Source organism: Mytilus trossulus, chromosome 5 (genome assembly GCF_036588685.1).
Source record: "Mytilus trossulus isolate FHL-02 chromosome 5, PNRI_Mtr1.1.1.hap1, whole genome shotgun sequence".
Taxonomy (NCBI): Eukaryota; Metazoa; Mollusca; class Bivalvia; order Mytilida; family Mytilidae; genus Mytilus; species Mytilus trossulus.
In genome coordinates, this window is record NC_086377.1 from 5,825,220 (window position 1) to 5,897,308 (window position 72,089).

At 32.9% G+C, this 72,089-nt stretch overlaps 2 protein-coding genes across 2 annotated transcripts; both read right to left on the reverse strand.

Annotated features, from left to right (window-relative positions):
• Nucleotides 1–6,911: 6,911 nt before the first annotated feature.
• Nucleotides 6,912–25,076, reverse strand: LOC134719343 (26S proteasome non-ATPase regulatory subunit 10-like). Its single transcript, XM_063582353.1, has 7 exons — nucleotides 24,708–25,076; nucleotides 19,041–19,139; nucleotides 13,749–13,847; nucleotides 12,166–12,264; nucleotides 9,822–9,920; nucleotides 7,480–7,578; nucleotides 6,912–6,929 (listed from the first exon to the last, which is right to left on the reverse strand). Exons 1-7 carry the CDS (start codon nucleotides 25,074–25,076, stop codon nucleotides 6,912–6,914), a joined length of 882 nt encoding a protein of 293 aa, XP_063438423.1.
• A 3,201-nt stretch (nucleotides 25,077–28,277) lies between these two features.
• Nucleotides 28,278–48,522, reverse strand: LOC134719344 (uncharacterized). Its single transcript, XM_063582354.1, has 2 exons — nucleotides 48,393–48,522; nucleotides 28,278–29,296 (listed from the first exon to the last, which is right to left on the reverse strand). Exons 1-2 carry the CDS (start codon nucleotides 48,520–48,522, stop codon nucleotides 28,278–28,280), a joined length of 1,149 nt encoding a protein of 382 aa, XP_063438424.1.
• Between the last annotated feature and the right edge of the window lie 23,567 nt (nucleotides 48,523–72,089).

Below are 72,089 nucleotides of genomic sequence, written 5' to 3' on the forward strand. Positions count from 1 at the left end.
TTATTCACGCAATATTTCGCTAAACAAATTAGCTTCATTGGGCGTGTACATCTATCTAGGTGAAATCGGATGCATGACAAAAAATATCTGTGTAGCTTGAGCTACGCAAAAGTTTAACATATTGATTGATGATATGTCTAAAACAAATATTTACCGTATATTGTACATAACTATTTTTTTTTAAATTAAAAAAACAAATAGTTGTGTTACTTAAATAGAATTAAAACTCATGATTTATTCCTTTGGTTTTGGGTGGAACTGTTTTTTATCCCTCTCATTAAGTCCATCAGGTTCAAAAGTACTTAGCTGATGCATCCAGAACCTTTCTCTCTGTTTTCTCATTTCGGAGTCCCAATTTTGGTTTACCTCAATTATCTGAAAGGTGATATTATCAAAAGTATGTCCTATTCTTGAGAGGTGTCTCGTAATTGGACAGTTTCTTTCTTTTGTATAGAACGACCGGCGATTATTAAGTCTGATATTGAATTTAGTTTCTGTTTCACCAACATACTGCAGCTTGCAAGTTCCACAAGTAAGAACATAAATACTATTTTCCGTTTTGCAATTAGATGTAACATATGTGTTGTATCGCTGCTTTGTTACTGTGCTGCTGAAAGAGTGGTCAGTGTTGGCGGCTTTACAGCACTTACAGTTGCTTCTATCGTATTGTGTGTAACACCCAAATTTAGAAGTTTCTTGTTTCTTTACTTTTGATGTCACAAGTATGTCTTCGAGATTTTTGGTCTGCGATAGGCAATAACAGGAGGTGATGGAAAAATTTCTTTCAAGGAAGAGTCATTTTCGATTAGACGCCAGTGCTTTCGGATAGAAGATGAAATATTTGTCAAATCGGGATGGAAGGTTACAACAAACGGAATTCTATCCGCACGGGTCGTCTTATTTTTGTATTCCATGAGGCTAGCTAGATCTTTGGCTTTGGTTTTTATTAAAAGCGTCTGTGATGTTTTTGGTTATGTATCCTCTTGATTTCAGCTGTGTTTTAAGTTGTTCCAAACGAAAGTTAACTTTGGATTCCGAGGAGCAAATTCACTTTTGTCTGATGGCTTGACTGTACGGTATACTCCTGGAGCAGTGTTTCGGGTGACAACTTTTTGGAAAAAGGAACTGGTGTTTATCAGTTTTCTTAGTGTGGAGATCAGTTGTCATAACCCTGTTTTTTACAAAGGTGGTGGTGTCGAGAACAGAAATTTTCTCGTTTGAAAATTCAGATGTAATTGAGTGATGGAACTGATTACAACGATTTAAGAAATCTTGCAAATGTTCCGCAGTATCGTTCCATTTCATGTCAATATCATCAATAAAATGGAGCCATGACAATGGTTTGTATGGCACCCTCAAAAGGAGGCGTTCTTCGAGATCCCCCATAAAAATGTTGGCAAAAGAAGGTGCCATTTGTGTTCCCATACTAGTTCCGTCAATCTGTCAAAAGTGCTTGTCGTTAAAAATAAAGTTTTTATTTTCAAGAACTAGCTTGAGCAATTGAACTAGACAGTCAGTTAGGGGATGTTTATCCTTTCGAGTATTCCATACTTTTTTACATGCGGCTATTCCTTAATCTTTTGGAAAATTTGTATATAAAGAACACGCATCCATTGAAACCAAAATCGTGTTGTGGGACATTAGGAATTCATTTTCTTCAAATAGTCAGTCGTATCTTGAATATGAGATGGTAGTTGTTTAGCATGTGGTCTGAGGTGGTAATCAACAAATTCTGATTTTTTTTCGGTGGGATGGCTATTAGCTGATACTATAGGTCTCCCTGGAATCCCTTCTTTGTGGAGTTTAGAAAGTAAGTAAAATCGACCGGCTTTGCACATTTCGTCTGGGCGTAGATACTCGTACGTATCGTCATCAATTTGTTCATCTTTATTCATTTCTGAGAGGGCGTCATTAATTTTTTTGCTGATGTTATTGGTTGGATCACATGCTAGTTCTTTATAAAATTGGGCGTTTGAGAGTTGAAGATTTCCTTCCTCGATGTAGTCTGCATTGTTCATCACTACAACGGCACTTCCTTTGTCAGCTTGTTTGATAACAATTTCGTCACGGTCTTTTAAGTTAATCATGGCTTGACTTTCTGACTTTGAAATATTTCTGACTTGTTAACCACTGATTGAAGATTTGACTTCAGCTTTGATTAATGTAATAAATGATTCCAAATTGTCGTTTTTGCTTTTAGGGGGATGCCATGTACTTTTCCTTTTATTGTTTGGATACATATGTCTACTTCGTCACTCTCATAATCAAATTCATTCATTCGGGCTTCTTTTAAATTTTTCTTCTGTTGTCTATTGAAATGTTCTTTCAACCGAAGACGCCTGGCAAATACTTCTAAATCCATCTCAAGTTGTAAATTGTAAACGGTTGCTGGAGCTGGACAGAAATTAAGGCCTTTATTCAATAGTTTTTCTTTAGAGGTAGTTAGTTCTTTTGATGACAGATTTACAACTAACTTATCTTGAACTGCGTGTTTCTGTTTTTTAAAACGTCTTTTCCGCGGTCCTGAGCCTCGGTCGTTTTGATTTACTCTCTTCTAGCAATTTTAAAATTGGATCTTCTTCAAAAACGGAACTTTGCTGGTTTACATGATCTCGTTTGGATTTTTTATTCTGTTTAGCTTTGAAATTTTGTTTCTCTTTTCTTTGAATGTCGAATAGTCTTCTTTGAATTGTGTCCATGTCTTCTGAAGTAACAGACAGAGATGTTTTTATATAAGTTTCATTTATCTCCTAATTAATTTGTTTGTAGCCGTAGATAGAAAAGGAGAGTAAGAGTTGAAGAAGTTGGAATGAACAATTGAATAGAATATCGTCCCAACGTTTCATAAATCTGCTGCACTTGACGCCCGGTGTCTGAGGCGTCAATTTGATATTTAAACCTTTTGGTATTGTGTTGTTATTCCTTTCGTAGCTAAGTTTTTAGTGGCGATTTAATGTACATTGATGTTTATAATGATGTTAATAATTGAGTGATTCAAAGTCTAGAAGTCGTCTCAATTTTGAAAATGGCGGATGGAAATGTTGATCCAAAAAGTTCGTCCAAGTCTTATGCTGAAGCAGTTTCTCCTAAGGACCAATCGTCAAATGATCAATCAGTAAATGAAGTTAAACCAATCTTCATCTTGGAACAAGACTTTTTCAGTTCTAATAAGCCCTCACAAGACCAGTACCTCACTCATTTTGAGCTATACAGAGCTGTTGAACATCTTGTAGACCCCAGTCATTTGAAAGCTTTACAAAGGGTTAGGGGATTATGGAGACTATATTTTGACAATCAGGAAAAACCGGGATAAAACACTCACAGATGGTATTGTTATTCGTAAAAAGCTAATACAAACATATGCTAGAAATCCCAAAACTGCTGAAAATGAAAATCATAACAATATTCGAGTTAGAATAAAAAATATACCTTGCTCAGCAGACGACGGAAAAATTCAAAGAGCCCTTGAATTTAATCACTGTGTACTACATATTACATTATTTCCTGAAAGGCTACGACCTTATAGACGTGTAACAAATTGTCAGACTGGCGATTGCATTGCGATATGTGACCCAATACCAAATCCTTTGCCAAAAACTTTATTCACCGGTAAATACAAAGCAGTAATACTCCATCGAGGTCAAGTTGATACCCGTACAAACATTACATGCAATACATGTCTACAAGAGGGACATACATCTTATAAATGCCCAAACGATTGGGTGTGTCGAACATGTGGTGGCAGCGGTCATAAAGCAAGCCATTGCCCTACTTGCCCAGATGATTGGGTCTGTCAGATATGTGGAAAGTCTGGTCATACAGCAAAATACTGCAACGCTGACTCTGATTCTTCTAGTGAAGATAGCAAATCAGAATCAGATTCAGATATTCCCACATATCCAGAAAGCTGTCAAAAGGATGCGTCACAAACAACACAAGCAGCTGATGCAGAACATATAACGCCTAGCTTCACTTTCAACAAACAGGCTAGCAACAATCTTGATGATTATCCAAACCTAATTGAAAAAAAAGCAAAACGACATGTCGAAAAAACTAAACGAGCAAAAAATACAAAGGACAAACATAATACAAATAAAGATCAGCCGAGCATGGAACGTTTCCTAGCAGAAGCCTTCCGATCCTACACGAAAGTGAAACAATGAAAAAAATGATACCGGAAGGAAACTTAATCTACAGCCGAAGACAACCTAAAAACTTCAAGAAACACTTAACCAGAGCTCGGTTAGTGACCTTGAAATAAAATCCTGCGGAGATTCAAGATGTGGTGTTTGCGGTCAAGATACAATATGACTTGTAAGACAACAAATCTTATAAATTGCGTCACATGTCCTGGTTGTCACGAACATTATATTGGACAGACCGGGAATAGTCTCTGTGAACGGGTGAGAGTTCACAAAGAACAAATAAAAAACCCACAATACAGAAATTCGCCAATAAGTGCACATCTTGACACTTGTGGTAAAAAGCATTTTCAAATAAGGCCTATTTTTAAATGTAGACGGGATGAAGCATAAAGGAAAGAGATGGAACGTTATTTCATTACAACGTTCCGATTAAAATTAAATCCAGAGAATTATTAACAACGAATAATGACGGAGCGTCATAAACCTCCTTGACGACGTCGCCTATGGCGACACTACATCGGTTATCATGAAGAGTCCCAATGGAAGGATGAATTCGATATAATGGAACTGTTAACTTTTTACTTATTTCATTATTTTATTGAATGAATATATATATCTGCACATGTGAAAATTATTTTTTACGCCTATATATATATATATTGGACAAACTTATAATGTATATACAGCTTGTCTAATATATATATATATATGCGTCTTCTTATTTTAATGGATTCCATTACAATTGGCATAGAAAATACATCTTTCAAGAAAAAAAAATATCATTAGCAAACTGTGAAATCTATATTCACTCTCCCTAATTTTTATAACAGATATCTCATCGTTCTTCCGAATACTAATTACCAGCAGTTCTAAGGAAAACATAGAAGAAAAAAATTGCAACGGTCAAACTTGCCGAACTCTTCTCTTCATTTTTAATTAATAAAAGTAAATCTAGTACCAATGGCAAGACTAGATATAGTTGTGTGTAAGGTTAAGACCAATTTTCAAAACTTGTTACCAAATTTAAAACAACCATTTTTTTTAATTATTTTATAGCGACTTAAACGCCTTTTCAGATTCGACAAGTACATGTAGTATAATAATTGGATATGCATTTATTGTCGTAACAAATATAATTTTACCAATGAGTCGTAGATTATTACCAATGTATCTACCAGCCACATATCCCGTCTGATCTTGATCTATAAGTTTTGGAAGACATAATGACATTCTTTCATTAATAAATTAAGCTAACACTTTGTTATCAAAATTGAAGAGTGCCATGGTACACCAGTTCGAGAAGAGAGTTCTGTCTTTATCTATCTTTTGAAGGAACCAAATTTTGAAAGGTGTCAGCTGAGGTCCGCCTTTTTTATTAGACATTCCGCACTCGATACACAGATGCGAACACAAGACCACCGATAATTATTGTAAGTATTGCTTTTATTGGTTCAATGATTCTAGTCATTGGTGTTATTGATCATTGTCAGTAACATTGACTTGGCGTTATTCCAAATCGAAATATCTGCGACTCTAATATTCCCTTATATTGCTGCCTTGAATCCGATGCCTCGTGTAAAGAGAGTGCCATGCTCTTTGCACGTTAATAACCCTTGCAACAACTCTTTGAGGGGTCCGTAGGTGGCCTGTTGCAAGGCAAAATGTATGTCACTATCTAATATACCCTCATTTTCCAGTGGAAGTCCAAATTTCCCCGACCATCATCCTCTATTATAACAACCTACCTATAATATTTATTGTTAACTTGTTCTCGTCCTGAATATGCATGAAATATTTGCCACTGGACGTTAAGCAACCAACAATCAAGCAATCTAGTCATTGGTGTTATTGATCTTTGTCAGTAACATTGACTTGGCGTTATTCCAAATCGAAATATCTGCGACTCTAATATTCCCTTATATTGCTGCCTTGAATCCGATGCCTCGTGTAAAGAGAGTGCCATGCTCTTTGCACATTGAGAACCCTTGCAACAACTCTTTGAGGGGTCCTTAGGTGGCCTGTTGCAAGGCAAAATTTCTGTCTCTATCCAATATACCCTCATTTTCCAGTGGCAGTCCAAATTTCCCCGACCATCATCCTCTATTATAACAACCTACCTATAATATTTATTGTTTACTTGTTCTCGTCCTGAATATGCATGAAATATTTGCCACTGGACGTTAAGCAACCAACAATCAAGCAATCTAGTCATTGGTGTTATTGATCTTTGTCAGTAACATTGACTTGGCGTTATTCCAAATCGAAATATCTGCGACTTTAATATTCCCTTATATTGCTGCCTTGTGGATAAGAGTAGCTCCCTTTATTACAAAATACATGCAATAACAGTTATCAGTGCATAGATTAAACAAATGATGTGATATCATCATATAATGGAAATAAAAACCAAAAACCAGCTTATTTTAAGTTATTGAAAAGTGCGAAGCTATACCATGATATATACAACAAGAAAAACAAATAATACATGTGTACACCTATAAAGAAAAGAAAAAAGAAATACGTTTAACTGTATATCATTGTTGAACTCTTTTCCTTTCCTTTTTGAAATTCGAAATACCAACAAAATAAACAAAGTAAACAACAAAAATCAAATTCCAATCGAAAGTTCTAAAAAAAAAAAGCAAAACTAAATCTCAAACATATCAAACAAATGGATAACAACTTTCACATTCCTGATTAGGCACAGACATTTTCATATGTATAAAATGTTGGATTAAACATGTTTGATTACAGCTATACATGTCACTAGTATTCATCTACCATCTATACATAGTATATGGTGTTAACATAATCAAAACTGATGCGTTACGCTGTTGTATATATATGTGTAACACCGAATTATTCAAACACTGATTTTTTTAAGGTGGTATGGGTGTCTTTCGCCATCTTGGATTGTAAAAATAAACAATTTCAATCAAGTTAGCACGGTCGGTTATTCATTTGATCAATCCTGACACCCCTCGGTGTGTTCTACGACAAGAACAACCTTAAACTATGCATTATCTATAACATAACATATAGCTTAAAAAATGCGCCGTGACTTATCATTTCTATTATATTTAGATTAATTCAGTGTTACTCAGTCTGACTTTTAGTATCTAAAGACACTTTTTTACAGGTATTTTCTAAATAAGGGGAATTTTGTAAAGGTTAAAATTTGGGACAACTAAAAGTTCCATTGATAAAAAGGGCCTATCTAAAATGTATAATGTTGCGCATCTATGCTACGGCAATTGATAGAAACCAAAGTGCATTTAGCAAGGAGTACTCTAAATGAAATAATAAACATTTCTAAATTTATGTAATAACATACCACATTGTCAGTAGCATTCACATCAGCATTATTCCTGATCAAAAGTTCTGTGAGTTTTATATTTCCTTCCATTGCTGCATGATGAAGAGGAGTTGTTCCCTTTATATAAGATGCATACGATATCAATGAAAAATGTATTAACAGAAGATGCGATATCAATACAGAACGTAGATGAAACCCCGACACCAAAAAAGTCAAGATGTATTGCATTGTTTCATTATGTTTATTCGTGAATCGTTTGCTTCTATTGTATCAAAGGCCGTTTCGAAATCGACAAGTAATATTAGAACTGGATAATTCTGTTATATGGTAACACTTTTAATTTCAGCAATGAATCAAAGTGTTTTGTCAATGTATCTAGCAGAAACATGTTCCGTCTGATCTGGATCTATAAATTTTGAAGAAATAATTTCATTCTTTCCTCAATAACTTTACCTTATACTGTGTAAACAAAATTGAAGGGAGTCAGAATAATCCAGTTGGTTAAGAGAGTTATGTCTTAATCTTTTTTTGGGGATGAGAGTCAAAGTACAACTTTTTGTAAAGAGGTCAAAAGAAGCCCGTCTTTTTGTAACTTTTCACCTTTTCGAAACCAAAACCTTCCGCACTCGATGCAAAAATGCAAACACAAAACCACAAACAATTGTTATGCGACTTGCTTGTATTGATTCAATGCTTCTAGACGTTGGTGTTTTATCGGCAACAACAATCTTTAGTTCTTGATAAAATGAAATATGTGTTTTCTGACTCAAATATTCGTCGAATATTCGAAAAATTTAAAAGATTCCGAAGAATAACATCTACTTTCAAATCATGCTTTATTTAAAGAAAAATATACACCCTTTTGATATGTTTAGGTTCGTGTGGACCTTCAGGCTCAAATGACTGCATATCCTGAATAAATTAAACCTTAACTGGATTTTTTACAGCACTTTGAATAGAGACATGGATAGAGACAGAAATTTTGCCTTGCAACAGGCCACCTACGGACCCTTGCAACAACTCTTTGAGGGGTCCGTAGGTGGCCTGTTGCAAAGCAAAATTTCTGTCTCTATCCAATATACCCTCATTTTCCAGTGGCAGTCCAAATTTCCCCGACCATCATCCTCTATTATAACAACCTACCTATAATATTTATTGTTAACTTGTTCTCGTCCTGAATATGCATGAAATATTTGCCACTGGACGTTAAGCAACCAACAATCAAGCAATCTAGTCATTGGTGTTATTGATCTTTGTCAGTAACATTGACTTGGCGTTATTCCAAATCGAAATATCTGCGACTTTAATATTCCCTTATATTGCTGCCTTGTGGATAAGAGTAGCTCCCTTTATTACAAAATACATGCAATAACAGTTATCAGTGCATAGATTAAACAAATGATGTGATATCATCATATAATGGAAATAAAAACCAAAAACCAGCTTATTTTAAGTTATTGAAAAGTGCGAAGCTATACCATGATATATACAACAAGAAAAACAAATAATACATGTGTACACCTATAAAGAAAAGAAAAAAGAAATACGTTTAACTGTATATCATTGTTGAACTCTTTTCCTTTCCTTTTTGAAATTCGAAATACCAACAAAATAAACAAAGTAAACAACAAAAATCAAATTCCAATCGAAAGTTCTAAAAAAAAAAAGCAAAACTAAATCTCAAACATATCAAACAAATGGATAACAACTTTCACATTCCTGATTAGGCACAGACATTTTCATATGTATAAAATGTTGGATTAAACATGTTTGATTACAGCTATACATGTCACTAGTATTCATCTACCATCTATACATAGTATATGGTGTTAACATAATCAAAACTGATGCGTTACGCTGTTGTATATATATGTGTAACACCGAATTATTCAAACACTGATTTTTTTAAGGTGGTATGGGTGTCTTTCGCCATCTTGGATTGTAAAAATAAACAATTTCAATCAAGTTAGCACGGTCGGTTATTCATTTGATCAATCCTGACACCCCTCGGTGTGTTCTACGACAAGAACAACCTTAAACTATGCATTATCTATAACATAACATATAGCTTAAAAAATGCGCCGTGACTTATCATTTCTATTATATTTAGATTAATTCAGTGTTACTCAGTCTGACTTTTAGTATCTAAAGACACTTTTTTACAGGTATTTTCTAAATAAGGGGAATTTTGTAAAGGTTAAAATTTGGGACAACTAAAAGTTCCATTGATAAAAAGGGCCTATCTAAAATGTATAATGTTGCGCATCTATGCTACGGCAATTGATAGAAACCAAAGTGCATTTAGCAAGGAGTACTCTAAATGAAATAATAAACATTTCTAAATTTATGTAATAACATACCACATTGTCAGTAGCATTCACATCAGCATTATTCCTGATCAAAAGTTCTGTGAGTTTTATATTTCCTTCCATTGCTGCATGATGAAGAGGAGTTGTTCCCTTTATATAAGATGCATACGATATCAATGAAAAATGTATTAACAGAAGATGCGATATCAATACAGAACGTAGATGAAACCCCGACACCAAAAAAGTCAAGATGTATTGCATTGTTTCATTATGTTTATTCGTGAATCGTTTGCTTCTATTGTATCAAAGGCCGTTTCGAAATCGACAAGTAATATTAGAACTGGATAATTCTGTTATATGGTAACACTTTTAATTTCAGCAATGAATCAAAGTGTTTTGTCAATGTATCTAGCAGAAACATGTTCCGTCTGATCTGGATCTATAAATTTTGAAGAAATAATTTCATTCTTTCCTCAATAACTTTACCTTATACTGTGTAAACAAAATTGAAGGGAGTCAGAATAATCCAGTTGGTTAAGAGAGTTATGTCTTAATCTTTTTTTGGGGATGAGAGTCAAAGTACAACTTTTTGTAAAGAGGTCAAAAGAAGCCCGTCTTTTTGTAACTTTTCACCTTTTCGAAACCAAAACCTTCCGCACTCGATGCAAAAATGCAAACACAAAACCACAAACAATTGTTATGCGACTTGCTTGTATTGATTCAATGCTTCTAGACGTTGGTGTTTTATCGGCAACAACAATCTTTAGTTCTTGATAAAATGAAATATGTGTTTTCTGACTCAAATATTCGTCGAATATTCGAAAAATTTAAAAGATTCCGAAGAATAACATCTACTTTCAAATCATGCTTTATTTAAAGAAAAATATACACCCTTTTGATATGTTTAGGTTCGTGTGGACCTTCAGGCTCAAATGACTGCATATCCTGAATAAATTAAACCTTAACTGGATTTTTTACAGCACTTTGAATAGAGACATGGATAGAGACAGAAATTTTGCCTTGCAACAGGCCACCTACGGACCCTTGCAACAACTCTTTGAGGGGTCCGTAGGTGGCCTGTTGCAAAGCAAAATTTCTGTCTCTATCCAATATACCCTCATTTTCCAGTGGCAGTCCAAATTTCCCCGACCATCATCCTCTATTATAACAACCTACCTATAATATTTATTGTTAACTTGTTCTCGTCCTGAATATGCATGAAATATTTGCCACTGGACGTTAAGCAACCAACAATCAAGCAATCTAGTCATTGGTGTTATTGATCTTTGTCAGTAACATTGACTTGGCGTTATTCCAAATCGAAATATCTGCGACTTTAATATTCCCTTATATTGCTGCCTTGTGGATAAGAGTAGCTCCCTTTATTACAAAATACATGCAATAACAGTTATCAGTGCATAGATTAAACAAATGATGTGATATCATCATATAATGGAAATAAAAACCAAAAACCAGCTTATTTTAAGTTATTGAAAAGTGCGAAGCTATACCATGATATATACAACAAGAAAAACAAATAATACATGTGTACACCTATAAAGAAAAGAAAAAAGAAATACGTTTAACTGTATATCATTGTTGAACTCTTTTCCTTTCCTTTTTGAAATTCGAAATACCAACAAAATAAACAAAGTAAACAACAAAAATCAAATTCCAATCGAAAGTTCTAAAAAAAAAAAGCAAAACTAAATCTCAAACATATCAAACAAATGGATAACAACTTTCACATTCCTGATTAGGCACAGACATTTTCATATGTATAAAATGTTGGATTAAACATGTTTGATTACAGCTATACATGTCACTAGTATTCATCTACCATCTATACATAGTATATGGTGTTAACATAATCAAAACTGATACGTTACGCTGTTGTATATATATGTGTAACACCGAATTATTCAAACACTGATTTTTTTAAGGTGGTATGGTTGTATTTCGCCATCTTGGATTGTAAAAATAAACAATTTCAATCAAGTTAGCACGGTCGGTTATTCATTTGATCAATCCTGACACCCCTCGGTGTGTTCTACGACAAGAACAACCTTAAACTATGCATTATCTATAACATAACATATAGCTTAAAAAATGCGCCGTGACCTATCATTTCTATTATATTTAGATTAATTCAGTGTTACTCAGTCTGACTTTTAGTATCTCTAAAGACACTTTTTTACAGGTATTTTCTAAATAAGGGGAATTTTGTAAAGGTTAAAATTTGGGACAACTAAAAGTTCCATTGATAAAAAGGGCCTATCTAAAATGTATAATGTTGCGCATCTATGCTACGGCAATTGATAGAAACCAAAGTGCATTTAGCAAGGAGTACTCTAAATGAAATAATAAACATTTCTAAATTTATGTAATAACATACCACATTGTCAGTAGCATTCACATCAGCATTATTCCTGATCAAAAGTTCTGTGAGTTTTATATTTCCTTCCATTGCTGCATGATGAAGAGGAGTTGTTCCCTTTATATAAGATGCATACGATATCAATGAAAAATGTATTAACAGAAGATGCGATATCAATACAGAACGTAGATGAAACCCCGACACCAAAAAAGTCAAGATGTATTGCATTGTTTCATTATGTTTATTCGTGAATCGTTTGCTTCTAGCGTATCAAAGGCCGTTTCGAAATCGACAAGTAATATTAGAACTGGATAATTCTGTTATATGGTAACACTTTTAATTTCAGCAATGAATCAAAGTGTTTTGTCAATGTATCTAGCAGAAACATGTTCCGTCTGATCTGGATCTATAAATTTTGAAGAAATAATTTCATTCTTTCCTCAATAACTTTACCTTATACTGTGTAATCAAAATTGAAGGGAGTCAGAATAATCCAGTTGGTTAAGAGAGTTATGTCTTAATCTTTTTTTTGGGATGAGAGTCAAAGTACAACTTTTTGTAAAGAGGTCAAAAGAAGCCCGTCTTTTTGTAACTTTTCACCTTTTCAAAACCAAAACCTTCCGCACTCGATGCAAAAATGCAAACACAAAACCACAAACAATTGTTATGCGACTTGCTTGTATTGATTCAATGCTTCTAGACGTTGGTGTTTTATCGGCAACAACAATCTTTAGTTCTTGATAAAATGAAATATGTGTTTTCTGACTCAAATATTCGTCGAATATTCGAAAAATTTAAAAGATTCCGAAGAATAACATCTACTTTCAAATCATGCTTTATTTAAAGAAAAATATACACCCTTTTGATATGTTTAGGTTCGTGTGGACCTTCAGGCTCAAATGACTGCATATCCTGAATAAATTAAACCTTAACTGGATTTTTTACAGCACTCTTTTTTATGTCCCAGCAGAAACTGATAAAATGAAAACACAGTAAAGTTCACTTGATATGATCCACTCAGGTACACATTTGTAATTACCAATTATTGCCAGATATCTATTGTCCATCTTTTGGCAATTGCAATACATTCAGTTCACTTCTAATGTTAATTAGCCAGTAAGTTTCCAAACCACTTTCCAAACATTCCATGTTGTTTAGGCCTCCAAAACAAGTAAACAGGTGTGATACAAACCCCTGTTTCGATTCTATGTTTTTTAAGGTTTGAACATCATCGTAGTTGTTGCTCTTTTTTGTGATCATTAGTACTATATATATGATTAACATGAGATGTAGGATGATAAAAGAAAAGAAGTGATTATGACTTGACTATTATAAAAAAAACTTTTGAAACATCTTCCTTATGAATAAACAGCAATGTAACTGATGGTATGAAATGTAATATTCTGAATACAGTGCTAACCTAGCAGTTAACCTTATATACATGCCGCAAGGTATGTTCCCATTATTTTGCTTTATAAATATTTTGATATAAGCGTCACTGATGAGTCTTATGTAGACGTAACGCGCGTCTAGCATACTAAGTTATAATCTTGGTACCTTTCAGATAGTTATCATTATATCTTATTTCTGTTTTTACTTACATTACTGTCAGTAACATTGACTGTGGCGGTATTGCGAATCAAAATATCTGTGATGTTAACACTTCCTTGCATTGCTGCTTTGTGAAGAGGACTAGCTCCCTTAATTACAAAATACATACAACAGCAGTTTATAGATTTAACAGATAATGTGACATCATCATATAATGCAACTAAACACCAAGAACAAGATTGTAATTAGATATTGAAAAGTGCGAAGCTATACCAGTATATATATATAACAAGAAAAAAATGAATGTGTACACATATAAAGAACAGTAAAGAATGAAGTATAACTGTATATCAATGGTGAACTTTTTTAATTTCTTATAAAAATCCAAAATACGAAAAAAAAAATTTAACAAAGTGAACAATACAAAAACAAGCTCTTAGGAACATTCCAATCGAAAGTACCAAGGAAATAGAAAAACAAAATTGCAAACACATTAAAACAAATGGACAACAACTTTCATATTCCTGTCTTGGCAAAGACATTTCCTGCGTAAAAAATGGTGGATGAAATATGATTGTATTGCTAGCTAAATCTCTCACTTGTATGGATCTACATTTTACCTGTATCCAATTTTATGATGTTTATATAATCCAAATTGTTGAATCACATTGTTTTATATTCATGTCAACAGGCGAATTACTCAAAAACTGATTCGTAAAGAATTATAAAGACAAACATAGAGGTTCCCTATAAAATTCGGTCACAATCACGAAACCGTCAGCAAATACGATGTGAAAATAGCAACATATGCATGTGGTTTAAAATCTTGTAAACAGATATGTAGTATAATCCTAATTACTTACGCTGTTTTAGAATTGAATCTGCTTATCCTTCTAGTACAATTGGGATCAACTCAGTGTTACGCAGTCTGTCTGTTCGTATGTAATTAAGTCATTTTTTACAGGCATTTTTTAAAAATATAAATTTAAGGCATTTACTAAAAAGAAATTATAATCTGCAAAAGTATCATTAAATAAATAAATAAATAGTGTCCTTGATAAAAACGCTGTTTTAGTACTGAATCTGCTTATCCTTCTAGTACAATTGGGATCAACTCAGTGTTACGCAGTCTGTCTGTTCGTATGTAATTAAGTCATTTTTTACAGGCATTTTTTAAAAATATAAATTTAAGGCATTTACTAAAAAGAAATTATAATCTGCAAAAGTATCATTAAATTAATAAATAAATAGTGTCCTTGATAAAAAGGACTTATCTACAATGTTTAATGTTGCGTATCTATGTTACGGTTAACGATAAAAAACTATATTGCATTGATCAAAGATTGTTCTAAATGAAATCAATCAGTGCAATCAGAAGTATTTCTCAGATACAAGTAGAAAAAAAAGGTATATGTATTTAATTAGTCACAGCAGTACTAAGAAAATATATACTCAGTCTGTATTTGTTAGTCTCGTTTGAATTATCAATGTTCTTATAAAAATCTATAGAAAGTTATTTGCAGTTGTACATTTAACAAACGTTCTAATGTGATATTGATTTAGAAACTTAAGTAAATGTTAAAACGATTACATCCGGATGATAAATTAAAATCAATCCTTAAGGTAATTTTTTGTGAAAGGTTAGATCTTTGAATTGTGTGTTTGTTATTATACATTGATTTCATCAGCAGTTAATTAAAATCCTACCAAATAGTTTTGTCATACATATATGTACTTATCTGTTCCACACTATGTGGATCCCTTTATTATGGCTTTGCACACAGTCATGTTTTTCTCTGATTATTAATGTCTTATTAACATCTCAATTTATATGACGGTGGATATGTAATGAGTAGTGTTGTCAAATCGTACACGTTTGCCTAACCGGTTACTCGAATAATCGTTCGACCGATTAACCGGTTAACCGGTATAGTATAAATTGGGGGTTGAACGCCTTATCATTAGAACCCTACACATAGATATAAGATGTGGTATGAGTGTCAATTTGACAACCTTTCATCCAAGTCATAAATTAACGCTTTTAGAAATGAATATCGTCCTTTGGCATTAAAATGCTTGTCTGTAAGGATTCCTGGCGAAGTTTGACTTTTGATAATCAAATACACCGTATCAACTATAGCGTCTGTACCAACTTCAGGTTGAAAAAATTTTTTGATCTCGTAAAATTTAATATGGCTGAAATCGATTATTCTTTCATAAACTATTTGGCCGCAAATTCAGGAAACTGCTCACTGAAGAAAACAAGGACGACAGGGAATTGTTTAGCCTACTTTAAACTGTAAGCCGTTCCAAAAAAAAGATCATCTATATTGGGTAATGGTAACTTCAGTGGTGGTCATGAAAATGGTGGCCGTGGCAATGACCAGTGTTTGCAGCGGCAAGGAAAGAGGCAGAGGACAGTCAAGATCGATACTAGGGATTTCAAGGAAGGGGTTTAATCCTAAGAAGTAAGCATACAACAGGTAAATATTCATGAAGTAAGCATATTCCTCGTTACAACCGAACATTTTGCTCACTTAACTGGAGAAGTGGAACAAAACTGTTTTTCAAGAACTGCGGTTGTTTAACATCAGATCCTTAAGTCTTAGTTTAGTTCAGTGTCTGAAACTAAAATTCTGTCAAATGCCGCCAAGACAACTTCAGAGCCCCAAACTTTTTTCCGACAAAGAGAAAACGGTATTGATCAATCAAGAAATGCTATCATTGTTAGAAAAAAAAAGCAATATGTCAGATATCCCAAAGTCAGGGGTATTTTCCAAGTCCCAGTAACAAATTTAAAGCAGTTGAACAATCATTTGATGTACAATCATTTCAAAGTTGAAGTGATTCATTCAGTAACAGATTTAATCCAAAAATTACACTGGATGATACGAATGAATCTGACGGAAGCATAATTGACCGTTCCAGTGTTAAAACAATATAAAAAATAAGGCCAGTTTAACTGGCAGGAAAAGAGTTATCAATTGCAGGTAGTTCCCTTTCGAATTCCAGTCGGCCCACTAGTATTCACAAAATTTATGAAAGTCCAAACAAGTTTTCCAAGACGACTGGGTAAACGTCTAGTGGTTTACGTAAACGATATCTTAATAATGAACCAATCAAAAGAGAAATGTCATTTAGAAACACAATTAACAATAAAGCTTTTCGAAAGTTTAAGTTTTCTAATAAACAAAAAGAAATCAGTTTTTGTCTCATCTCAACAGCTGCTTTTCCTAAGATTTCTAGTGAAATCAATTCAGATGAGTCTGTCCCTTTCAACCCCACAAATTCAAAACAAAAACCAAGAACAAATATGCAAGGTAGTAAAAACTTAATGAAGGGCATTTTGAGGAAAAATCCATCTTTACCTAAATATCAAGAAATGTAGGACATTAATCATGTTGATATTGTTCTAAGGTTTCTCATTTCTCATACTGTTAACCCTGATTTGAATTTTCAAACATTTACCAAGAACTTAACTATTCTTTTAGCAATAGCTGGTCCAAAAAGATCTTCTAAAATAGCTAGACTAGATATAAGATTTATGCAAATAAGCAATGAAGGGACTTGTTCGGGTGAAGGATAAATCTAAGCCAAATCCATTACTAAGAACTTTAGTTTAACACATGTTTAACCACACATAGGTGCCTCGTGTAATAATATAGCTAATTGGATAAAGGATGTTATGAAGTTAGTCGGTATTGAAACAGATAAGTTCAAAACATTTTCAAATAGAGAGTCCTCAACTAGAAAAGCTAGATACAACTCATTTTGAAGAGGATAATAGATAGCGAGCTAATAGTTGACAGTAACAAAATAAGTTAATTTAAGTAAACGCAATGATGAGTGGATTCCTAGAAATAATCCACATCAGGAACAATAGAATGACGTAAGATACATGGATAAAATTACGTTAATGCATGTTCATACTATACGAGTAACTATAAGTTATTTAAACGATTTGTTAATGAACACAAAGTCAATATATTAAAAATCTTTAGTTATCAAGAGATTTTGAAATACTTGAAAGTACTGGCTGTAGTCTTTCATTATGTTGAGATATCTGATGAGTGTTCACATTATGGTTGACGCTTGTAGTTGCCTATTTTAGAGAGGAACTGGTTATTTTTTGTTGGAGTTTTTTTTTCTAATAGATTTATGCAATTTTAATATCGATTATTCGAGAAACAAAATGTTTACCTAAAGTATGACCAAAGACGCACTTCACACAGAAAAAAAAATCTTTGATACAGGCTTTACCATAGATTTTAAAACTTTCAACAACTAATGAATTTGAAATCTGTAAATAGTTTAGGCGGTAAAACAGGAATATATACAAATGATACATGCATGTAGTCTTGTAATAAGAGGGAATTAAACAACTTGCAAAAAGAGGAATTAGATACATCGTATGTACAACAAAATGCTGGACAATGAAAGACATACGATGAATGCATATAAATCAACATTTAGCAGAACAGATATGCATATATAACCTTTTTACTAATAAAACCACCGCGCTTCCTCTTTCGGGAAACCATATGCGCGTCCCTGATACACCTCCTTTTTCATTTTTAAAATGAATAACGCTGTTTTTTCATATTCCCCACATTTTCCTTTTCTGTGTTTGCTCATTTATCTTTAATTTTTGATATAATATAGTTATTTACATGTAACTATAATTTTATTGACAAAATTATGTGACCGTGTTGTTTTTTTAAATGAAAAATAAAACAATAAGGTTAACACGCCTTATTTATGTTAATTACTATCCAAACAATGTGTATTACAGTTGTTAGAAGGTACCGAGTCAGATTGTAAGTTTACGCTATTGGTAATAAGTTCGTTGCTTTAGACGGGTCCATTAATCGCTCAAAACGTCGATGTGCACAGCAGTGTGTACACTCTACACGACAGTTGTTGTCCATTCGTCTGGTTTGTTGGAGTTTTTGATTTTGACATTTCGTGAAAGTTCAAATTCTAAGAGGTTTGACGCATATTCACGTTGACATTATGTCCCCGAGTACTATATGTTGACCTTTGAAAAAATAGAAGTGCATATGCAACTTCCATTCTAAGTTATACTTTTTGTCAAAACTTCAGAGTAAAAGTGGTAGTTTTAACCGTAAAAGGAGTTACTATTGAAAACTGAATTTCTGATATTATCTGAAATCTAACCTATAATATTCAATTTGATTAAACATGTAAAATATTATCGTACTTTCCACTTTAAAAATAACATATTTACCTTGTTAAAATATAATAATTAGTATAGTGTATATCAATATACAATCAAACAATTCCATGTCAGATTTACAATTAAAACAAAACTAATGTATTACCTCTATATTAACAGCTGACACATTGGCTCCAAGACCTACCAAAGCTTTAACCATATTCTCTTCTCCTCTACTTGCAGCTTGATGCAAAGGCGAATTACCCTTTAACAAAAAATAAGGAGTCAATCATGATAACTTGACTGTCTTGTCTCAGCATGACAACTATCACGAAATTTAAACATAACTACTAGTTTGTACTGTTATAATTAGTTGAACAAGCTACGTTTTTAAGAGACGGAACAAACAACAGAAGATATTTTCTAGTTACAGTGTATATTTATGTTACGGATATTTTTTTTTCCAACAGATTTTTAATGCTTCAATATAACCATTTCAATCATACAATTCAATTCAAGGTGGAAGGCAATAAATTAGAAAATACCATCAACGTAACAAGTAAAAGGACATGATGCGTACAAATTAAATTCTTCTTTAATGCATTAATGCAGATAATGTGATGTATGACCCCGTATACAATCTTAAAAGTACTTAGTAATTATATTACATACATATTAACATTTCTTTAACATACAGTCACTTGATTTTGCTTTGTTTTACTTGTTTAGTTGATTCAGCATGTTTAAGTAAATCAAATAGTTTGCAGTAAAACGAATTACTTGAATTTAGTAAAACTATTCCAAAAATGACTTAGTAAATTATTTTTAACTTAATGCAGACATTGATTTTCTGAAATCACTTATCATTGCTAGGCTGGATTGAATAAATTACGTAGAATCATTATTACAAAATCTATTTATTCCTTTATTTAATTTGCGGAATCATATTTCTTATTGCATGTAAACTTTAAACTCAATTTACAAACATTCTAAATAGTTGTCTATGGAAAATAACTCTCACGACATAATATATGTTTGGTTTTGTATTTAAGGAGGTTTGCTGATTAAGTAGTTTTAGTTGCTTATTATTTTCACAACTTAACTTATTCTAGCTTTGACAGTCATTTATAATTATATTATATATACAATAATTGATGATGTGAATTAAAACATGACGCTGGCATGCACAATTTAATATGCACAATTTAATATGCACAATATATATTTCTGTAAAGGGAAGCAATGGTATTAAAAGTTCAATTTGGCTATTAGAATATAACAACATATTTTTGCTTTCTTTGCACACTATGAAGATGTGTTTGTCAATAATCAATTACAATTTGTTATGGCTTAAATTACATTTTAATGATGTATTGTGTTACTCATATTACGCAAATAATGCACACGCGTTTGAAACAAACCAAAAATAATCTACTATTTTTGCTGTTTACATCATTTTCGCTGCATTTGAATGTCTTGTGATTATTCACTATTGTCAGCCAATCACAAGTAAAGATTGTTATGAAACATACATGTAATTATATAATGTAATTATTTGTTATTGATGTTATTATTAAAAAAAAAAATTGAAAGGCATCTTCAACAGCTTTTGACATTTCAACTCTAAGATACTCGTCTCTTCTTTTTTTTTTGCAGACTCATAATCTTTTCATTCAACTTCATAAGTACTAAATAATTCTAATTGCAAAGCAAAATTTCAAAAATAGGTAAAAAAATTGTAACAATAAAAACATTCAATAAAATATCGACCCAAATTTATATTCACAAGAAGACAGTAACGTTTATGACTCCTTTTTATAAATTTTGAATAAAATGAATGTCTCTAATATATGTGGAGTGCAATTGCTTTTTGTAGATTTTGCATACAACTGCATTTTTACTAAGATATAGTTTTACTTTATTACACATGTACATCATACCTCGTCGTTTGTAATGCACCAGTCATATGTTGTGCATTTATCTTCGAGTAAATCTAGTGGTGTCTTTCCCTGCGTAAAAATGTAATACATAAATTGGGTGATTGTCGCAAATATTGCTTATCGCCGCGTTATAGCCTTTTTGTGTTAATGTGGCGTACAGCAACCAACAATCAATCAATCAAATATTGCTTATGTTGAGTAATTATCATATACAAATCTTTGACTAAGTGTTTTTTAGTAACGAAATCTATGTAGTTGTATTTCAAAGTAAGTGAAATGTGGAGTAACGTATATCAAGAAATTTAACATGTTTCTTTCATTCGTTCAAATGAAAGAAAGATTACAAACATAAAGCATATCAACTGAAAAAAAATCATATTGCTGTTATAAATAACCTTAATTACTTAATGTTTACTGCATTCATTTAGAAAGAAGTGACACAATTCCGTATTATAGTACTTAAAAATAAAACAAATTTCATTGAAAACATTGTATCTGATGAATTCATTTAAAGATAGTTTTTTTAAACAATATATTTCATATGCAGACATCAAAAGCAGTCGTCAAATCAATATCTTTGTTCTGAACATCCGTTGTTTCTTAAAGGTTAATATATTTATGAAGATGACCAAAATGTTTTGTTTTGTGGACCGATGCAACCACAAATACTTAACGTTTGTTTTGAATACTTGTTATTGCATTTGTATAAACGGGCAGTTCATTAGAATGAATCTTCGGTTTTTATTATCTAATGTAGCAAAGATGGCGTTCGGTTTTCAGGCTTCAAAATTAATTTTGCGATATGGTATTGCCTATATTGTCATTCGGCACCACAGCGACAATCTGAACAGTCAAAATTTTGTTAGTAAATAACATTATAAATTTGTTCATGGATCCAGAACTCCTACACCACTTGAAGAATCTCCTGATGTTTTATTACAGGACATGTTCAGAGCTGTTAAATAACAAGGTGATATCAACGCTAAACTCCGTCAGGAGTTTGTAACTGGTATTAAAATTTATACTATCCAGATTCATTTGAATATAAGAAGATTGTTTCCAAACTTTTTTAAACAAAATTTTGGTATTACCGTTCGGTTTAATAATTGCTCTGCATTTAATATTTTAATCCAACCTATTTCTATTGTTTCTATGTATTTCTCTAAATTAATCATTTTTAATCCCCCATTTAATTGTCGTAATTTAGTACGGAGCGTTAAACTTTTTCTGTTTTGTTATTCCATAAAAATTCATCTATCATTTTTTTTAAACTGGTTTAAATACTCTTTATCTATGGTTTTGACAGATGCTAAACATGTAATATTAGGAATAATTAATGATTTAGTAACTGTTATCCTCCCTATCATGGTAAAGTTTCTCTTTTTCCAATTAAGAATATTTTTTGCTGATTGTTCTAAAAAGTTTTTTCAGCATTTAATCTTCGACACTCTTTTTTATTATGACCAAAATATATACCTAGGCTCTTTACAGGTATATTTGTCCAATTAATATTTTCATGTTTATCGTTGCAGTTTTTTTTTTTGCTTCCCAAGCTAAACACCCTCCGTTTTAGCTCTGTTTAATTTCAAACCTGACAATGTTCCAAATGTTTCAATCATATTGAGTGCTTTTGAAATGTCTTGTTTTGTTCTAAGAAAAAGAGTGGTACCATCTGCTAGTTGACTAATTTTTAATGTGTGAGTTATGTCATCAACTTTAATTGCAAAGCCTTCGAGGTCATGATCTTGCCTGATCCTACATGCTAAAATTTCAACAGCAATTACAAAAATAATCGCACTGCATGGGTACCCTTGCCTAATCCCACGAAAAATGATAACAGGTTTTGAAATCCAACCATTGTTTATAACCTAGCTTTTAATATCAGTATATAGAACTTTAATCCATTTCAACATTGAACTTTTGAATCCAAATTTTTTTAAAGCTAAAAACATGAAATCCCACTCTAAAGAATCAAAAGCTTTTGAGAAATCTAAGAAAGAGCACCCTCTATTTTGATTTTTTCTGCAAAATCAATTATATCTTGAATTTGTCTAATGTTATATCCAATATATCTATTTTTAACACACCCATTTTGATCCCCATGAATAATTTGTGGTAATATTTTACTAATTGTTTGTGCTAATGACTGCTACAATCTTTGTATCTACATTTGATAATGTTATTGGTCTATAGTTATCTAAAGATATATTTTTTATGTAGAAGGGAAATAACTCCTATTTTTTGTAAAATAGTTAACTCCCCTTTTTCATATGAAAAGTTTAATGTGATATAAGCAAATTCTTTCAGATCTTACCAAAATATCTTGTAAAACTACACTTAACCCATCAATGGATTGGGCTTTATTGAGTTTCATTTTAAATAGAGATTCTGTGCATTCCTGGATACTTAATAGACCTTACATACTTTCATTTTCTTTATTGGTTAATTTATGATCAATACTGTATTCATAATGTAATCTTTAACATAAGTTATGTTAGGGTTTGAACTTTTGTATATATTTTGATAAAATTCTCTTTCAAGTTGCAATATTTTTGTAGGATCTCTGTTTATCTCCCCATCTTTATCTTTAAGAGCTGTTATTGTTTTTTTTGTTTGCCTAGATTTTTCTCATCCTAAAAAGAATTTTGTATTGTCTTCCCCTTCGATTATTTATTAATGATCGAATGTGTGCCCCTTTAGTATAGTCTAAAGGCAATAGTAGTATACCGTTGTTCAAAACTCATAAATCCATGGACAAAAACAAAATCGGGGAAACAAACTAAAACCGGGGGAAACACATTAAATATAAGAGGAGAACAACGACATAACACCGAAACGTAACACACACAGAAACGGACCAAACATCAGACAAAACACCACGAGAATAACAAATATAACATGAAAACCAAATACATGAATTTGAGATAGACAAGTACCGTGCCACGTCTTATCTCAATATCTCAAAAATAAGAGAAAACACAAACGACTCAACATTAAAATGCAACACACACATAAACGAACAATAACATAACAATGGCCATCTTCCTGACTTGGTACAGGACACGTCTAAAGGGGAATAAAAGTGGTGGGTTGAACCTGGTTTTGTGGCATGCCAAACCTCGCACTTTAATGGCAAAGTTAAATATAACATTGAGATGACAACATAATATTACAGGACTACAATACAAATAAATAGGAGAACATATTAGACAAAGAAAAACATGATTAATAGATAACAAAAAGCATCAGGTTTAAAATTCAATACGCCAAAAAAATGCGCCTTGTCCACACAAAGTCAACAGTGACGCCTAGATATAAAAGATCGAAAGTGAAAAAAAGTACAAAGTTGTACATCACTGTAAATCAAAGTTGAAAAGGTTTCGCCAAATACGGCATTGTTAATATGCCCGGGATAAGAACATTCTTATTATATATAACAATTCATGCTATTGCAAACAGTAAATTTTATCAAATGTATATGAAAGAGTTAACCTAAAGAAACTGAAGTATTAACTAATTACAGAAAACTAAACCCGAATACATAACGCCAAGGTATAAAAGATCGAAAGTGAAAAAGTACAAAGTTGTACAGCACTGAAGATCAAAAATTGAAAAGGTTTTGCCAAATACGGCATTGTTTTTATCCCCGGGATAAGAACATCCTTATTATACAGAACAATTCATGCTATTGCAAACAGTAAATTTTAACAAATGAATATGAAAGAGATATACATAATGAAACTGAAGTATTAAATAATTACAGAAAACTGAACCCGAATTACTAATTTTATTTTATAATTTATTGACTTTATCATTGAAATAGGCAATAACATCTTCTTGGCACTTCAAATTTAAACATTTATTATTTTTTTTAAAATGTTTATACCTTTTACATTGTTTTGTGCTTTCCTTTTACAGAATGCTATAGTATAGTCTCGAATCTCTGTTTTAAAGAGATCCCATTGAAGTCCAATGTCATTGGTTAGTAATACTGTACATTCATACTGTTTTATAAGTTTCTTAACTATGTTTTGATACTCATTATTTTCTAAAACACAGTTATTTTTTTTAAAATATCCTTTTCCTTTGTGTTGTGATCTACATTTCATCATAAGAGATATTGCTTGATGATCTGTATGGGTTATAATGGCTGGTCTTATGTCTGTTGATTCTATTTGAGTTCGTATTTCAGGACAGGTTAAAAAGAAATCAATTCTTGATGCTTCATTGATGTTATTTTTCCTTCTCCATTTTTTAGCCATGTATTTCTCGCCATATATCACTTAACTTATGCATTTTTATTAAAGATTTTAAACTGGGTAGAGCTTTTTTTTCTTTAAAGGACTTTTTTGACATATTATGCTTGTTGTCTATATTACTTTAGGTGTCATTCATGTCTATAATGACCATTCCTAAGCTTTTTTTAGTTATAACATCTTTTTAACTTTTTTAAAGAAGACATTTCTTTTTTTGGGTATGTTTGGTGCATAAATATTGACCAAAGTATATATACTGTCTTCAAATTTAATATTAAAAAGAATTAACCTGCCTTCCTCATCTTGAAACTTATTTTTAAACTTACAATCTATCTCATTATTTATGAAAATTGAGACTGCTTTTGATTGTGAGGTTCCAACGCTGTGATATTGTTGACCTTTAAATTCATATTCTAAATTTATTTTTAATTTGTCTATAAAATTACTTTCCTGTACAAACAATATGTTACATTTTTGATACTTCATCCACATATATAATCTTTGTCTTTTATCTTTTGCATCAAGACCCTGACAATTTAAGGAGCAAATATGTATTTTTTGGTCATAATTTTCTTATTAAAGATGATCATGTTGATATGTGTTAAAAATACTGGCAAGTCAGTATTCACCTCAGAAACTAACAAAACCTTTGAATAGACTTATTAAGAAGGGATATAATTACGATACTATTGTTAAGTCATTAAAGATTGCATATGTTGGCGTTAATATTGAGTCACTGATAAGGTCTTTGCATCGGAACTAAACACATTTATTCTAAAAACAGTTGTTGGCATGACACGGGTTATGTTCTTCTCATATATGTTATGATGGTATGATACTAAACCTCTATTGGGAAGGATTGTGCCTGATGTTCATATGAAGAAATCATAATCTTTCAGTCAGTTTAATTGAAGTCTGGAGCTGGCATGTCAGTTAACTGCTAGTAGTCTGTTGTTATTTATGTTTTATTGTCATTTTGTTTATTTTCTTATTTCATTTTCAGACTCGGACTTCTCTTGAACTGAATTTTAATTTGCGTACTGTTATGCGTTTACTTTTCTACATTGGTAAGAGGTAAAGGGGGAGGGTTGAGATCTCACAAACATGTTTAACCCCGTCGCATTTTTGCGCCTGTCCCAAGTCAGGAGCCTCTGGCCTTCGTTAGTCTTGTTTTATTTTAATTTTAGTTTCTTGTGTACAATTTGGAAATTAGTATGGCTTTCATTATCACTGAACTAGTATATATTTTTTAAGGGGCCATCTGAAGGACGCCTCCGGGTGAGCGAATTTCTCGCAACATTGAAGACCTGTTAGTAATCTTCTGCTGGTTTTTTTTTCTATGGTCGGGTTGTTGCCTTTTTGACACAAACCCCATTTCCATTCTAAATTTTATGTTAACATATTCAAGCTAATAAAGTACTGTATGACAATACAGATGCATATATATATAAAATTGAGAATGGAAATGGGGAATGTGTCAAAGAGACAACAACCCGACCAAAATAAAAAAACACAACAGCAGAAGGTCACCAACAGGTCTTCAATGTAGCGAGAAATTCCCGCACCTGGAGGCGTCCTTCAGCTGGCCCCTAAACAAATATATACTAGTTCAGTGATAATGAACGCCATACTAATTTCCAAATTGTACACAAGAAACTAAAATTTAAATAATACAAGACTAACAAAGGCCAGAGGCTCCTGACTTGGGACAGGCGCAAAAATGCGGCGGGGTTAAACATGTTTGTGAGATCTCAACCCTCCCCCTATACCTCTAACCAGTGTAGAAAAGTAAAAGCATAACAATACGCACATTAAAAGTCAGTTCAAGAGAAGTCCGAGTCTGATGTCAGAAGATGTAACCAAAGAAAATAAACAAAATGACAATAATACATAAATAACAACAGACTACTAGCAGTTAACTGACATGCCAGCTCCAGACTTCAATTAAACTGACTGAAAGATTATGATTTCATCATATGAACATCAGGCACAATCCTTCCCGTAAGTTGGTCTAGCAAATATATATATATATATACAACTCGTCTAAACATCAACTCAACAATGTTAGATCTGTAAATTTGCTTTCGCAAATTTTAGGTTCTTCCCTCGCCGGGATTCGAACCCATGCTTATATATATATATATATAACTCGTCTAAACATCAACCTAACAATGTTAGATCTGTAAATTGGCTTTCGCAAATTTTTGGTTCTTCCCTCGCCGGGATTCGAACCCATATATAGATTGCCTAACAATGTAATTTTAACACACTATTTAGTATGTAAATATAAGAATGTTTAAAATATTTACAAAATGATGAAAATAAACGCAATATTTCGCTAGACCAACTAGCTTTATCAAGCGTGCATCTATCCAGGTGAAATCGGATGTAGATGATAAGAAACTTTTGCAGCTCAATGTATATGTTGAACTTAGCTGCCTTGAAAATAAGAAAATTTTGCAGCTCAATGTCTATGTTGAATTTGGATTGAGCTGCCTTAAAAATAAAAAAAAAATTGGCAGCTCCAAGTATATGTTGCTCTTGGATTTAGCTGCCTTAAAAATACATAATAGGAAGTTGAAATTAGCAACGTCCATTGGCCGATATTACGGGATAAAAAGGACGATGCTTTTTTTTTAAATTATTCTTTATCTTTCCTGTATCTTTTCTCGTCTTTTTCGTTAAGACCATCAGGTTCTAATGTGTGAAGTTGGTGGATCCAAAGGTTTTCTCTTCTCCTTCTCGCCGTGGTGTCCCACTCGGTGTTGACTTCTATAATTTGGAAAGTGACATTTTCAAACGGATGTTTCGTTGAACGAAGATGTCTTGTGAGAGGGCAGTTTTTGTTGGTTTTGTACGATGAACGATGGTTATTAAGCCGAATATTAAATTTATCCATTGTTTCTCCCACATACTGAATGCCACAAGTGTCACATGTTAATATATAAATTGAGTTCTCCGTTTTACAGTTGGAATTTGAGTAGATGGTATACTTTTGTTTAGTAACGGAGCTGATGAAAGAACTGCTTGTATTGGCAGCTTTACAACACAAACAATTCCTTCGACCACATTATTTGTCGCAACCGGGCGATGGAGTAGACTGCTTTGCTAATAGAGAAGTCACTAATTTGTCACGGATGTTTTTAGGTCTTCTGAAGGCCATGACTGGTGGTGATGAAAATACTTTTTTTAGATTTAAATCATTTTCTATAATTTTCCAATGCTTCTGAACAATGGATGACACATTTTTAAAATCGGGATGGTAAGTGAGTAAAGGGGTGTTCTGTTAGCTGCTTTATTCTTATCTTTGTACTCAAGAAGTTCTTGGCGACTAGTTATGTTTGCTCTTTCGAAAGCGCTATCAATGATGTTGTTATTGTATCCTCGAACAACTAGATGTTTACGAAGTTGTCCAAGTCTAGCATCTTTCGTATTTTCATTAGAGCATATTCTCTTGATTCGTAATGCCTGGCTGAATGGGATACCACGGGAGCAGTGTTTAGGATGGCAACTTTTTGGAGAAAGGAATTGATGTTTGTCCGTTTGTTTGGTATGAAGGTCCGTTATAATGGTTCCGTTCTTGATGTAACTCGTAGTATCGAGGAAGTTAATTTTCTCCATAGAGGATTCATATGTAAATTTTATTGAATGGTGGAAAGAGTTACAGTGTCCTAGAAATTTATTAAGATGTTCTTGTGAATCTGTCCATTTGAAATCAATATCGTCAATGAATCGGAACCATGATAAGGGCTGATATGGAGCACTAGCCAAGAGGCGTTTTTCAAGTTGGCCCATAAATATGTTTGCATATGACGGGGCCATTTTCGTACCCATACTAGTACCGTCTATCTGGAGATAGTGTTTTTCATTGAAAGAGAAGTTGTTATTCTCCAGTACTAGTTTGAGAAGTGTAACAAGGCACTCGGTAGGAGGATTTTTTTCACTACGAGTGTTCCATGCCTCTTCACACGCTGCTATTTCTTCGTCTTGTGGAATGTTGGTATATAAAGAAGACACGTCCATGGATGCAAGTATAATATTGCTTGGTAAAGGATTGAGGCTTTCCATTTTCTTTAGATAATCAGTAGTGTCTTGAATGAATGATGGTAGTTCTTTCACATGAGATCTTAGATGATGGTCTACAAATTCTGATATCTTTTCAGTTGGATGACTATTCGCTGATACAATTGGTCGACCTGGATTGCCCGTTTTATGTATTTTAGGCACTTATATATATATATTTTTTGTTTGGGCATGTATCATATTTTCCCTCCAGATTATATGATCCGTTCATCCTATATATTGACTCTTAAAATTCAAGAGTTAATCTAAAAATGAGGGTACTTTCTCTAAAAATGAGGGTACTTTTTATATGGCCTTCCAAATACCGTTTCGATCCCTAACATCACTGAAGAGACATTTATTGTCGAAATCCGGATATGGTGTACTAAAGAAATATTGACGCCGACGTTTGTGGCTCTACATCCTGTCCACAAGTTAACAATTTTTTTTTTATCGTGACGTATTAAATTTATATTGAGATCCATTTTGTAACATCTTGTGATCAATTTTATTTGGCAATCGCCAATGGCAGTCAGCAGGGTTAAAGAACATCAGTTGTTCGACCTGTTAGTCAAATGCGTTTTGTTTAAATATACTTTTTCACTCTTTTGGTCTTTTGGAAAATGTTGTTTGTGCTGTTTTTAGACCCTTCTACAACGAAATTTGTTTGACATGCAACCGTATAAAAATTGCGGTTTTTATCCAACGCAGTCATAGGTTTGAACGTAGTTTTCAATTTAGACTCGTTTATTTTTTTTGTTTGGGCATGTATCATATTTTCCCTCCAGATTATATGATCCGTCCATCCTATATATTGACTCTTAAAATTCAAGAGTTAATCTAAAAATGAGGGTACTTTCTCTAAAAATGAGGGTACTTTTCATATGGCCTTCCAAATACCGTTTCGATCCCTAACATCACTGAAGAGACATTTATTGTCGAAATCCGGATATGGTGTACTAAAGAAATATTGACGCCGACGTTTGTGGCTCTACATCCTGTCCACAAGTTAACAATTTTTTTTTTATCGTGACGTATTAAATTTATATTGAGATCCATTTTGTAACATCTTGTGATCAATTTTATTTGGCAATCGCCAATGGCAGTCAGCAGGGTTAAAGAACATCAGTTGTTCGACCTGTTAGTCAAATGCGTTTTGTTTAAATATACTTTTTCACTCTTTTGGTCTTTTGGAAAATGTTGTTTGTGCTGTTTTTAGACCCTTCTACAACGAAATTTGTTTGACATGCACACGTATAAAAATTGCGGTTTTTATCAAACGCAGTCATAGGTTTGAACGTAGTTTTCAATTTAGACTCGTTTATATATATATATATATCAAATAAACTTAAATCTATATACAATATTTGTGCTATACATATTTCAGAACATGAATTAATATCTTCTATATAAAATAAGCAGTATCTTTTGTGTAAACATGTACTAAATTTGACAAGTAATATTAAGCAATAAAAAGTTGTATCATAACAGTGTGTATTACAGTTTTAGAAGGTACCGAGTCAGATTTTAAGTATAAGCTATTGATAATAAATTCGTTGCTTTGAACGGGTCCGTTAATCGCTACAAAACGTCGAAGTGCACAACAGTGTATACATTCTACATAAGAAAATACTGTACGAAGTCATGAGCATGACAATTGTTGTCAATCGTCTGGTATGTTGGAGTTTTTGATTTTGACATTTAGTGAAAGTTTAAACTCTAGGTTGGAGGCATATTCACGTTGAAATTATGCTTTCGAGTCCGATATTTTGACCTTTGAAAAAATAGAAATGCATATGAAATTTCCATTCTAGGATATAATTTTTGTAAAAAATCAGAGGAAAAGTGGTACAGTTTTAACTGTAAAAAGAGTTACTATTGAAAACTAAATTGCTGATATTATCTGAAATTTAACCTTTAATATTCAATTTTATTAAATATTATCATACTTTCCACTCTTAAAAGAACACATTCACTTGGTTAAAATACAATAATTAGTATATTGTGTATCAATACACAACCAGACAATTCCATGTCAAATCTACAATTAAAACAAAACTAATGTATTACCTCTATATTAACAGCTGACACATTGGCTCCAAGACCTACCAAAGCTTTAACCATATTCTCTTTTCCTCTACTTGCAGCTTGATGCAAAGGTGAATTACCCTTTAACAACAAATAATGAGTCAATCATAATAACATGACTGTCTTGTCGTAGCATGACAACTATCACGAAAGTTAAATACAACTAGAACACACCCGTGACTGAATTAAAGTATATAAATATGCGTAAGCCTTATTTAAGTATGGGGATTGTCATCTGATAATGTCATGCCGATTATAGGATATACAGTTGTCCCTTCTATCAAACTCTTTCTGTGTGAAACCGTCGACCTGGCACCTATCAACAATCAGTGGTAATTATATTTTTTTGCAAAACAAAAGGTCCTGGAATGGAGTATTTTTTAATCAACAGCTTTGTCCTATATAAGTTATAAATAAAGTTGAAGTATTTGATTCGCTGTTTTAACAAATTGAAAACTGTACCTCTTACGCCTTATTTTAAGGCCAGATTTTTAGTATTCGTATTGTTATCTTGGAAAGATTTACTGATTTTAAGTCCTACAATAGGGAACAATTTGACAATGGTTACATTCAGTAGTGTCAACCCTGTGATTATGACCAGTGTTTATAAAGCAAAATCCTAAATACACCGTTTGGTGTGCGCCTGTCAGATGCGGAACTTACAGATACGATAATAGGTAACAGGTGAATATTCAATTGGTATCGGTATCGGATTTGGTCCGGAACTTGTTAATTATTGGCAATATTAATTATGTGTAAAACATAAAGGTATGGAGTGGAGTACTTTTTAATCTACACCATTGTCCTGTACTAGCTATATATAAAGTTGAACTCTTTGATTTGTCGTTTTTACCCGATGACGGCTGACAAATTTGACCTCGTTATTCTAGTATTATAGATGTATAACTACTTGTATTGAAATAATTAGTTGAACAAGCTTCGTTGATAAGAGACTGAGGAAACAACAGGAAATCATATATAGTCACAGTGTATATTTATGTTACGAAAATTTGTTTTTTTCCAAATGCGTGCAACAAAAGCTTTAAAAGAGGAATGACAGATACCAAAGGGACAGTCAAACTCACAAATATAAAACAAACTGACAACACCATGGCTAAAAACTAAAAGAAAAACAGGAAAACAATAGTACACATGACACAACATAGAAAACTAAAGAATAAACAACACGAACCCCACCAAAAAGAAGGGGTGATATCAGGTGCTCCGGAAGGGTAAGCAGATCCTGCTCCACATGGAGCACCCGTCGTGTTGCTTATGTGATTAAAAATCTGGTAAATAGTCTAATTCGGTAGGTCAAATTCATGAAAGGGAAGGGGATTGTAGTTACGACGTAAGGAACATATCCGATATCATTTGTGAAACAGTTATTCCATAACGGTCAACCAACTCGTGATGGCGTCCGTAAAATTTACGAAGGGATGATTTTAACTTCACCATTTGGAACTCTTGGTTTAATAGCTTCCTTTTAAGCAGAAACCCTCTATCAAGAAAATCATGATAGGAAATGCAAGCACGGGAATATCGTATCAATTGAGAGATATATACCCCGTATGCAGGTGCTGCTGGAATGTTGCTACTTGAAATGGAAAGTTCACAATTGGAAAGCTGAAATCATCTCTTGTCGTAAAGTTTTGTCTTCAACTGACCCTCATTGTCAATTTCTAGATGTAAGTCAAGATATGAAGCCGATTGTATCTGTTGTATCCTTTATCTCCAATTCGATGGGATAGATGCGTTCCACAAAGTCACCAAATTTTGAATTGTTTAGTGAAAGAACGTCATATATATAGCGGAAAGTAGACTTAAATGATATTGCTAACTTCTTATCTTTCTTCCTAAGAAGTTCCTGCATGAATTCAGCCTCATAATAATAACGAAACAAGTCAGCAAGTAGAGGGGCACAGTTTGTTCCCATTGGGATGCCAACAGTCATCAATGATTCAATCTAACAATTTCAATCATACAATACAATTTGAGCTAGAAGACAAATAACTTAGAAAATATCACCAACTTAACAAGTAAGAGACATGATGCGTAAAAATTAAAGTCTCCTTCTATATGTGAATGCAGATTATTTTTAGGTAAAAAAAAGAATTACTTGAAACTAGTAAAACTATTTCAAAAATTACTAATTGAATTATTTTTAATTTAATGCAGAAAATCATTTCTTGATATCACTTCTCATTAATAGGGTGGATTAAATAAATTTCTTAGAATCATTACTATTAAAGTTTCCTTGTATTCCTTTCTTAATTTTCGGAATCTTATTTCTAATTGCATAGAAACTTAATTTACAAACATTATAAATAGTCGTCTATGGAAAATAACTCCCACGACACAATATATGTTTAGTTTTGTATTAAAGGGAATTTGCTGATTAAGAAGATTTAGTTGAATATTATTTTCACAACTAAACTTATTAAATCATCTTAGCTTTGACAGTCATTTATAAATATATTTTATATTCAATAATTGTTTTTTTTTTAAATGTTATAATATTTTATTTGAATTTTACATTTGTTAGAGATACATGAAGTACCGGTACCTTATCCCGACCTCGTTAACGTTAGAATATAGCATTTTATTGATAAGTTAGTACTTGTTAGTGCACAATATGTATATATAGTAATAATGACATGTATGTAACTGAATACAAATATGATAACATGATGTATAATAAATTCTAATTTATGAAATTAATTTAATTTTTGCTGCAACCAGATTATGGAATTTTTCATATTTGCCTTCTTTATTTATCAATATTTCAATACTTGTTAATGTGTATAAAAACATAACGATTGCGTTCACAAATTTAATAGATGATATGAACAATGATGAATAATAAATAGTATTTCCTATGAAAAAAACAATGAAAACAAAAATGGTGACCCCCATTTTATTTTACATATTCCGATTTAACTCGACTCAAGGAATAAGTTTGGCCAAAAGTTTGGACAACGAAAGGTGAAAGATAATCTAAACACTACAGGAAGTATTTATGTACTGCAGTACCCTACAATTTAGCAACATCATGAACATTTAGAATAAAGTTTATTCCGATTAATTATTATTAGGCATATATTTATGGTTGTTGATATGAAATGATATGCGTGTGTATCTAAGCGATTCCATCTCGACGTCCGTTTCTTAAATTGACGTCAAAGCTTAATGTCATAATAATAAGAAAAGACAAATTGGTGGCCAAAGCTTTTTCCCTCATTTGTACATGTTATATGTTATTCTCTAATAGATATCAATTACGTGGATTCCCTTACCGGCGTCTTTTTTCAGACTTGATTTTTGATGAACACAACTGTCATTTTCCTGATAAGATACAGGAATTTACCAAATGTACATAGTTTGTTTGAATTTAACCCAAACAGTGCTTTAGGTCATATGTTAGCTAGTTAATCATACCCCTTAACGATTGGGTATATTTCTCTGTAATTTGTTTAAGTGAATGTTCAAGCAAGTATATTTAAATCTAGTTTATATATATTATATTCGTCTGTGTCGGTGTTGACCTCACCTCGATCACGTTATAGTACCTAGAAATTATTAACCTCATGTTGTAAATGTATTTATTATTCAAATTATGTTTTAACCAAATAACATGTTTTTTTTCAAACATATAATATACAATATAAAAAAAACTAAATGACAAAGCTTACTAACGTAAGGAAATGCTTTTCAAACCAACCTGGCATTATATATTAAATGTTATATATATCTTGACAATAATCATTTGATAATACGGATAAGCTTAATAGGACAAACGTATTTCAGTTTGTCCAGTGAATGTCAAAAAAATAGTAAACGTTAATTCTTAATTGGTTTACAAAAGAGGGACGAAAAATACCAAAGGGACAGTCAAACTCATAAATGAAAAACAAACTGACAACGCCATGGCTTAAAATGAAAGATACAAAAATAGACAAACAATAGTATACATGACATAAAATAGAAAACTAAAAAGAATAAACAACCCCACCAAAAACAAGATGATCTCAGGTGCTCCGGAAGAGTGAGCAGATCCTGCTCCACATGTGGCACCCGTCGTGCTGCTTATATGATAACAATTCCGGTAAATAGTCTAATTTGGTAGGTAACATTTATAAAAGGGACTTGTTTGCTTACTATAACTACATTCAGCCGTTCACAATTTCATTCGTTTTATGTTAAGATCTGTATCTCACATAATAATCAGTCATATACTATCTACTGTTTATAAAAAAGAAAACAGAGTACAGAAAATATCAAAACCCCAGCTCCGCTAAAACTATCAGGTAAACAGGAAGTTGTTATGTGAAGAATCTGAAAACGCATCCATGGTATAACTGAAATCAAATTTCAGAAATGCGTGTTATACAGTTCCTTCAAACAATGCGACGATAAATATTCATGGGAAGGACTGACAGAATGACGGATGGGCTGATAGTTGAATGGACAGACAGACAGAGGTTAAACAGTTTTTCCCCACTAATTGTTAAGCGGGAGTATATAAAGCTCAATATCCTTGGTTTGTATGCAGAAAATAAAAAGGTGTTTTTGTTTTTTTTCTGTAATTTTTGAATTGCTAGATTTTGTGTACTTATTTTGCATGCATCATTTCTTAAAAAATGCTTAAGTTTCACCAATGCAATCATAATATACAATAAAGTCCATAATAACATAACAAAATCAAATAACAAAATGCATCAAAAACGAATGGACATGTACTGTCATATTCCTGACTTGGTTCAGGCATTTTCAAATGTAGAACATGGTGGATTGAACCTGGTTTTATAGGGAGAAGCATCAACTCAACAGTAAAAAATAGACACCAGGCGTATAGAAAAAGAAATATCTTGCTATGCTTTAATAATCACAGATCAGTCGAGTTTTGATCCAGTAAAAATGTCACAATGATTAATCGAACAAAACAAGTAAATCACACGACGATCATTGTATCTTAAGATGTACTAATACAAAAGCATGTCACTTGTTAGCTGAGACACATACAAAACACATTCGGTAATTAATTACTGGAGGTGACCGATGATCTTGTGAAATTGCAATTAAATCGTTCGCCTTTACCATGTTGGGATCGCTATAATTTAAGTTTAAAACGCCTGAACATTTAGAACAGTAATAAAGCAATGTCTCCATTCCTAATGTGTAATTTAAGAACAGATATTAAGACTTTTTTTTTTATTTGATTCAATAAAGAAATTGCCAATGTTATACAAGTGTAATAACGAATATGCCATACTTGTAAACTCTACTTGGATTGAAACAAACAAGAAAAATGCAAATTGCATGAATAATCTGTTTGATTTTAATTGCATTTTTTGCAAATTGTAAACATGTGTTTGTCAATAATCAATTACAATTTGTAATGGTTCTAAATTACCTGTTGGTGCAGTATTGTGTTATTCATATTACACAGACAATTCACATGCGTTTTGAAACCAAAAAAAAAATAATCTGGTATTGGCCTTCAATTTGACTTTTTGCTGTATACATTATTTTTCTCACTTAGAATGCATTATATTATACAGTAATGTCAGCCAATCAAAAATTAAGATTCTTATGAAAAAAACATCAGTGAACTAGTATATATTTGTTTAGGGGCACCTGAAGGACGCCTCCGGGTGCCGGGATTTCTCGTTTCATTGAAGAACTGTTTGTGACCTTCTGTTGTTGATTTTTTTCTAATGTCGGGTTGTTGTCTGTTTGACACATTCCCTATTTCCATTCTCAATTTTATGTAATTAAATAATAAATATATTTGTTGTTGATGTTATTATTAAAAAAAAAAGGCATCTTTTGACATAACAACTCTAAGATACTCGTCCTTTTTTTTTTGCAGACCCATATACCCTTCATTCCAATATCTTAGTACTAAATAATTCTAATTGCAAAGCAAAATTGCAAAATCAGGTTCTGAAATTTTAACAATTAGAACATAAAATAAAATATTGACCCAAATTTATATTCACAAGAAAACTTTAACGTTTATGACTACTTTTTATAAATATTGAATAAAATGAATGTCTTTAAACTCTAATATATTTGGAGTGCAATAGCTTTTTGTACATTTTGCATACAACTGAATTTTCATTGGGATAACATTTTACTTTATCACACATGTACATCCTACCTTGTCATTTGTGATATACCAGTCGTCTGTTTTGCATTTATCTTCGAGTAAATCTAGTGGTGTCTTTCCCTACGTAAAAATGTAATACATAAATTGTGTGATTGTCGCTAATAATGCTTATGTTGAGTAAGTAGCATAAATAAATCTTCGGATATGTGTTTAATAGTAATAAACTATTATGTGGTTGTACTCCAAAGTAAGTTAAATGAGAAGTAATGTATGACAAGTTATTCAGCATGTTTCTGTCGTTTGTTTAAATGAAAGATTACAAACATAAAGCATATCAACTGAAAAAAAAAATCATATTGCTGTTATAAATGATTGAAATGTGTTTCTATTTGATATAGCAAACGTTTCTTCAATAATTGCTGAGTTTGATTAAAAGAAATATTTTCCTGGTTATTTATTCGAAGATGTGGTATGAGTGCCACTGAGTCAACTCTTAATCAATCTCTCAATCCAAGTCACAATTAGGAAAAAGTAAACTATTAACAGTCAAAGTATAGCCTTCCATTAAGAGCATTTGTTCAACAGAACAGCAAGCTATAATTAATAAGGATATTTATAATAAAATGTTTACTTCATTCTTTTACATAGAAGTGCCAAAATTCCGTTTTACAGTACTATAAAATAAAACAAATTTTATTGCAAAAATTGTATCCGATGAATTCATTTAAAGATAGATTTTTAGATCAATAGTTCATTGGTATAACAAAATGGAAGTACATGTGGATCAAGAATAATACGCCAACAAAAACCACCCAAAAAACAGTAAACTAATACCTCAGTATAGCAGGCCACGATCGCACTACTATCTGTAAACAAAAATGAAAATGATTACAATCGTAGTTCGATCGTGCAGATCGCAGTAAGGTTGTAGTACGGTCGTTGCCGTCATGACTATGATGAGCGTGGCCAACTTTGAACATGTTAAACAAATTCGTGGTGTGGTCTTATAAAGGTAGAAGAAGAAGCGTAGTTAGAACGCAGTAAGGCCGATGTAAGATCGCAATGGTCGCTGTACCATCGTAACGATAACTCCACCAGTCGGACGGAAGCGGCTTGATATGCCGGGACACTAAAATGATTGTCTATAAGATACACTAGGGGTTATGTACTTTATTTTGAGTTGATGGTTAATTTCGACGGTATTGTATTGCCCATATTATCATTCAGCACGACAGCGACAATCTGAAGAGTCGAAATTTTCTAAGTAAATTCCATCATAAATTTGTTAATGGATCCAGAACATCCATCACCAATTGAAGAATATCCTAAGGCTTTATTACAGGACATGTTCAGAGGTGTTAAAAAACAAGGTGATATCAACTCTAAACTCCGTTAAGAGCTCATTAAATTATTCATTCTCGGTACTTTTCTATCCAAAATTCATGTATTTGGTTTTGATGGGTTTTTTTGGGTTTTTTTTAACAACATAAATAAATATTTATTTCAAATATTGGCTTGTTACAATATCATTCAGGAGTCCAAGCTCCTCCTGATGTTCCCTGTTACAATCCACTTATCACTCAGGGTAGTGATTAGTTGCAAAATACATATTACATTTTTTACATCATATATATATATATATATTAGATAATATCACTTAATCACGATATATGTTTTCTTATAGTTGCTAAAACATTACTTTTAATTTTCAAACATACTCTTCCATTGAAATCATTGCGAAAAATTGAGTAAACATTGACATTTTTTGTCTTTTGGTCAGATATGTAGTAGGCTTTATAAATTGAAAAGCCCACAATTGTTAAAAAATAGTTTAAGTCAAAATATTCTTCTTTTTGGTTTTGATGTTATTCTCATCGAATTTTGTCTAATGCTTAGTTCGTTTCTGTGTGTGTTACATTTTAATGTTGTGTCTTTTTTCTCCTCTTATATTTAATGCATTTCACTCAGTTTTAGTTTGTTATCCCAATTTTGTTTTTTGTCTATAGATTTACGAGTTTTGCACAGCGGTATACTACTGTTGCCTTTATTTATCCCGTAACAGATTTAAATTAAAGAGGTATAATTGTCCAACCTTTTTCACAATCATTAAACCCAAAAAGCTTTTATAGCAGTGAAATAACTCCTTTTATCTATCACTTATCTAATCCCCCCTTTTCAAATTGACCAATAATTGAATTTCTTTTTTACTTTATCTGGTTTATTATCCAAAACAAATTTAAAACAACTTTTTTCTATTTCTTTTTTCTATTTCTCTGGCACTATACAGACAGATCGATCCCACAAAAGTAAAAATGGCCACAATTAGTGTTTTGATTATACTTTTTCCCAAAAATAGTAAGTTTTTCTTTGTTGCCAAGAACAAATCAATGTATTCATATTTTATGTTTCCAATTTAATTGATCACATTCCTCCCAACCATGCCCAGAGTATATGCTAAGAGTTTCAACTGGTCCATTACTTCAGATTTAAGTTTTTCCACCCATAACCCCTCTGTTTTATTTCTTTTTAATTTCAATCCTGAACCACATATTTCAAATTCGTTCATAGCTTCTTGAACGTCATATTAACAACAACATAAAGTAGTATTATCTGCTAGTTGCGAAATTTTTATACTATGACATTTGCAAGCTAATTTGATTCTTATACCTTTACAATCAGTATTGCGTCTTAATCTTGGAGCCATAATTTCCACAGATAAAGCAAATAATAATGCAGATAAAGTTCATACCTGCCGTATACCCCAGGCGTTGCGGTTTATAAAACTTTCAAGCACGGTTTTTGTACTCAGACATATTTTGTGTTTCGAGCACTTATTTGGTATGCGGAGTACTGAGTAAAGTTTTATGATCGAGAGCCATGGTGTTAAAGACATCAGACATCCAACCAATATTCATATCTCATGTTTGAATATCGTTATTTAAAGTCTTAACCCAACTTATAAAAGAATCATTAAATCCAAAACGTTTAAAACTGAAAACCAAAAAAAAAGTATGAGGAACTTAACCTAGACATTTTATACACTTTCAATAGTTTTAACAGATTTGATGTCTGTCATAGTTTAAAATTGCAGGTTCTTTTTAAAGTAGTGTTAGATTCAATTGATTTCAAGATAAAGTATTTAAGAAAATATGCGACTGTTAAGAGATGTTTTGTTATCTTTCCTTCGTGTCTCCCTGTTGTTGATCACGCCATTTAAGAAAGTCACGGTAGCCACAATTTAGTTTTCAAATGAGCGATCGAATCAGAAATTATAATTCTCTCTGGTTATGAAATATACAATTGATATGACGAGGCGAGTGAAATTCATTTTCAAGACTGGTATTTTTTGCAAATACCCTCAAGAACATGAAATATCTGTTTAATTACACCGAATGTCAATGTGCAAGTCGAGATAGAGTATTGTTTAGCAAATACCACGGCAGAGAGGGTAAAAAGGGCATATCCTTTTAGCAAATACCCCGGCGACGTTAAAAAAAAGAACGATATCAATTTTATTACAATAAATTGGTGAAAAATGCACTGGCTTTCAACCAATCAAAGCTCAGGATTCTTACATAAGGTGTAATTAAATCACATATTTGTCACTTTAGTTGGGTCTGACTCATACATAATGTTGTATCAAAGATGGCGACAATATTTGACGTTTAAAACAAATAACTAAACCGGTATGTAGTGTCAGTCTTGTGTTAAATGTTTTGAACAAAAAAATATATAAACTACATTATTTTTACTATTTAATGCAAATGAGAGGAAAACTAACATAAATGATATTCATATATGTAAAACTCAAATTGACGTCCAGTCTCTACACAGGCAATTTTTTCCAACGTGTGTTTCACGTTTGTGCTCATCACGTGAGAATAACGTTTTTCCCACGTGTGTAGCACCTTCAAATAGAGATGACCAAGCAAAAAAATGATATGTCAATAAGAACAACAAAGACAATATTTCATTTTTTTCAAATCGCTGCTTCACATAAATGTAATGTTGTATTATCACGTTTATATCACGTGGTATATATTTAACGTGAATATCACGTTGTATTATCACGTTGATATCATGTAGCATTATACATAACGTGAATATCACGTGTGACCAACGTTTTGTCACGTTTGTGCTCATAACGTGAATATTACGTTTCTGCTCGTTTTACGTTCTACTCACGTTGTGTGGACAACGTGAATATCACGTGATTATCATGTTAAAATCACGTTTCTCAAATCGACGTCCAAATTTAAAAAAAAATTATAACATACTAGATTTAAATATGTAAGCAAGTTGCGATTTTTTCATAAAAATAGTGATATGTGGTAATGCTCTTCAACCTCGTACTTCGTACTTCGTTTGGCCTTCTTAACTTTTTTTGAATTTGAGCGTCACTGATAATTCTTTTATAGACGAAACACGCGTCTGGCGTATATAGAAATTTAAGTCCTGGTAAATATGACGAGTTTATGACATGAATAACGTAAACACTTCAAATCAGAAAAATGACTGCATTATTTTTATATCAAAAAAAGAAAAACAAATATGAGAGAAATAAACTATATTTCCTTTTAAAATTGTTATACGATGATGACTGATGTACCCATATTTTGACTATTTTATTAATTGTGACTGTTTATTTAACGCATCATGTAAATGTAGCGGAATTTGATGAGACTGTTATTAAAGTGAGAGGGTTAGCGCTATAGAACCAGGTTTAATCCACCATTTTCTACATTTGAAAATGCCTGTACCAAGTCAGGAATATGACAGTTCTTGTCCATTCGTTTTTTATGCGTTTTGTTTTTTGATTTTGCCATGTGATTATGGACTTTCCAAATTGATGTTTCTCTGAGTTCAGTATTTTTGTGATTTTACTTTTTTCTATTGCAAATTAATGCATTACAGGCCCAATATGTCGAGTTAAACATGTTTGAGCACATTATCTGAACAGTTGTTTAACAGTAAACCATATAAGATACGATTCCAATTTCTTGCGTATATGTTTCATCTAAGTTGTACAACTCCGAAATCGGTTGAAACATATCTGACAGAGTCTGATTAGAATACTCTCAACACAACTGTCTGTACTTCTTTATTTTGTCTATTGTTGAATATTGAATAATGGCATGTAGATGTCGTTTTTGTTGTCGTAAGGTTGCTTTCTCCGAGACATACACTTACATGCTTGTAATTTGTTAACATGAATATGAATGACACACTTCTATGTACATGTAGATCAATTCGAATAACTTTTGATCAAGATAAATTTAAATATGCATGATACTTGTTTCGAGTTATGTTTGAACCCTACACAACAAGAACATGTATAAGTTTAAACCACGGTTTATTATGTAAATTAGACATCGATAAAAGACGACTACAATCAATCGGGCGTAGTTTTGTAAATACATGCCGTCACATGGGACGTCGATTCGAGTATTAAACTATTGAACGTCGATTTGAGAAATATTCCACAACTGCAACAAGTGTGATATTTCTCCACTCGAGACAGTTAACTTTTAAAATTTAAAGCACGAGAGTGTTAAATAATGATATTGTGGCAAAATCTTTTTTTCTATATTCAAAGTTACGTGAAAGATGGAGTGTTTCTTTTTCAATTTATTTTTGTCGTTTTTTATTTGAAACATGTTTGTACCCAGGGTAAACTAAAAAGTGTAGTTGAGCTTTATTGGTTAACCAGAAAGGATTATGATGATTAAAATATTTTCTTTGCTTCTCGGGATCAATCAGATAAGAGTATTTTAGAGTGCACCGTTATATGCAAATTTTTATCGAAGTACGCTTTAAAAATTGTTATTTTCTTAACCTGTAATTAGTATATAAACTAGATAATTTATTATTATGGTCGCTCGATCGTATAATTCCAAGGTCTGTATAATACATAATCAACATTTTTGTATACATTAACTCGTCTTTGTTTATTTATATTAAGTTATTGCATGTAAGGGCTTACGGGTTTATTACAACTCAATGTCTGAATAAGACTCTGCAACCTGGTTTGAGTAAAACCGATATGCTTTTTTCAGGGTTACATGTATTCTTCGTTACTTTATACTGTCATGTTTTATCTAATTACAAATGCCCCGAGAGCGTATCTTTAATCCGATCGACAACCCTAAATTCCGGTCCGACACGAAGTTCTCCTGCTGAGGGGAGGGGTCTCGATCTTCTGCTGCAAAGGCTATGGATATCGTCATATATAAATTGAATGCATGTTTGCACCTTCATTGTGGTTTAAAGCGTCGACCGAAGTACATTGTGTATGCAGCTTGGAATCTTCGCTCTCACTCCATATATATCGTATTATGTCACTAACACACCATGTACATGTAACTAATAATATTGAAGGAGAGACACTATTATATGTCTATGATGGATGTTTTGACGATCTAAACTGCCTATACAACTGATGCACGGTCGGTAAATTGTTTTACTTCTACTTGAAGTTCTAATCGGCCGTGTCTGGTTATACAGTCCATACACGGTCCGTTTCCAATGTTCAACAAGCGGAAGTTTTTACGGACCTTGACTTGCTATGCAGTATACTATCAGATTATAATAAAAAGCATAAAGTTAAATAAGTAAAGGATGTATTATAGATGAAAAAAGTAATTTTCAAATATTTTTATTTGATAATTGTTCTAAGGTAAAAAAAAATAGTGAAATTATTAGTATGCCCGATTTATGGTTTTATGATTTCTGGTCTGTTCATGATTTTCGTCCGTCTGTTTTTTCGTCCGTCCGTTTGTCTATCCGTTCGTCCGTCCCGCTTCAAGTTTAAGTTTTGGTTTAAAGTTTAGTCGAGGTAGTTTTCGATGACGATGAATTGCAATCAATTTGAAACTTTATTATAGCCTATTAGCATGATTAAGATCTTCCTAAGTTTAATGCCAAATTAGATATTTGACCCTATTTTCACAGTCCAATGAAAAGTGAAAATGATAGTGCGTAGGGGCATTCGTGTACTGGGGACACATTCTTGTTCTGATATGTTTTTGCATTCAATTTATACAAGATTTAATCTTTTTGAAATAAAATAAAAATAAGGTGAAGGAGTATATTGTGAAAGGTGAAATAACTCGAATTATTATTTTAAAACAACTGTTAAATACAATTATTAACGACATAAAGCAAAGGTAAGGAATGTTAATCAACAGTGCCTGTGTTTGACGCCAAAGCTGTCAAGTGAAGCCACGCACTGAAATGGGTAATTTGAGTTTACACAGCCAGTTGCACTCCTTGTCTAAGGAGAATTACGAATTTACCGGCATTACGATACGAGTCTAGATCCCTCATCTGCTGATATGACACCTGCTGATTTTGCACCTTTAACCTGCAAATTTTACCCCTACGTAGAACAACTAAAGTTGCTTCCCTTTGTACACTTACGGATCGTAAATTAAAAAATCGATGCCATGTTACTTTATTGATTAAGTTGAATAACAGCTAGCATTAGTTATGTAAGATTGCAGGAAAGTATGATGTAAATGGCTTGTCAAATTTGAATTTACTTTTAAGAGTTTTGTCTTTTTTTATATTTAAACTAAAAGGAGGAAATGGGTTATGTTTTTCTTAACATTTTATTGTTTGGACGCCACGAAAAGAAGTTTGCCACACAATTAATATAATTTTATCTTTGATTTTATAATGAAAGCAAAACGATGATTTGTGTGATTTACAAAATGTAAAAAGGGGGAGAATAGTCAGTCTAAAATTTGACTTCGTTCACAGTGAACATGATTATCATGATATATATAGGGTATCTGTGCACTTTCAATTTAATCATGGTGTAAATGTATTTTATAATTTGTATCAATATATACAATCATTATGCATTGTATTCACATATATATTTTATAGACATATAGAGGAACCTTGTTAATTTGCTTAATCTTTTTGTCTTGTGTTCCAAGATCAGCTTTTTTAACTAGTAATTACTCATTTATTCAATTATTAAACATTAACTGACTCTCAATTTTGCTGCGGTGTTGTCCCAATACGGGTGGAGACAGGACGTTACGAGAGTCTTCCAATAGATAAAAGAACTTGTTTTGTTTGTGACGATATTACCGAAACGAAGGAGCATGTATTGACTGTATGCCCGTTGTACGACGATCTTAGAGAAGAACTGTATAAGGTTTTTAACTTTGAAAACGAACATTTTAGTATATTGTTGAATTCCTGGAAACTTTTATTTATTTAAGCGTGTGAAAATATTAAGCGATACAAAAATGTGTCAAAATCTGCAAACTTATTTTAGATCCTAGAAGACGGTTTTTTTTATAGTAAAATTGATGTAAATATGTTTCTATATTTAACATTTGTTTTATAATAGCTTTTTGGAAATTCGTAAATACTATAATTCCTTTTTAATCCGTCTCTCATAATTCTTACTAGAATGGCAGTAATTATTTAAAGGTTTTCTTTTATAATGTGAATTGTGTATACTATATTATTGATGGCGAAACGTTAATAAATGATTATTGTATTATTGTATTGTATACCCCCACAACACTAGTATTAATGTATTGTATATCGCTACAACACTAGCAGAAGAAGTCTTTATAAAGGGGTCATATCAGCAGGTGATGTTATAAGTAAAAAAAAGGATCAATTGAGACACTTTCTATGGTGTATATAGAAAGGGTCGTATCAGCAGGTGATGCTATAAACAAAGAAAGGATCAATAGGGACACTTTCTATGATGTCTATAGGAAGGGGTCATATCGGCAGGTGATACTATAAGTAAAGAAAGGATCAATAGAGACACTTTATATGGTGTCTATAGGAAGGGGTCATATCAACAGGTGATGTTATAAGTAACGAAAGGATCAATAGATACACTTTCTATGGTGTATACAGGAAGGGGTCATATCAGCAGGTGATGTTATAAGCAAAGAAAGGATCAATAGAGACACTTGATATGATGTCTATATGAAGGAGTCATTTCAGCAGGTGATGTTAGAAGCAAAGAAAGGATAAATTGAGACACTTTCTATGGTGTCTTTATGAAGGGGTCATATCAGCAGGTGATGTTATAAACAAAGAAAGGATCAATAGGGACACTTTCTATGATGTCTATATGAAGGGGTCATATCAGCAGGTGATGTTTTAGGTTAAAAAAAGAACAATAGAGACACTTTATATGGTGTATATAGGAAGGGGTCATATCAGCAGGTGATATTATATGTAAAGAAAGGATCTATATCACTAACGGAAAGCTGAATACTAAAATTTATGATAAAAGGGATGATTTTTCATTTCCTATCGTTAATTATCCGTTTTTAGATGGTGACGTTCCCTTGTCACCATCTTATGGTGTTTATATATCTCAACTTGTACGATTCGCTCGTGTATGTAACAATGTTTAACGAGAGAAATTTATGTATTACTGAAAAATTATAACACCAGGGTTTTCGATATCAAAAACTAGTCAAAACATTTACTAAATTTTATCATCGGTATAAAGATATCATTCGTAAATATAGCTCAACATGCAGACTTTTTATACGTTCAGGTATTTCACATCCAATTTTTTATGGAAATATTCTTTATAAAGCACAAAGGTGTCAGTATTCACCTCATAAACTTACAAAACCTTTGAATAGACTTATTAAGAAGGGATATAATTACGATACTGTTGTCAAGTCATTAAATATTGCATATTTTGGCGTTTATATTGAGTCACTGATAAGGTCTTTGCGTCAGAACTAAACACATTTATTCTAAAAACAGTTGTTGGCATGACGCGGGTTATGTTCTTCTCATATATGGTATGATGGTATGATACTAAACCCCTTACGGGAAGGATTGTGCCTGATGTTCATATGATGAAATCATAATCTTTCAGTCAGTTTAATTGAAGTCTGGAGCTGGCATGTCAGTTAACTGCTAGTAGTCTGTTGTTATTTATGTATTATTGTCATTTTGTTTATTTTCTTTGGTTACATCTTCTGACATCAGACTCGGACTTCTCTTGAACTGAATTTTAATGTGCGTATTGTTATGCTTTTACTTTTCTACACTGGTTAGAGGTATAGGGGGAGGGTTAAGATCTCACAAACATGTTTAACCCCACCGCATTTTTGCGCCTGTCCCAAGTCAGGAGCCTCTGGCCTTTGTTAGTCTTGTATTATTTAAATTTTAGTTTCTTGTGTACAATTTGGAAATTAGTATGGCGTTCATTATCACTGAACTAGTATATATGTGTTTAGGGGCCAGCTGAAGGACGCCTCCGGGTGCGGGAATTTCTCGCTACATTGAAGACCTGTTGGTGACCTTCCGCTGTTGTGTTTTTTTTATTTTGGTCGGGTTGTTGTCTCTTTGACACATTCCCAATTTCCATTCTCAATTTTATAAATAGAGACACTTTCTATGGTGTCTATATGAAGGGGTCTATAGGAAGGAGTCATATCAGCGGTGATCTTATAAGTAAAGAAGGATCAATAGTGACACTTGAATTTAAAAAAAATATACTAAAGGATTGTATTTGTTCTTTTCTGTTATATAATTAAAGTACTGAAGTGCTGAACATCGGATGACTGCATGTTAAACAAAATCACATCTCTATACCTGAAAGCGAGGTTGAAAACCAGATATATTTGTGTTGGAGACAAGTTCGGGAAATACATGACCGGGAATTCAACCTCATCGTAATTAGTATTATATTGTAGTGATACAAATCAGTATACTCTGGTTTGTTGTTATATATTTAATTAATATTTGTGTATCATAGTTATGATCATGTATATAACATTTTCATCCATTTGTATATCCTTCTATTCTACTATACTAAGCATAGTGCAGTGCAAGTGCATGGTGGACACTCTTTGAGAGAGAGCATGGGTGATAGGGAGAATGCAAACGTTCTTGAGATATTCTTCCGCATGCGTTTTTTGGGCGTTGGCATAGATATTAAAGATTTGTTACTTGTTTATATATTTCTCTGTGTGCTGGTGGTTCTACCACAGGGGTTTTGTATGCGTCTAGTGCTGTGGTTTATACTCAATCACTGCCGCTGGCTAACTCACTTGTGGGTGAAAAGAAAGTCGAGTGTGCAAATCTTTCCTGCCAGTACAAAGTCTCTACACTATCCAAGACTTCTACAGTGCCTCCCTGCAACAGCACACGGTAACTAGGTTTCATTATCTTAGGCGTCATCTGTGGAAGATCTCGGAACAGCAAGGGCCCCAGAGATGCAGTGTGTAGGCCAACCGGCGTGTGGAAACGCCCTAACACTCATCAGCCTTGCCCCAGCTTTGGGTCAAATAGTATAACTGCCTTGTGATTGGATTATTGAATCAAAGCATATGGGAGTAAATCCAGACAGAAAATCCGGGTAGATGGAACTTGTTAGCAACGGCAATGGAAGGAATGGAAACCCCTACCGAAAAGCTGCCGGTCCTCCGGGCACAGGGGGTTAAGCGTAGGGTTAACCACCCTGCCTTGGAAAAAAATATCGATTACAGAAACGACTACAATAACCACTACTCTTTCTCGTCACAGACTGGAGGAACAACATGTTTTTAACCGAAAACAGAAGATGACGTGAAGACCGATGGAACTGTTTTCAAACAAACTCACCACCTGAATAGGCACATGGAATGTAAGAACACTGTATCAAAGTGGTAAATGTGCACAAGTAGCAAACTAGATGGATAGATACAAGATCGAAATTCTAGGACTAAGTGAAGTAAGATGGCACACATCAGGTATGACAAATTTAAATACAGGTCACACAATAATTTATTCCGGAAAAATTAATCAAAATGACCCATATGAAAAGGGAGTTGGATTTCTAATATCAAAAAGATCTAAATCGGCTTTGCTGGAATGGAATCCCATCTCACCAAGAATTATCACAGCTAGCTTTAACTCACGTTGAAACACCCTGATACAAGTATACGCCCCAACCAATGGCGCAGACGACTGTGAAAAAGGAGACTTCTCATTACAAACAAATATAGAAAAAGTGCCAAAAAGAGACCTATTAGTACTCATGGGTGACCTAAATGCTGAGGTAGGATCAGAATGAAAGGGATGGGCGAGAGAAATTTGTCCTCATGGGATAGGAAATATGAATGAAAATGGTGAACTGTTTGCAGACTTCTGTGCCACCAACAACCTTGTCATAGGAGGAACACTTTTCAAACACAAGAATTGCCATAAGGTAACCTGGGTGTTACCAGCAGGAAATGCAGAAAACCAAATAGACCACATATCTATTTCTCAAAGATGGAGGTTTTCACTGCAAGATGTAGGGGTAAAAAGAGGAGCCGATGCAGCATCAGACCATCACCTAGTTATAGGGTAAATAAGGATAAAACTTTTAGCCCAAAACAAATCAGTTGTCAAAAGAAGAAAGTTCAACGTTGGGAAGCTGAAACTACTAAACACAAGAGAAGAATTTCAAATATCTCTCCAAAATAGATTCTCAGCTATAAGTTACCTGGATATAGAGGAGAATGATATAACCAACACATGGGAGCAGACAAAGAATGTAATATTAGAAACATGCCAGGAAACATTAGGATACATGCAGTATAAACGCAAAAACTGGATGTCAGATAATACATCGGTTAAGGTTTAAGAATGGTGAAAAGCCAAAGAAAAAGTCTTAACTGCCATCACAAGACAACACAAAAGACAAACACAAGACCTTTATAGAGAGAAAGACAAAGAAGTGAAGAAGAACTGTAAACAGGATAAAAGAGACTTTGTTGAATAACTAGCACAAGAAGCAGAAATTGCATGTAGCAAAGGAGACATAAAATCTCTCTACAACACATTAAAACAAATAAGTGGAAGAAGATCCAACTAAAGTGCTACAGTCAAAGATAAAAATGGCAATGTGATAACAAAAATTGAAGATCAATTGAAACGATGGAAAGATCATTTTGAAGAAGTGCTGAACAGACCCTCTCCAACAGACCCACTTACCATTGAAGGGAGACAGGTCCTGAATATCAAGACAGGAGATATAACTAAAACAGAGGTCAACGCTGCAATAAAACAACTAAAGAATGGAAAAGCAGAAGGGATCGACAACATACCCCCTGAAGCTATAAAGGCAATGGACAACATCTGTATTGATAAAATTCACCAACTTCTAAACAAAATATGAAATGATGAACATATACCTGATGACTGGCGTAACAGAATCCTCGTTAAAGTACCAAAGAAAGGCGACAAATAAATCTGTAGTAATTGGAGAGGAATTATTTTGCTTCCCATTCCTAGCAAAGTCATATGTCACATCATCCTACAGAGGTTAAAGAAAGAAGTTGGTAAGTTACTAAGAGATGAACAGGCCAGTTTTAGACAAGAGAGATCATGTATTGACCAAATTGCCACATTAAAAATCATCATCGAGCAAAACATTGAATGGCAGACATCCCTATACTTAACATTTGTAGATTTTGAGAGGGCCTTTGATAGTATAGACCATCAAGTACTATGGAACATCCTTAGACATTATGAAATACCAGAAATCATATCCGTCATCCAACAGCTATATGACGGTTTTACATGTCAAGTGAGCCAAGCAGACACTCTGATAGATCCATTTCCTGTATCAACCGGTGTCAGACAAGGATGTTTACTTTCCCCTCGTCTTATTCTGATAGTGATAGATTGGGTGAGTCGGCAATCAATCAAAACTCCTTTAGGTATTAAATGGACATTACAGTCATGCCTTGAAGACCTGGACTTTGCAGACGATCTGCCAGCTTTCCCACCGCCATGAAGATTCACAAAAGCAAGCAGCAATCCTTGAAACAACTGCAAAACAAGTAGGACTATACATACATGCAAAAAAGACAAAATCCATGAGGGTTCTCCTTTTGTCAACACTGACCGACTTTGGCTTCTTAAAATGTTTGTCGAAGACTGCTCTTTTGAAGATAGTCGTGAACCGAATAAAAAGGAGAACGAAAATCATATGCAGAAGTAGTTCTGAATGCTTCGTCTCAAAAACGTCGAACAGCGAATCCGCAGTCAGCTGGTAGAGGAAACTACCAACAAAATCGCCGTCCACGAAATACATCAGTGAACCGATCCCGTATCAATAAGAATAACGTTCAAAACAACCGGCAAAATTATGTAAATTATGTAAAAACTAATCAGCGCCAAAATCAAGAAAAACTTATTCATTTTGTAGTGTCGGGCCAAATAACTCCCGAGAGGGAGACAAATCCAGAAGAAACCAGTCTAAAACATGCCTAAAAGTCGATCCAAAAATTATAAATTTGTCCAACAGAGTATGTAATGACAATGAACTGAAATTGCTTAAAAGGGGTTTAAAATTTACGCCAACTCCCTCTGTGGATCATGAAGAACTTAAATCAGACATGTTGAAATTTTGTCGAAGATTGAGACTCACTGAATATTTCGCGGATAAAAAAAAGTGAGGAGGACGACTCGTTAGTAAGAAACAAATCTACCTTTATTCCAAATACCGGAAGAAACAAGTGTTTAGATGACTATATCGAAAATTTGTCCAACTACCCACTTACATCAATTAAAGTCAACCACAACTTAACTAAAGGCGAAAAGTCAACACTCCAAAATCAAAGAAACGATAAAAGCATAGTTATTAAGCAGGCCGATAAAGGTGGGACAATAGTAATAATGGATTCAGACTACTATAGAATTAAAGTTGAAGAACAACTTAATGATTCGACATTTTACTCAGAAATTCCTGATAATATAGATCATCTAGTCAAGAGAAGAATGAATACCGTACTGAATAAATACACAACGGCCACTACGGAAAAAAGAGTATGATTACTTGAAAAATTTCGAAAGGAAAACGAGTAACTTTTCTGGCCTTCCAAAAAACCATAAATCAAAGGAGATCCAATCGGCTATTAATTCTCAGCAAAACGAATACATAAAAGTGCAAATATCGACGGATCTAAAACTTAGACCCATCATTGCAAGTACAGCAAGTCCCACTCACAGACTAAGCAACTTTTTAGACATAATTTTGAAACCATCATGTAAATATGTACCGAGCTATATAAGAGACGATATAGATTTTTTCTCACACCTGCCAAAAATAGCACCGGTTCAAGCTCGTTTAGTAAGCTTCGATGTCACAAGCCAATAAACGAACATTCCACATGATTTAGGAATGGAGGCAATACAATATTGGGTTGCAAAACATCAAGATGCAATACCAAATCGATTCACTGTTGACTTTATACTCGATTCTACTAAACTAATTCTTGAAAACAATTCTTTCTATTTCAATGGCAAGAACTATTTGCAACATCGGAGGACAGCAATGGGAACAAAATTTGCACCAACCTATGCAACATTAGTCGTGGGCTTCCTTGAACAAAGACTGTATCAAGAAGTTGAAAATAATTTTGGAGTTGAATTTTGCAAGAGAATTTGAATTATCATGGAAAAGATACCTTGATGATTGCTTCATTATCTGGAACAAATCTGACGAAGAACTCCAACTATTTTCGGACATACTAAATAACCTTCATACCTCCATAAAATTTACGAAGGATGAAATTTAAACCAATTACCGTTTCTAGACATTCTTGTTAATAAAGATGGCACCGAAATTAAAACAGATATTTTTTACAAAGAAACTGATACTCATCAGTATTTAGATTTTAATTCCTGCCACCCATCTCCTACCAAAAGGAATATCCCCTATTGTTTAGCAAGAAAAAATATGTACAGTAGTCGAGGATGAACATTTCAGAGAAGAACGTCTAGAGGAACTACAATCATTTTTGATCAAGCAAAACGATCCAGAGACTTTAATAAAAAGGGGAATTCAAATGGCAAAACAGATCCCAATCAACCAACTACGCTCCACCTGCGAGGAGCAGAGTAATAACAACGATAAAATACCGTTCGTTATTACACATAATCCACGAAACTTTAAAATAATTCTCGTTGCAAAGGCAAATTTACCTATACTTGGTCAGGATGAAAAGATGCGCCGTTTAATAAATACAGAAACACTCCTACAAAGTAAACGGCAACCACAAAACCTTAAACGACTATTGACCCGAGCACGATTCGACCAAAAAAGAACATTCGGTGTGTCAAAATGTCGAGATAGTCGTTCTGGAGCATGTCCGTATATCCATGTCGGCAAGGGAATGGACATACCTAATGGTCTATCACTCTTTACCAACGAAGACATTACCTGTAAATCCGAGAGTTTAATTTATTGCATTAAATGTAATGGTTGCCAGAAAATTTATATCGGCCAAACAGGAAACAGTGTAACAGAAAGAGTGCGCATTCATAGACAACATATACGGCAGCCACAATACAGAACAAATCCCCCTAAGCAAACATTTAGACGAATGTGGAGGGGGATTTTTTTTAAATATTCCCATTTTATAAAATGAATATGGGTTGTGACATTACACGAGAAGTCAACGAAAAACATTTTATTTTAAAATTAAAATCACGATTGAATGCAAACTTTGCATTTTCTATTGTGTAATAATGGCGTGCCATACTTCTATTTATACGTTAATCATGTATAGTTTCACCTGAAGATTGTTATTAAAACATGAAAGTACTAGTGAATTAAAACTATTCATACCGGAAATGTTGGATTTATTAGTAATCTATATATATATATAATTTCCGTATCTTACATTAATTTGTAGGATCCTTTACTATAGATAATTTAGCTCATCTGTAACAATAACATCTTCATGCCTTTTATATCATGTACTGTAGTACGCCGCTAGATTAAAACCGACCTGGAATGGTAACACATGGCCAGCGAAAGCTCTTTTCATGAGAGCCCAGGTGCTTGTGTGGTCTAGCGGGACGGCTATTGTATTGCAGGCGATTTGGTGTCACGATATCACAGTAGCATGGGTTCGAATCCCTGCGAGGGAAGAACCAAAAATTTGCGAAAGCAAATTTACAGATCTAACATTGTTGGGTTGATGTTTAGACGAGTTGTATATATATAACCAAAAATTTGCGAAAGCAAATTTACAGATCTAACATTGGTGGGTTGATGTTGAGACGAGTTGTATATACATTATGTACACAGCCATGTATCACCATCATTGATGGCGATCCGATGGATACATCTGTTGTAGGGTTGTCACTGACTCAGACGTACTTATGAATATAATTATTTTCTGTGACTGTATCTTACATTAATTTGTAGGATCCTTTACTATAGATAATTTAGCTGATCTGTAACAATAACATCTTCATGCCTTATATATCATGTACTGTAGTACGCCGCTAGATTAAAACTGACGTGGAAAGGTAACATATGGCCACCAAAAGCTCTTTTTTTTGAGAGCCCAGGTGGTCGTGTGGTCTAGCGGGACGCCTGCGATGCAGGCGATTTGGTGTCACGATATCACAGTAGCATGGGTTCGAATCCTGGCGAGGGAAGAACCAAAAATTTGCGAAAGCAAATTTACAGATCTAACATTGTTGGGTTGATGTTTAGACGAGTTGTATATACATTATGTACACAGCCATGTATCACCATCATTGATGGCGATCCGATGGATACATCTGTTGTAGGGTTGTCACTGACTCAGACGTGCTTATATATATATAAAACGTCTGAATAATAGTCAACGATTTTTTCCCCGAGGGCGCTGGATCGTTACAAGTAATGATACATGTACACAATAAAATAAATTATATAAACGCCTAAAAAGTGTACGTAACAACACCAATAACACAAAAAGGAACTATAAATGTAATTATTTATAAATATTTCGGATAACAGATATCCTTCGTCAGTCAGATTCTGATGTTAAATGAATCATCTTTAAGTCTTCTTAGATTACACTTTTACTAAATCTTGAAAGTTATACAATAAAAAAAGGCAAACCGAACATCAGTTAAGACGCTTGCACCATTCTAAAAAATTGTTGAATATGACATAGGTTATATGACTAACTACATCAGAGAGTTCAAATATATGCTTTAAATAAAAATAATAATGTGCGATAAGAAACTAGTACAATGCTAAAGCTTTAACGGTGTCGATAATTATGATGTCACAAGAAAGATTGCGTCAATAAGAATTTCAAATAAACATCACTAAACGGTCTAAATTTTTAGATATTTCAGATTTGATTGATTGATTGATTGATTGTTGGTTGCTTAAAGTCCAGTGGCAAATATTTCATGCATATTCAGGACGAGAACAAGTTCACAATAAATACAATAGGTAGGTTGATACAAAAGAGGCCATCTGGGATGATGGTCAAGGAAATTTGGACTGCCACAAAAAATTAGGGTTTGTGGATAGGGACATAATTTTGCCTTGCAACAGGCCACCTACGGACCCCTCAAAGAGTTGTTGCAAGGGTTCTTACCGTGCAAAGAGCGTGGCACTCTCTTTACACGAGGCATCGGATTTAACGTCCCCCTTCTGACCGGACGTGACTGCGAACTTAATACATCCCGCACAGCCAAACGGACGCCCCACTTCGGCAAGCGTTTTACTGCCGGTCGGGAGAAGACCAAGTGACCATACTTCTATCCCAGTCATCCTTGGGGGTTTTCAGATTTGACAACTGTAGTGTGGTTACATGGACAGATGTGACTACATTCAAGAGGCGGAACGTCAACTCTCTGATGAGAGATTCTATAAGAAATTAGACTCTGACCCCACCCCTCAATTTAACACAGTGATCACCACAAACCTGAAAAAACATGTGTGAACAGGGACATATTAATGAAACCACATTTAAATATCTAATATCGGAAAAATTAAAGCCTGAGCGTTTCTATCTTCTGCCCAAAACACATAAAGTCGATAATCCAGGTAGACCAATTGTTTCCGCCAATAACCACCCTACAGAGAAAATATCAGAATTTATTGACTTTCATCTCCGACCACACGTAGAAAATTTACCATCATATATACAAGACACAACACATTGTCTTAAAAAAATGGAATCTATGAACCCTCTCCCACCTGAAACGATCCTTGTCTCGCTTGATGTTTCCTCCCTCTATACTAATATCCCCCATAACGATGGTATTGAAGCCTGTAGGGAAGTATGGAACTCTCGTAACACCTTACATCCACCAACTGAATGTCTCATCCAGCTTCTAATTTTGGTATTAAAATGCAGTAACTTCACATTCAGTGGTGAACACTTTGTCCAAGTTAATGGAACAGCAATGGGCACAAAGATGGCCCCGTCTTATGCCAATATTATTAACGGGAAGTTAGAACAGTGAATTCTCAATTCTTTTCTCTATCAACCCTTCTCTTGGTTCCGATTTATTGACGATATTGACATGAAGTGGGATAATACTGAACAAGAACTAGATTTGTTTATTCAACATGCCAACGATGCCCATCCCTCAATAAAATTCACATATGAAATCACACATTTCTTGACACTACAACGCAAGTGAGGGATGGAAACATATTTACAGATCTGTATTGTAGTCCACAGACAAACATCAATATATATGTCTCCTTCAAGTGGTCATCCTAAACATTGCACCAGGAGCATTTCCTACAGACAGGCCATACGAATAAAAAGGATTTGCTCAACCAACGATGTTGCCAAAAAATGACTACAAGAACTTCGCGGTCACCTAAAACATCGGGGCTACAAAAGGAAAGACATTGATAAAGGTTTTTCTCGTGCTAGCAACATCAGTTTCTACATAAATAACTGCTTTCCAGTCCTTCAAAAACATCATTTGGGTGTTGAATCTTTTGTAAAAGAGGGAAGAAAGATAACAATGGACAGTCAAACTCGTAAATCTAAAACAAACTGAAAAAGCCATGGCTAAAAATGAAAAAGACAAATAGAACAACAATAGTACACATGATAAAATATAGAAAACTAAAGAATAAACAACACGAACCCCACCAAAAACTGGGGGTGATCTCGGGTGCTCCGGAAGGGTAAGCAGATCCTGCGCCACATGTGTCACCCGTTGTGTTGCTTGTGTGATTACAAATCCGGTAAATAGTATAATTGGTAAAGTGCAATATGAAATAGCACACTTCTACAGCTTTAACAGGAACGTCAGTTATGATTGTACAAGAACGATTACGTCAATAAAATTACAAAACAGAACTGAACGATCTAAATTTATAAATATAGATATATGCGGATTGTTATTTTGCATAAGAAATGTTCGCGTATTTATACAATCGGTTACTAGTCAAAAACGAAAGTCAAATATATGTGGCAACAATACATCGGAATGCCCTAACGATCATCGCGATGAAATAGAGCGGCCATGCTGCGAGCTGATTATGTTCATAGAGGTATCGATTTGCCAATGGGAAAAGTCTGTGATATCCAATAAGAACTTTTTTCCTTGTCAATATTTTTTTTCTATCTTAAAAAATAAACACATTTTCTGTTTGACAAGATTTTTGATTTTTTTTGTATGTGAAGTCGTTGAATTTGATTTGTTTGAAATATTTATTTTACCATTTGAATATTCATTTGTTATTTGGAGCTGTATTGGATTGGATTTGGATTATTTGAAAGATTTTTATTCTTTCTTTTAAGTTATGATGTTGTTTGTCTATTCCGATATTACCAATGTGGATAGGCTTTTGCAGTGTGACCTCAAGGGTGGATCCAGCCGTTTTCAAAAGTGGTGTTCCATACCAAGGATAGAGGGGGGTCTATCAATTTCAAATGAATTGATCGACCAGAAAAGGGGGTTCTAACCCACGGACCCCCATATGGATCCCCCACTGGACCTATATTAGAATCTAATAGGGTGGTAAATTATTAACAACCGCATTTAAATTCCGCCATTGCACCATCATTTCAAAAAGAATTAGTCGGTTAAACCATGCGATTGAAAACAATAGACTGAACTAATGTTAACACTTTCAACTATCAATAGGGTCAAGCAACATTTTGAAATGACAAGTTCTTGTAAGCGTTAATTTTTTTTACAGATACGACATTTTAGTGATATTGATCCTCAAACATTAAGCCGGTCTGTCGCCATGAACAAATTTTGTATAGTATCTTTGCGGTTTTCTTGACATGCATTGTGACGTGTCACCGCATTCATAGTATATTAAAAAACTATAGCAGTTATATAAGAAAAGTATCGCATTTATAAATTTTGATATTTAAAAAGCATCGCATTGATATAATACAATATAGCAGAATCTTTGACTTATAGGTAATTTTGGCTTCGAAAACAATTGAATTCATCTCAATTGCATTCCACTGAATTTTCTAAGTGATATTTAGTGAATGTGAACATCTACAAATAATATAATACTCAATTGCATTCTACTGAATTTTCTTAGTGATATTAAGTGAATGTACAAATCTACAAATAATATAACGCCTGGTCAACTGTAGATTTGACAGCACCTTTAGCCAATGAAAAACATTTTTACATACAAATTGCATTAGAATACGGATTATGAGACATTTATAAAACATAAAAGCATTACACTACTTTTTGAGAAGATCCTTATGTTAAAGAAATGACAAAAGAGGCAGAAAATGTTCATCGCTAAAATATCACTGGCTAACATCTGGGTAACAAGTTCAACGACTTCATTATTTTTTTCTCTTTTTAATTTCTGAGTCAATGACCAATGGCGGAATTAGAATATATACAAAAGGAGTAAGCTAAATTTGTGGGTTCCCTAAGTAGTTTGATTGATAAGGGGACTCTATTAAAATCTGCCAAAAACTTCCTGTTAATTTATAAAAAGAAAGAAGGGGACGGTCAAATACCTTCATCCTCGGTGAATTTAATCTGAACAAATCCACATATAACGTCTATAATTGATACATAGTATGATGTCATCAGCTGTGTTTTTTATCAATTGATTTGCATGGGACTCCGATGTTCAAACTTTTCGCTAATATCTATTCATTTGAAAATAAAACAAACCCAGGATGTGAAAATAAAACAATATAATAAAAATCAATCAGCAAACAAAATATATTCCAGAACAAATTACGACGATGTCAATCAACACAGCTTAAGTTCCAAATAAAAGATACTCAATAGACAATTCATCGAAGAATGTATCAGCTAAGTACCATGTGTGTCGCCTCTGACATGATTTACCTGTACAAGCAGTTTTTCATGATTCTTTTGGAATTTTTCAAAATCAGTATTTGTCTTTTCAACACAATTATTAACTTACATTATTGTCAGGAGCATTGACATCAGCTTTGTTTCTGATCAATAGATCTGTGACTTCGACATTCCCTTGTTTTGCAGCATTATGAAGAGGGGTAGCTCCCTGTAATTCATCAAAGTGAACAAAATAAATAAAATTATTTATTCCAAAAACATGATGGTATATAATCATACGATGGAACTTAAATCAAACATCAGATAATGTATACTCAATAACACATGAACAATGACAAAGACATCAAGCTAATCACTAACATCATGACAATTAATTTCCTGCTTTTACTAGTCTAATATCAGAACAATTATATTAAGCTGTAATACACTAATGGAGACATTTGTAGTTGGTCATTGGTGTGTAGGCTCTAAATATTAAATAAGTAGTTGTCGTTTGTTGTGTTACATTTTAGTTTTTCGTTCATTTTTTGTACATACATTAGGTCGTTAGTTTTCGAGTTTGTATGGTTATGATTAGTCATAGCAGACTATGCGGTATTGGCTTAGTTTATTGTTGAAAGTCGTACGGTGACCATCAATCGTTAATTTTTGTGTCATTTGGTCTTTTCTTGAAATTTATCATATTGGCAATCACACCTCATCTTCTTTTTCTTTATTTAAACACGAACGGGGAGGCTTTGATTATTTGTTCTTTCTGCTATTGATAATGCACTTAAGATGTAAACATATCATGTGTTGGAAACTTGTGTTGGAATTGCGGAATCCTTTTGGTCATCCGTTTAATGGTGTCATTAAAAAAACTCCAACTTTTAAAAAATATTTTGTATCTACACTATATCATTGGCACGTTTTTTAATTCCAAAAAGACTTTGAATGAAATACGGATTATGAGATATTTGTAAAACATCAAACCATTTCATTACTTTTTGAGAGGATCCTTATGTCTAATATATGACAAACAAAGGCAGAACATTGTCCCTGCTACAACATCACTGGCTTATATCTGGGTAACAAGTACAACGACCTTCGTTATTTTTTTATCTTTTTGATTTATGAGTCAATGACCAGTAGCGGAAATAGAATATATACAAAAGGATCAATCTACATTTGTTGGTTCTCTTAGCAGTTTGATAAATAAGGACACTCGAATAAAAGCTGCAAAAGACTCCCTGTTAATTCATATAAAAAGAAAGGAGGGGGTGGTCAAATATCTGCATCCTCGGTGAATATAATGTGAACAAATCCACATGCAAGGTCTATAATTGATACATATTATCATGTCATCAGCTGTGTTTCTGATCAATAAATTTGCATGTGACTTCGATGTTCAAACTTTTTGCTGCTTTGTGAAGAGGAGTATTTCACTGTAACCTAGTACAGTGAAAAAAAAACAACAAAGTATTTCTCTTACAAACACAGAATGTGATATTATCAAACAATGGAACTAAAATCAGTCATCAAACAAAATCTACTCCAGATCAAATAAACAAAGATATCAAGTCAAACAGAAAAAGTTCCAAATAAAAGATACGCAATAGACAATTATTCGAAGAAAGTATCCCATGTGTCACCTCTGACATGATTTACCTGTACACGCAGTTTTTCAAGATTATGTAGGTGTTTTTCAAAATTAGTATCTTTTTTTCAACATATATAATTAATAACTTACATCATTGTCAGGAGCATTGACATCAGCTTTGTTTCTGATCAATAGATCTGTGACTTCGACATTTCCTCTTTTTGCAGCACTATGAAGAGGGGTAGCTCCCTGTAATTCATCAAAGTGAACAAAATAAATAAAATTATTTATTTCAAAAACATGATGGTATATAATCATACGATGGAACTTAAATCAAACATCAGATAATGTATACTCAATAACACATGAACAATGACAAAGACATCAATCTAATCACTCACATCATGACAATTAATTTCCTGCTTTTAGTCTAATATCAGAACAATTATATTAAGCTGTAATACACTAATGGAGACATTTGTAGTTGGTCATTGTTGTGTTAGATCTAAATATTAATTTAGTGGTTGTCGTTTGTTGTGTTACATATTAGTGTTTCGTTCACTTTTTGTACATACATTACAAATGTAGGTCGTTAGTTTTCTAGTTTGTATGGTTAAGCATAGTCATAGCTTACTATTCGGTATTGACTTTACTTATTGTTAAAAGTCATACGGTGACCTACAGTTGTTAATTTCTGTGTCATTTGGCCTTTTGTGGATATTTGTCTCATTGGCAATCACACCACATCTCCTTTTGTTTTATTTAAACACGAACGAGAAGGCTTTGATTCTTCTTTCTTTTTGCTGTTGATAATGAATTAAAAATTTTAACATATCATGTGTTAGAAATTTGTGTTAGAATCCTTTTGGTCATCCGTTTATAAGTGCCATTTTAAAAAAAAACTCCAACTTTTCACAAATCTTGTATGTCTACACCATATCATTGGCACGTTTTTGATTCCAAAAAGACTTTAAATAAAATACGGATTATGAGACATTTATAAAACATAAAACCATTTCATTACTTTTTGAGGAGATCCTTATGTTTATAATAATACTTTATTCCGAAAGCAATACAGCTTATAGGATACATATACACAATTTCACACCAATATAAGAATTTCACAAGAGATATATAGTAAATATAAATATAAGGTGTGCATGAAAGAACATATAATACATAATACATAATACAAAATACAAAATACGAGCGGAGAATGATATGATACTTAAATAAAGTGAGAACAAAAATATTATTTACTGCAATTAAATTCTAAGTTTTTCAGCAGATTTTAGAAATATACCTAAGTTATTCAATTCTTTAATATTTCTGACAGATAACAACTGGATAAGTTTGAATGTAGAAGGATTTCTCCAATAATACTGTTTTATATACTTTTCTCGAATCTGACTATATTTTTTACATTCAAGTATAAAATGGTATTCATCTTCAATAGAGCTAGTATTACAATTTGTACATAGTCTATTATTTTTATCAACATTATAATATCTACCTGTTTCTATACTTAATATATGAGCTGATATACGATATTTACAAATGTATGGTTTGTATATATAATTTACAGGTCTATCTAAATAAAATTGCAATGTGTGTGTACAATACATGTATCTATACAAATGACATTTATTTGAATTCTCAAAAAACATAGTTGCTTCACTAACGAATGCACCAAGCATTCTTTCTTTTAATTGCGATAGAAAAATATCTTTACAATCTACACTTTGGTTCAACCAAACATAATTAAATCCATATCTTAACAAAATATCTCTAATTTTACAACACCAGTTGTGTTTATCGTTCTTTTTAATAAAACTTCTGTCATACATCTCATCATAGCTTTTCTTTAATATACAATTTTCTGTACTCAAAATCTTAATCCAATATTTGACCATTCTATACTGCCTTTCAATGTACATTGGCAATCTACCTAATTCACAATAAACCATATTAGTTACAGCACTCATTTTGACTTTAAGAATACGTTTTAAAAAATACAAATGAACTTTTTCAATATTTGGTGCCATATGAAATCCCCATATTTCCGAGCAATAATTCAGTATACTTGCTACATTAGTATCAAATAATGACAACAAAGTTTCAGGATTATAATAATCATCATGTATTTTATTGAATATACTAAACACAGCCTTTTTACCCTGTTCTGATAGTTTCTTTTGAGTATTTGCAAAGTTACCAGTATAATAAAATAAAATTCCCAAATACATGAACTCGTTACATACATCAATAGCCTTTCCATTAATATACCATTGCTCTTCTGGTCTAATTTTCCCTCTGTTTCTAAAAATTACAATTTTGGTTTTTGAAAAATTTATGTACAAATCATACTTATTTGAATAAACATTTACAGCATCGATCATCTTTTGTAGATCAGTAATACTTTCACTAAATAAAACCATATCGTCAGCGTACATTAACAAATACAAATTTAACATTTTAAGTTCATATGATTTACAATTTTGTGTAATAAGTTCTATCTCCATATCATTGACATATAATGAGTACAACAGAGGAGATAAGGATTCCCCTTGCATTAGACCAACTGTACATTCAAACAATTCAGAAAATTTTCCATTAAGTTTTACACAGGTTTTTAATTTGCTATACATAGATTTAATGACATTTAAAAGTCTACCAGTTACTCCACATCTGACTAATCTTTGCCACAATTTGTAATGTGTGACACTATCAAAAGCTCTAGTGTAATCTACAAAGCAACAGTATAAACGTTTACCTTTACTCGAAAAATTAGTGATAAGGGAATAAAGGGCAAAGACGGCATCGACTGTTCCAAATCCAGGACGGAAACCAAATTGTGCGTCTGTCAACACATTGTTCTTTTCACTCCATTGTAGCAACCTTGTATTCAGCAGCGAGGTGAAGAATTTCCCAACATGTGATACTAAAGATATTCCACGGTAATTTTTAGTGTCATTCACGTCTCCTTTTTTAAAAACAGGTACAATAATACTGTTAACCCATATTTCAGGGAAATTTCCGGAATTAAGAATATTATTAAAAAGTTTGCACAATATTGGAATAAGTACAGTTTTTCCAGCAATAAGATATTCGTTCATGATGTTGTCGAACCCAGTAGCTTTATCATATTTCAATTTCTTCAAGCATTTTTCTAATTCGATATCTGTAAATGGAATGTCTAGGTCCTCGTGTACGTTTGGTAAAGTTTCTGTATTCGTTGCCTTGTCAGTCTCTGAGGTATTTGACATTAAGTTTTTAAAATGTTTCTGAAATTGTTCCTAAGTTATTTTATGTCCGTTTTCGGTCTTTGGTCTTTTGAATTTCTGGTAGAATTTCTTTGGGTTTTTTCTTCGCAAATTTTTCAACATATTACCTTGTTGGTTTTTGTACTGTCTTTTTAGTTTAGTCTCCGTACATTTATATTTCTGTTTAGCTAAGTTTAGTCTTATTCTATTGTCGTTAGAATGGTTTGCATTAAAAATATTCAAAGCTAATTTGTATTGTCTATAAAGATTCTTGCAATCTTCTGAAATCCATGGTTTATCTATTTTAACAAACGATTTTCGACTTTTATTAGCATTACTATCTATACAATGTTCACAATAATCTGTAAATTCAACTTCTGTTTTCGTGTATTGTTCACAAATTTCCGTAAGCAGGTTATTCAAATCGCCAACACATTTGTCAATATCGTTCTCATGTTCCGTTAAATTTAACATTAGATCATCAAACTTTTGAACATTCGCCAGCATGTCATTTACAAGACCGTCTTTAAACCCTTCATTCCATTTCACTCTATTGTAAACAGATTTTACACAAGTACATTGATCATTAATCTTTCTTTCAAAATTTAAATACAATTCAACACTTAATGGAGCATGACATGAAAACATATTAAAATCTTTAACAGTTAATGCCTTAATTGAAGTAAAGATACTGTCTTGTGATATCAACATATAATCAATTAGACTACAACCGTTTTTATTTTGAAAAGTAAATTTACTACTATCAGTACCAAATCTGCCATTACATATTCGTAAACCTGTAGATTTACATATATCAAGTATACGACGCCCAAAACCATTTGGGGCTTTTAAGTCTTCGGACAATCTATCTGTAATTTTAACATCAGAAACATAATTTATAAAGTCAATAGTGTCAAGTAAATGTTTATCTAGCGTGTCTTCTACAATAAAATCCGGTTCTATACCAACTCTTCCATTCAAATCACCTATGACAGACACAGTTCCTAAAGTTGCAAATAATTCAATTTGTTCTTGTAAAACATCAAATACATCTATATTATACTTTTTTATAATACACATTTCGATCAGGTGGCATGTAAATAACACACATATATAAATTTTTATTGTTTGGCATAATTTGTTTGTCAAATTTTAACCAGATCATACAATCAACTTCATATTTAACTACTTCAATAAATTGACATAGCCATTTTTTATAGAATAATACTACTCCACCACCGCCACATTTTGATCTAGCCAAATATTTCTTTTCATAGCCATCTAATTCAAACTCATCTGGACATTTGACCCAACATTCACTTAGACATAAAACGTCGTATTCAGATACAATTTGAACAAATTCCTTATCACGAAGCTTTCGCACTAGGCCTTTTGAAATATTCCAAGCACATATATTAATAGCACTTTCTTGGGTCTCAGATATTTTATTAACACTCTCCGCTGACTCCTAGCCTTCCCATATTTCTCCGTTCACATAAAGTTTATCACCTATAATATACGCTGTTTTATTCTGTTTTCTTTCTTTCAGCATTATCGGAACCATTTTTTTCCGCCGTTCAACGATTTCACGGGGATACTGCGGACTAATTCCGAACTTTGTGTCTTTTAAACGACCTGATGATTTTTTAACTTTTGCTCTATCCGACAGCTGACTAAATTTCACAACTATTGGCCTTGGTCTAATCGCGTCGGGTTTTCGTTTCCCTAAACGGAACACCTTTTCCAAATGTATGTTGGTCGCACCTTCTAACTTCATAGTGTTTTCTAAGAATTCAAGTATTTGTTCCTTACAACGCTCATTTTCACCACTTTGGTCACCTTCCCCCTTTTTGTCGGTGTTATTATCATTATTAATTTTAACTGGTTCCTCATCGAATGAAAAAAACAGCAGGTTTTTTTCAAGGTTTTGTGTCTCAATATCTAAAAGTTTACTACTGAAGTTTTTTGTTTTTTCAATAGTACTTGTCATTGTATCTAGTTTTTTTTTCAGCGAAGCTTGCTCGTCGTGTACATCTGATAGAAATTGGGCGTTTTGTTCAAGATGATTTAACCGTTGTTTACAACTGCTTAATTCTGTATCAACAGATTTAAACCTATTATCGATTAACTCCAATCGTTCTTCTATTTTATCAAGCTTTGACATTTTGAGATCGATGCACGTTACCTTTTGACATAGTTCTCTCAATGTATTTTCGATTCCCGGTGACATGGGATAAGTCATAAATGGGGGAACGGATGGCGGGGGGTAAACAGGTGAATAATTCTGTTGATATGTCATTCCAGGTGTGCTTGTTAAAGGTGTGTATTGAAAGGAATTATTCATATCTTTTACAACGTTATAGGTGTCATTTGATTTCTGCTCACTAGTGTTTACATGTACCTTGTCTTTCTGTTTTTTTTTTCCGTAGACTGTTTTATACACTGTCGTTTATCTGCAAAACTGTTTTGATCTGACGACGAGGAATCAAAAGTGTATTGCTTATTTTGATTGTTTCTTCTTCTTCGTGTCATAACTTTAACTCATGTTATAATCCAAAACATTAAATATTTTGCTACTAAAATTTTCACAGCCATTCATTCCGGCGCATGCTCTCAATAACACATGACAAAAGACAAAGACATCAAGCTAATCACTCACATCATGACAATTAATTTCCTGCTTTTACTAGTCTAATATCAGAACAATTATATTAAGCTGTAATACACTAATGGAGACATTTGTAGTTGGTCATTGGTGTGTAGGCTCTAAATATTAAATAAGTAGTTGTCGTTTGTTGTGTTACATTTTAGTTTTTCGTTCATTTTTTGTACATACATTAGGTCGTTAGTTTTCGAGTTTGTATGGTTATGATTAGTCATAGCAGACTATGCGGTATTGGCTTAGTTTATTGTTGAAAGTCGTACGGTGACCATCAATCGTTAATTTTTGTGTCATTTGGTCTTTTCTTGAAATTTATCATATTGGCAATCACACCTCATCTTCTTTTTCTTTATTTAAACACGAACGGGGAGGCTTTGATTATTTGTTCTTTCTGCTATTGATAATGCACTTAAGATGTAAACATATCATGTGTTGGAAACTTGTGTTGGAATTGCGGAATCCTTTTGGTCATCCGTTTAATGGTGTCATTAAAAAAACTCCAACTTTTAAAAAATATTTTGTATCTACACTATATCATTGGCACGTTTTTTAATTCCAAAAAGACTTTGAATGAAATACGGATTATGAGATATTTGTAAAACATCAAACCATTTCATTACTTTTTGAGAGGATCCTTATGTCTAATATATGACAAACAAAGGCAGAACATTGTCCCTGCTACAACATCACTGGCTTATATCTGGGTAACAAGTACAACGACCTTCGTTATTTTTTTATCTTTTTGATTTATGAGTCAATGACCAGTAGCGGAAATAGAATATATACAAAAGGATCAATCTACATTTGTTGGTTCTCTTAGCAGTTTGATAAATAAGGACACTCGAATAAAAGCTGCAAAAGACTCCCTGTTAATTCATATAAAAAGAAAGGAGGGGGTGGTCAAATATCTGCATCCTCGGTGAATATAATGTGAACAAATCCACATGCAAGGTCTATAATTGATACATATTATCATGTCATCAGCTGTGTTTCTGATCAATAAATTTGCATGTGACTTCGATGTTCAAACTTTTTGCTGCTTTGTGAAGAGGAGTATTTCACTGTAACCTAGTACAGTGAAAAAAAAACAACAAAGTATTTCTCTTACAAACACAGAATGTGATATTATCAAACAATGGAACTAAAATCAGTCATCAAACAAAATCTACTCCAGATCAAATAAACAAAGATATCAAGTCAAACAGAAAAAGTTCCAAATAAAAGATACGCAATAGACAATTATTCGAAGAAAGTATCCCATGTGTCACCTCTGACATGATTTACCTGTACACGCAGTTTTTCAAGATTATGTAGGTGTTTTTCAAAATTAGTATCTTTTTTTCAACATATATAATTAATAACTTACATCATTGTCAGGAGCATTGACATCAGCTTTGTTTCTGATCAATAGATCTGTGACTTCGACATTTCCTCTTTTTGCAGCACTATGAAGAGGGGTAGCTCCCTGTAATTCATCAAAGTGAACAAAATAAATAAAATTATTTATTTCAAAAACATGATGGTATATAATCATACGATGGAACTTAAATCAAACATCAGATAATGTATACTCAATAACACATGAACAATGACAAAGACATCAATCTAATCACTCACATCATGACAATTAATTTCCTGCTTTTAGTCTAATATCAGAACAATTATATTAAGCTGTAATACACTAATGGAGACATTTGTAGTTGGTCATTGTTGTGTTAGATCTAAATATTAATTTAGTGGTTGTCGTTTGTTGTGTTACATATTAGTGTTTCGTTCACTTTTTGTACATACATTACAAATGTAGGTCGTTAGTTTTCTAGTTTGTATGGTTAAGCATAGTCATAGCTTACTATTCGGTATTGACTTTACTTATTGTTAAAAGTCATACGGTGACCTACAGTTGTTAATTTCTGTGTCATTTGGCCTTTTGTGGATATTTGTCTCATTGGCAATCACACCACATCTCCTTTTGTTTTATTTAAACACGAACGAGAAGGCTTTGATTCTTCTTTCTTTTTGCTGTTGATAATGAATTAAAAATGTTAACATATCATGTGTTAGAAATTTGTGTTAGAATCCTTTTGGTCATCCGTTTATAAGTGCCATTTTAAAATATGATATGACAAATGAAGACAGAACATTTCCCCGTTAAAATATCAGTGGATGATATCTGCAAAACAAACACCGAGTTATATTATGTTTGCTCTTTTTGATTTCGGAGTCAAGGACCATTTGCGGAATATGAATATATACAGAAGGAGAAAGCTACATGTGTTGGTTCTGTAAGCAGTTTGCTTAATAAGGGGACTCGAATACAATCTGCCAAAGACTCCCTGTTTATTCATAAAAAAAGAAAGGAGGAGCGATAAAATATCTTCATCCTCGGTGAATATAATCTGAACAAATCCACATATAACGTCTATAATTGATACATATTATGTTGTCAGCAGCAGTGTTTATGATCAATAGATTTGCATGTGACTTCGATGTTAAAACTTTTCGCTGCTTTGTCATCTATTAATGTATAAAAAAAACAAATGGTATTTCTCTTGCAAACACAGAATGTGATATTATCAATCAATGGAACTAAATTCAATCATCAACCAAAATATACTCCAAAACAAATTAACAAAGATATCAAGCAAAACAGCTTATGTTCCAAATAAAAGATACTCAATAGACAATTATTCGAAGATGGTATCAGCTAAGTACCCATCGTGTCGCCTCTGACATGATTTACCTGTACAAGCAGTTTTTCATGATTCTGTTGGATTTTTTCAAGATCAGTATCTCTCTTTTCAACACAATTATTAACTTACATCATTGTCAGTAGCATTAACATCAGCTTTGTTTCTGAGCAATAGATCTGTGTATTCGACATCCCGTTCTTTCGCAGAAATATGAAGAGGGGTAGCTCCCTGTAATTCATCAAAGTGAAAAAAAGGAATAAAACTATTTATTCTTAAAACATGATGGTATATAATCATACGATGGAACTTAAATCAAACATCAGATAATGTATACTGAATAACACATGAACAATGACAAAGATATCAAACTAAACACTAACATGCATTTCATACTTTCAGTCTAATATCAGAACAATTGTAATAATCTGTAATACACGAATGGAGACTTTGTAGTTGGTCATTGGTGTGTAGGCTCTAAATATTAATTAATTAGTTGTCGTTTGTTGTGTTACATTTTAGTTTTTCGTTAATTTTTTGTACATACATTAGGTCGTTAGATTTCGAGTTTGTATGGTTATGCATAGTCATAGCAGACTATGCGGTATTGGCTTATTGTTGAAAGTCGTACGGTGACCTACAATCGTTAATTGTTGTGTCATTTGGTCTTTTCTTGAAATTTATCCTAATGGCAATCACACCTCATCTTCTTTTTCTTTGTTTAAACACGAACGGGGAGGCTTTGATTATTTGTTCTTTCTGCTATTGATAATGAATTTAAAATGTCAACATATTATGTGTTAGAAATTTGTGTTAGAATTTCGGAATCCTATTGGTCATCCGTTTAATAGTGTCATTAAAAAAAACTCCAACTTTTAAAAAATATTTTATATCTACACCATATCATTTAATTGGCACGTTTTTGATTCCAATAAGACTTTGAATAAAATACGGATTATGAGATATTTGTAAAACATCAAACCATTTCATTACTTTTTGAGAGGATCGTTATGTTTAAGATATGACAAACGAAGGCAGAACATTTTCCCTGCTACAATATCACTAGCTAATATATGGGTAACAAGTACAACGACCTTCATTATTTTTTGCTCTTTTTGATTTCTGAGTCAATGACCAGTGGCGCAATCAGAATATATACAAAAGGAGCAATCTTTATTTGTTGGTTTTGTTAGCAGTTTGATTAATAAGGACACTCGTATAAAGTCTGCCAAAGACTGCCTATTAATTTATATAAAAAGAATGGAGAGGGTGGTCAAATATCTTCATCCCCGGTGAATATAATATGAACAAATCCATATGTAACGTCTATAATTGATACATATGATGATGTCATCAGCTGTGTTTCTGATCAATGGATTTGCATGTTACTTCGATGTTCAAACTTTTCGCTGCTTTGTCATATATTAATGTATAAAAAAAACAAATGGTATTTCTCTTGCAAACACAGAATGTGATTTTATCAATCAATGGAACTAAAGTAAATCATCAAACAAAATATACTCCAAAACAAATTAACAAAGATATCAAGCAAAACAGCTTAAGTTCCAAATAAAAGATACTCAAAAGACAATTATTCGAAGAAAGTGTCAGCTTAGTACCCATCGTGTCGCCTCTGACATGATTTACCTGTACAAGCAGATTTTCATGATTCTGTTGGTATTTTTCAAAATCAGTATCTGTCTTTTCAACACAATTATTAACTTACATCATTGTCAGGAGCATTAACATCAGCTTTGTTTCTGATCAATAGATCTGTGACTTCGACACTTCCTCTATTTGCTGCACTATGAAGAGGGGTAGCACCCTGTAATTAATCAAAGTGAAAAAAATGAATAAAACTATTTATACCACAAACATGATGGTTTATAATCATACGATGGAACTTAAATCAAACATTAGATAATGTATACTCAATAGCAAAAGACAAATGTCAAAGATATCAAGCTACACACTTACATCATGACAATGAATTTCCTACTTTCTGTCTAATATCAGAACAATTATATTAAGCTGTTACACACTAATGGAGACATTTGTAGTTTGTGATTGTTGTGTAAGCTCTAAATATTAATTTAGTGGTTGTCGTTTGTTGTGTAACATATTAGTTTTTAGTTCACTTTTTGTACATACATTAGGTCGTTAGTTTTCGAGTTTGTATGGTTATGCATAGTCAAAATTGACCATGCATATTATGTTTACTTATTGTTGAAAGTCGTACGGTTACCTTTAGTTGTTAATTTCTGTGTCATTTGGTCTCTTGTGGATATTTGTCTCATTGGAAATCGCACTTCATCTTCTTTTTCTTTATTTAATCATGAACGGGAGGACTTTGATTATTTTTTGCTTTCTGCTATCGATAATGAATTTAAAATGTTAACATATCATGTGTCAGAAATTTGTGTTAGAATCCTTTTGGTCATCCGTTAATAAGTGCCATTAAAAAAACTCCCAACTTTTCAAAAATCTTGTATATCTACACCATA

Bases quoted from the DNA above. Each gene is read 5' to 3' on its own strand.
- LOC134719343 (XM_063582353.1), bottom strand. From the start codon at position 25,076: ATGGCTAAAAAATGGAGAAGGAAAAATAACATCAATGAAGCATCAAGA. The intron at 12,265-13,748 runs GTAAGTAAAAAC...TCTTATATAAAG, and splicing joins TCAATGTTACTGACAGTAAT to GGAACAACTCCTCTTCATCA. The intron at 9,921-12,165 runs GTATGTTATTAC...TCTTATATAAAG, and splicing joins TGAATGCTACTGACAATGTG to GGAACAACTCCTCTTCATCA.
- LOC134719344 (XM_063582354.1), bottom strand. From the start codon at position 48,522: ATGACGCCTAAGATAATGAAACCTAGTTACCGTGTGCTGTTGCAGGGA. The intron at 29,297-48,392 runs GTGAGTTAGCCA...TATATATATAAG, and splicing joins GACTTTCTTTTCACCCACAA to TGCCTAAAATACATAAAACG.